The sequence below is a fragment of the Sceloporus occidentalis genome, unplaced genomic scaffold, assembly GCF_023333645.1.
Source record: "Sceloporus occidentalis isolate IW3139 unplaced genomic scaffold, rSceOcc1.0.p SCAF_77, whole genome shotgun sequence".
Taxonomy (NCBI): domain Eukaryota; kingdom Metazoa; phylum Chordata; class Lepidosauria; order Squamata; family Phrynosomatidae; genus Sceloporus; species Sceloporus occidentalis.
Window position 1 is genome coordinate 85,537 of NW_028317057.1, and position 72,089 is coordinate 157,625.

Below are 72,089 nucleotides of genomic sequence, written 5' to 3' on the forward strand. Positions count from 1 at the left end.
CTTTTATTTAACCCCTAAAGGCCCATAAATATAAGTAAAATAAATTTATAATTTATAAATTTTCGGGTAACAATAACATTGTAAAAAAAACAAAAACTTTTTTAACCCCTTAAGGACAATGGGCGGTCCCAAAACCCATTGAAAACAATGCATTTTGAGCCCGTACATGTACGGGCTTTGTCATTAAGGGGTTAAACATATATACATTTTAAACCACATTGGAACACTCAGGACTTATTGTGTCTCTGTCTCTCTGTCTAAGAGGATTGAATGAAAAAGTGAGAATGAGAATACAGACAAGGACAATGTGTGTGTTAACATGCATGTGACTTGTACTGTTTTGCCCATGTCTATGGGTAGCCAACTACATAGAGGTTGTTTGGAGTAATCAACAAGCACGGCTTTGAAATAGCTGAATGATGAGTATACCTGGTTTTTTATGAGTAGTGTTATAATTTAGAATCTATGGTTTAAGATGTATTATGGAACAAAGATATTATTTTTACCCGTATTGGTGTTTTCTCAGTCATTCATATAACACTAACAGTAACAGGCTAATTTAAATTGAAGATGGTCATTGCGGCAACAATTAAACGTGTCCTTTCTAGTCTCCTTCTTCCGTCAAAGTTCTCATTCATCCTGTCATACTCACTATTGATTTGCTTCCACTCGCTTTACAATCTATCTTCTGTCTCTCACACCCTTTCTCATGTTCTTGCTCTCTTCACCACCTCCCATTTTTCCTTCTTTCGTTCAGCATTTAATGCTCATTGTTGCTGCTAAATGACCTTGAAGGACAATCTCACGTGCGCCGTCTTAACTGCATTTAATTATTTGGCTCAATATGAGCCATCTCTAGCACCTGGAGATCTATCAATTCAATATGCCAATATATCGCTATTATAACAACTCTTACAAAATAATACAAAAACAAAACGAAATACGTAAACAAAGAGTATCCTTTTCTCACAATATTTATTTATTGATAAATAAATGGAAAAATCCACATTCACTTGGCTTGATATTTAATGAAATACGTGGATACAGGTCGAATACAGCTTAACACATCTATTTATTCATTGATATTACACAATGGTGACAAAATGTGTATCTTAATAACGTCAATCACTTTATCTCTTTTTAAGATGAACTCCGAGTGGAGCAAGACGTTGAAGATTTTACACCCGATAATACATAAGTCTGATCAGCTTGCCGAACCTTGATTTCTCTAAACTGAACATTAGATTTGCTTCGGATGTCTGTATTAGCTTGAAAGAGAAATCCACAAAACAGAGTTAACACTGCAAACTATAAAAGGAAAAAACAAATCATTTTGAAAAAAGTTCCCTGTATTATAATTCTAAAATTATTACAAACGACTATGATTGAACAATGCAAAGCCCAGAATTAAATGGTAAACCCCTCATAAAATGTTGCATATTTTAAAACCACTGAGTGCTGTAGCATATTAAGAAAATAAACTTAAGTATTTTGGTCTTTTTTATCAAAATAATAATTAAAAATGTTTTTCTTGCTGCTAATAAAGAGTTTGTAGTATTATTGCCGTCTACTACATACTACACACTACAATTAAGGATTTCCTAAAATATTAATGGGCCAAGATTTGAGATAATTACACATTTTCTCTGGAGCACATTTATTTCTAATGCTTAATTGTTAAAAGTGTTATGGTCGGCCAACTTGGTGGAATAACTTTAACCCTTTGCATGCTTGGAGTCAGGACATATTTGTGGGAGGCTTGGTCAATTTTTGTCATTTTGCTATAGTTGTCAGGTTTACAGTTAATACATTGTGTAAGCACAAGAATCCCCACAACAGTCTTGTGTTTAAGTGTAAAAGTAAGGCATACCAAAGCAGATGGACTGCCCCACCAGTAATCATTCATAGCTGTCACTATATACAAAACGGAATGTCTATCATGACCGTAGTTGTGCCTTAGAGCAAAAATAATCCTTGGTAAGGTAAAAACAGTGGACTACCAAATCTTGTGTTTCTTAAGCTCAGAAAGCAGAATGTTTCTTAACAACAAATAATACACAATATTAATCATATATGATGTTATGCTCCCAGCATCTCAGGAAAGGCTTGATAGGACTGCCTTAAAATCAAGGTAAATGCTGCTGACAATATTGTCACTTTATAACGGTTCACGTGCACTTAATTTTAGTTAATGGATGGTGATGTGTGCTTGATGTTTTATAAAACAAAAAGTTCCAAGCAAATTACCGAAGTATATAGTTATATTCAATTTAAGTATAGGAAATGTAATAATGATTTGAATTTGAATACATTTCTAGTACACAATGACACATCTCATATGCATATGTATAAGGATGTAAAACATTTGATATGAAATCTGAATACATGAAATAAGTTAGGATTTGTATTTTAAGTAAATATAACATAGTAAGGTTTTAAGTACTCACTTGAACTTGATTGTTTGGAAAGGGTGTCCTCTTCCTCACTTTGTTCAGAAGAAAGGGGAGGTGAAAGACGGATGGCCTGTGCACCCAAAGTTGGTTTCACATTAAATCGTTCTACAAAAGAAAACAGTAATCAAACAATTAGGCAATACTCTGGAGAGTGTATTTCTCAGTGTTCAAACCTAACATCACATCTAAAAGAGGCAACGCCATAATAATAATAGAGGGTTAATCGTTTACCAATATAAAATGCCAAGAAACCTATGAATATCCATGACATAATTTGAGTTCTTGAGTTGGTGGGATTAAATGGCTGCATGGTCAGTTAGGGTGAAACGTCATCTGAGTTTGTCCTCAGAATTGTTGGACTCATTAATAAGGAATCCCATACATACATCATTTTCGAAAGATATAATTCTAACAAAATCAGCGGTGTTTGTTATGGAAGATTTAAACGTATATCTAATACAACCCTCCGCATTAAATAAAGGTGTGGAGACCTCCTAATGTTCACAAATATCTCCCATCTAAGAGACCCTACATGCAGGAACTGGACCGGACCAACTACTGAAGCCAAATAACACCCAGAGTGCAGAGAAGATAGAGAGACACTGAGAGAGAGGGAATGTCCGGAAGACTTGGCACCTCTTTGTCCCAATGTGCCACCCCCTGAGTACGGCACTAATCACACTGAAGGCACACATGAATATCACAAGTAATGTTTCCAGAAATACTCACTTGGATCATCAATCCTTTCCTGGTACCGCTGCTGCAAATGTAAATCCAGCAAAGCCTGGACCTTCTGCTGATTTACGATGAGATCCGGCTCTGCAAGAACTTCACTGAGCGTAATGTTGCTTTTCACGGCTTTTGTTGCTGTCGATCTAGCCATCATAGGTAATCTCTCCTGATAATGCCAGTCAGTAAAGTCAACTTCGTTATCCTGGATTGTTTTTATTCTTTAGAAGAAGAAAAAGGTACCGTACATAGAAATGTCACATAATAAAAATAAACAAAAAATGCGTTGGCAGCTTTTCAATACTAGTAACCACATTTACAAGTAATTTACAGCTTAACGTAGTTAAATAAAACGATGCAGGAAAATTGCTTATACCGTTAAAGGAATATGAAAATAAATAAAAATAATAAAAGAGTTTGTTAAAGTGCATGAAGAGTGAGACATTTTTTACTACATATTGTATTAGCCAAATTCATTAAAAAACAAAGGAAAATGGTTTTTTCTCTCTCTTTCAGGAAACAAGGAACAGCTATCATTATAAACAAAACAAAGCCAACAATAACTGTTAGTGTGCTGCTTACCGTCTGTTGGTTAACATTACATAGACATCTTGTAATAATAACTCTGCTGCTCCAGGTTTGCTATGCAATGTTCCCTCTATTAATTCTTTGGAGATATTCAAATTCCTTTTTGAGAAAAACTGTAACAAAATAATACAAATACACAAATTATATGTGATTTCAAAATGATTGAATTATTAATACAAAAAAGGGAACTCAGAAGCACAATACATCCACTAAGGACTTTTTGGGAACTGTAATAATTCTCTTTTTTACGAGATGGATCAAGACTTCACTATATATTAGGAGTTTTTGCAAATCTACAAAGCTGTTATTCTCTTTTTTGTATTCATGTCATGCATGAAAAATATTCATTCTGACTATATACCGGTATACGGTATATATACAGTCTGTGGAAGGAAATGATGTTTTTAGATCTATTCAATTTGTACCAGTTCTAATAAATGTTATTTTTTTAGGTTTTAATAATCTACATTATTGATCTGTATGCAGATATAGTTGCCACATGATATGTATTTTACCGTGCCTTATTTAAAAGAAAAAAATCCCCCAAAATAATGATTTGCATGCTCTTGAACTATGTGTTTGTGGGAATACGTTCCTTTAAAATGTACAGTAATTATTTATTTGTTTGAGGATAAGTCTAAATGATCAGAATGACCGCAGAGGACTGGTAACTTTACTTCACCTTTTCCAGCTGGGACCAGTTGCCCAGTTTTGTAGCCAGTGATGTTCCATTGGAATATGAGGGCAACTGGATGTCTTCTGAGAAATACCAATAGAATATTTCTGCTATGACATATCCATTGGAAAGGTCTCTGAAGCAAATATACACAAAAGAAATCACACTTTAAAAAAAATAAAAAAAAAGCATTTTGAAAACTCGAACAAACAAGAACTTGATCTTCAGGGCAGGCATGAACAGGCTTCGTGGTGGACATTTCACCAGGCGCTCCATACGCATCTATCACCCGGGAACGTATGGGACCTTTACCTACCCATAGCCCCATTTTTCCAGTCTGTATGCAGAGTTTATGACACTGAAGACCATCTCGGCCCGGTAGGATTTCCCTTCCCGCAGAGAGCTTGGCGAGACTACTGATGGTGAGCATATCACACGGGAAACGGCTGGGACCAGCAACAAGCGCATATGGTGGGATTCTCCTGTGCATGTGCAATGGGAACACCGCAGAAATGCATTAAAGCGCATATAATTGGCGTGTCCCCAATCTGGGTTTTGGAGGAACTCGCTGGCTGCCGTGTCGGTGCTAATGGAACATACATACCTATAGCACTGCTTACCAGACATGTTTACATAGGTAGACTTCTTCCGGATGTATAATAGACTGAAAGCGCACGCAGCAGGTAATCCCGTCCTGCCAAGTAACTATTACACCCTGCAATATACATTCGCAGCAATACAAACCCACAATATACATCGCTGTCTACCTGGAGCACCAAGACACTTTAACCCATTCACTCCCACCGCAGGTCCTATGTTGTAATAAAACGGCCTGCTCAGCCGTGGCAGTATTACTTCATGTTAAGCAACACATATCAATAAATGGATCTTGTGCATGTACACGTATTTGTGTGTCAATTCGTCTACTACATTGAGTTAAATATATATATATTTATATTTACAAGTTAACCTATCGGATCTCCAGAGCCACTTCTTACTCCATCCTCTTCCCCTTTGATACCTGCGGAAGTTTTTCGGTGGGCTGCTCAGATCCAGGCTCTGCAGCCACCTGAGTACATCTCGTGGGACCCCAGTCCTGCGAGGGGCTTCGGGGTATGACGTCATTAGACCAGTTTCAAACAATCTGAGGAAAAAGCACTTGAGCTCTTATCAGCGGAACGCGCTGTCAGGGCGACCAGCGCTATGTGTTGCTATGGAGACCGCTACTACATTGACAACAAACGTCCCGCGATCACGTGTTTACCTTAAGGCCCCGCCTTTACCCTCAATGTCCCTTCTGCATGCGCGCCGCCCGTGTTGGGTCGGGAAGATAAAGCCGAAAGACATAATAGAGGAGCCATATACACCCGATCATTTACTAACCCCAGACCTGTCACCGCCAATTAAAACTACAACACCCATGATCCTTTGCCGGCTTTCTCCATTCCAAATAATGTTTGTGGCTCATGGGAGGTGTGGTTTCGCAACCAGTTACCGGCGCGTCCACCGGGTGTTTAAAATCAGAATGTTAATATGTTTAGCAAAAGCAAACACGGATGTTCTGTAGATTTTAGATACATTGTTTTTACACAACTCGAATAAATTCACTGCTAAAAAAACAAACACTATTGGAAACAGACATTCCTATAAAAACGAAAAAAAAGAATAAATGAGGTAGTTACTATGGTAACCAGATCTATTTTAAGGGGACAGTAGGGCAGGTATAGAAAAGTGTTTTGAAACGTACTAATGCTACCAAATTTAAATAAAACTCTAATAAATAGTACTTAATTAAAATAGGAGCTGTCCGGGGGTTATAATGGACAATATTTAATGAGGGCTGTAGTTTGCCTGTTCTGTAAGTGCAGGGGTGCTGCTGCCACATTGGTTTCGCAAGCAATCAGAGACCCCATTACCCTGAAGCTCCCATAAACCCGAGGAAGGGGCGACACAGATTCCTAATAGGGGTTTATGACTCACAGATTCTTGGCCATAAATACCGTATTCCCAATTCTTAATAATTTTTCTTTTAATTGTGTAGAAAATGGGGCTCCACTAGATCGTGAAAACAGACATAGAGCTGGCCGGGTATAAATGCTTTCACTGCTAATTAGCAGCACCGAAGAGTACGAAGTGTCTTGATCTGTACCTCTGTATATACCGGATTTATCCAGCCGAGTTATCCCGATATGACTATGACAACCCCCCCCCCCCCCCCTCAGGGATTGCAGGGATTGCAGGGATTGCTGCTGTGTCATGGACTCACCTGCAGTTCAGGTGGAGCGGCCAGCAGATGGCGAACTGCACAGCACCTGGCTGAGGTTATAAAGGGGGGCATAGGGAGTTTTGGGGGAGTACATCAGTACAGTGCTGGATGGGGAAGGTGAAGTAACCTGCTGCCAAAAGGATTAAGGTCTGTCTATCGAGGTGTGCAGTGTGGAGAGCTCTCCCTGTCACACAACAGGGCATCTTGAACGTTATTCCACAAATAGGAGACTAGTTTACATTAATTAAAGAGACTTCCACTAATGGTGGATGAATCGACATAACCAAAGTGTTCATGGGCGCCAACTATATGCACCAACTTAAAATACCAGACTGCCGCTAGAGTTAAGCCTTTCGAGCGGGTGAAGTTATTTGGGTTATATGTTTATTACCGTATTCTGAATTGTTTAACAGCGTTGCATCTATTTTCACCGCTATATATTGTTGCACAGCGTTGTGTTTTTGTGCAATACAAAATCCTATTTAAGTTTGCTCTGTGTCTGTGGTTATTGCACTTAAGGGTGTTCGCAAACTGGATCCAACATCCATACCATGGATGCCTAGTGGAGGCACTGACGCAGCCATGAACCCCAACTCCTGGGTACCAGTGAAGAGGTAACTGGGGAGAGAGATCTCACAGATATTGGCGGGCTTACCCAAAACTCTGATTTTATTTTTGCATTACAGTGTAAATAGGTTTTGGTGTAATGGGAAAAGGTCAGATGGATCCTGGATGAGGAGCATATGTATAAGTCAATCTGGGTTGGAGGTCATTTGACATTAACTCTGGCCAGGTTGTCAGCTTGAAATGAACTTACTGAACATTAATAATGACGCTAACCAATTTACTTTACTACTCTAATTTATCCATGTATAATGCGGCCTTGAATCATCTTTTACCCAATGCATGCACCAAATATTTCAACCACAACTTGAGGGGGAAAAAAACACTAAAAAAGAACCATGAAATATAGTTGTTTATTATATTTTGGATGTTTTTGTTGTGAATAAGTCAACCATGTTAAATAGAAAAAAAGAACTATATTTTACCCTGGGATATACATAGATATACATGATACATATATAATGTAGTGTTGCTATCACATTAGGTATTTCTTGTCCATAGGTTATTGAAACAAAACCTATTTCACAATAGTGTTATCTTTTATTTTGTAACCATATGCACTATACATCATATATAAAATGTATAATCTATGCAGTTGTAATCTTAAGAAAGCATATATCTATTGAATGCAAAAAAAGATTATTTAATCACATTGATTAAGAAGTAAATATTACCTCTAAACACATTACAAAATCTAGTTGAAGTCATTTCATATCAGTACAATATATTATAATAATATTTAACAGTCAAGTACTGGTGGTGTCAGAGGGATTACTTTGGGCCCCTAGAGGCATGCCCCAATATAATTTGCTTTGCCTTGTCCCTTCCTTAGCTACAGATCACCCCTTGATGCCTCTCCTGAAGTGACTTTCATACACACTCACATACATACACTGACACAAACATTTATAAGAACCCATATATATATATATATATATATATATATATACACACACAAGCACTGAGTAAAATTTGAAGAAATGTGCTGCCTCTTCCCTGCCGCATCATTTATACGTATGTAATTGAGGCTACCCATTACGAGGGGGTCCCCTGCCCAGCAGGGCTGGACTCCTTCAGACTTAGTTGGAGCACCGGGAGATGTCATTTGTGTAGGAACGTCAAGAGAGCATAAGACCTGCCCCTCCACAGCCAACTAAGGTAAGGTGTGTGTTAGTATGTTAGTGTGTGTTAGTATGTTAGTGTGCGTAAGTATGTTACTGTATGTGTGTAAGGATGTCTGAGTACTGGATGTTACTGTGTATAAGTACATATGTTAGTCTGTGTGCAAGTATGTTGCTGTGTTTGTGTATAGGAGTTGATTGGGGCTCCAACCTTAAATCTTACATGGGGACCCCAGCATATTGTGTTATGCCACTGCTCATATACAATCATTTAATGTGTTTGTGTGAACTGTAATGGCAGCCTGTTCAGTCACACTTATCAGATACATCCCCCAAATACCTTGGATTCTTACACACTCTGATATATTCACTAACACACTTAACACAAGAACATTTAGAAGTGCATACATTGCTACTTATAATGAACATTAGCATTCTGTAACACATTCATAATTATTTACATAGACATATGAATACACAGATGATCACATAAACAAACACATACGATCCATGCATACAGTTATAAAAATAGGGAAGGTCATCATTACATTGATGGTTAGCGGATGGTACAGGAGATCTGCTCCGCGTCCTAGTAAGGGTGAACACCAAGATGTAACACCATATAACAGGGATACCTGAGCTGGTAGTGGCAAAGAAAATGGTGTTTCTTCCACACTGGATTTTAAATCAGTGACCCTTAAGTGTCTGGACAAATGGAAATGTGCATTGTCAATGTAGCTATTCTGGTCATGGAGCTAAGATAATTTTATGGCTAGCAAGTTTAACTCAATAATAACAGGTTTACCTTTACAGTCGCTTATCCTCAAGTTAAATTAATTAAATCACTTTGCTTAATTTGCATAAATATGTATTAATTTGAAAGTTGGTGAGTAGGGTAAATACGTCAATCAATACATGCTGGCTGTAGAGTCACTAATGACAATTCATAATATGTCTACCAATCTGAAAAACAGCCAAAGAAATAAAAAAATCATATTAAAGAACACCGTCAGAGCAGGTTTTCAGCATTTGAGTTCATCTTTTCATAGAGCCCTCACTCCTTTATAAAGTAGTGACCATAAATAAGCAATTTGGATCATTAAAAGTTTTTTATAGTCTCTCTGTATTGTAAAAAATCTATGAGCATCGTCGGAAGCTGAAGTTGTGGTATAAGATGAAATCTGGATCTTCCTATGCAGTTTCGGATGCATAATCTGCAGAGCTGGCACAGTGAGCATGGAGTGGCTAAAAGAAATGTAAAAATGTTATTAGCAATTTAACTTTGGAGCCATCAAGCAGAACGGTTATCAACATATATTATGAAAGCACAGGGCCGGCCCGACAATGGAGCCGAGTGGGGCAACCGCTCCAGGCGGCACTTTTGAAGGGGCGGCACTTTGCCGCCCCAAGCCCTTTTTTATTTTTTTATTTTTTTAAAGCGAAAGAGAGAGAAAGGGGCGCCGAGTGGTTTTCGCTTACCAAGCTGTCAGTACCCGCTCGGCGCCCCTCTCTCTCTCCTCTGCGGCGAGTCTTCCTGTTCGGTCTCGGTGCCGGCTTGTAATGCTGAGTGCCGGAAGATTTCCGGTGCTCAGCATTACAAGCCGGCACCGAGACCGAACAGGGAGACTCCCCGCAGGACTGCTGAAAGGTAAGTACAAGGGGGGGGCGGCATTTTAAAATTCGCCCCAGGCGGCATTTTGCCTTGGGCCGGCCCTGTGAAAGCACAAGTGATTGAAGTTTTTCTTTCCGCAGAGAGGTGTTGGATTTTGCATCACTCATCTGCCTGGCACTTAGTTGTAGTTGTATGTACCTGCTGACCAATGCCACAAGACTGCATATTGGCTACACTTAAAATACACAAGCATTTTCCTTTATTAAAAGTATCTAAGTAACGGGAAGGAAAACCCCCATATTTGACATGCTCCATTCAATACTTCCCCCGTAGAACACTAGATATGCATTTCATATACTATTGGCATCTCATCTGGAGCATCTGCTAATCTTTTGGGGATGAGAGTGTATATTGTTTGAGAGGATAGGAATGGGTTTACGATGACATCAATAGCAGCTGGAGATCAAGCTACTAAATCTAGAGTCTTCATGGTTGGTATTTGAACCTCACATATGCATTTAATAATAATTGAGAATCCCTCATTCCTGTTGCTTAATGTCAAATGTCAAAATGATCTGAATACTAACCTTCATATAAAAGCAAGTGGCTTTCCACTGAACTTCTGGCAGCAGCCACATCCACTGGGCGTTTGAAGTCTATATTTTTGGCATTAACATCAGCACCAAATTCCAACAAAAGATTCACAATGTCTGTACTGGACTGCTGAGCGGCAGCGTGTAAAGGGGTATCTAAATGTCTGCCTCGCTGAACATTAGCACCTAAGAGAAAGTTAAAAGTATGAAATACAACATAAAATGTTTTCTAGAAAATAGTGTCTCGCTAATATAAATACGCAAAGTCAGTAGGAAATACTTTTAATGAAAACCTTCCACGGGCTCCCTAATAAATAATAATTCAATTTAAAACCTGCCAAAGAAGATTTGGAGTTTTTTACTTTGTAAATAACAAATAAGTGTGCTTAAGAGTCACACGTCATTCTACAAGCCCAAAGCAAAGGAGATTTAATAAAATTATTGAACGCTGTGTGCCCACCTGCGTGCAAGAGCTTTCTCACACATGTAATCTGCTGGCCTTTGCAGGCAACATAAAGAGCTGTTCCTAAATGGGGAATGTCTTGGTCAACATCAATACCCCTAGAAATCAGTACATCGAGGCATTCACAATGACCTGCAATTAACAAACACAAATAAGAAGGAAATTAGTAATTGGTGTCGGAACAATATTTCTATATTAAATGATACCAGGTAAAATGATCTCTCTGTGGATATTAATATTCATTTTTGCTGGAGTCTATTAGCTGAATAATCTAGTTTGCTGATACGGGTCATGGACATCAGTCGATGATTTATTTGCCTTGTGTTAATCCGTTTTCCTCAATGCATAGAAATTAGGCTACAAACTCTACAATGCCTCTTTATTGCAAAGGAATGCGATTCTAGCAACCGGTTGGTGGACATCAGCTGCAAAATACAAGTTTAGTTGAGGTGCAAATGGTATGGAGTGACATAGCCAGCGACCCAAACAGCCATGCAAACAGCGGAAGTATAGATACCATGCACACTCCTCTTTATAACTGTATAAAATGACAGTGAACGAGCATCTAGATAGTTTTAAGCATCGCATAATTAATGCTCAGTTTAATAATATGAAACTGTTTGACCGGGGAAGCTGAATCTGGTGCCAGCAATGAAGATTATTTCTACAATAAACTCCATATGTAGGATATGGATAAGTAAGATCATCTTTAAAATGCCTACAGTTTCATAATGCTCTAAGCCATGACACTATTGTTACATTAACATTTTTACTTGTTTTAGTAGCCAATATATACAATATGCAGCTTCTTTGTTAGTCACATCTTACTCTGGTGCCCTAAGACTCTGGGGAAGAGTTAAGGTGAAACTGGTCTCACGTTGTTCATAGTAAACAAGCATGGTCTATGGGACTATGAGAACATGGTGTGCGAGTCTGCCCAACCAATGACCACATTACCTTTACTGGAAGCCTCGTGAATTGGTGATGGAAGGCATGATTCCAATCGAGCTTTCGCACCGTATTCCAAAAGTAGTTCCGCACAACTAGCGCTGCCTCTTGAACAGGCATTAAATAAAGGAGTCACTCCATCAATTGTTGTAGCATTCACCTAAAACATATCACAAAATGTCTACGTGGAGACATGAAGCAATGTGTCTCAGGTGGGCTCTATGGGTTTCATGCAAATACACCGAAGTCATACGTATTTAATTAAAAAAAGGTTTTGTAATACTATGTCAGTCTGGAAATACCTAGTGCACTAAATAATCATAGGGCAAGTATCAATATATTTGCCTCTTTGCATCCATCCTGATGCTCCAAGTTACGTAAAGTCCATAATGATGGTGCTGAAGTGTCAAGAATTCAAGCGAATGCTTCTACCAGTGGGTTCCCAGTGCAGGGGATAGCAGGAGCAAGGTAACAATGGTTGCGAAGAATGAAATGTATCCCAAATCCTTGGATATGGATAACTTAAACATATCGATCTTATAGATTCTAATTAATATAGGGACAGCTGAAAGAACTTGGCAGGCTCTGTACAATGTGCAGTTTAATAAGTGAGATCTTCATGCTGGATAAACTTGGTCCTTCACAGCGAGCAGTGAAGGGAGAGTTAAAAATAAAAATTCTCATTCAAACTAACTTTCCAACTTTCCCTTAAGTGAATAAACACCAATGTGTTACGTAAATGCTAATTTACATTTTAAGCATTTTTAGCTAATGGTTGAAGTTGCCTTGTTATATCAGATGATTCTGATATTATTTTCCCCTCTTGTAGCTTCCCTGTAACATCACAAGCCCTCTGGTAGCCACCGTCACCCCCCAACCCATACATCCTCGTTTGCATCCTGAAACCCCATATCGCTAATTACTGCTTCAAGAGAGTTACTACTCTATTTCCACCCCTGCTTTTGTTTCAATTATCCATAATATTCTTTTAGATTGTAAGCTGCTCATGAGCGTGGCCCTTATAAACATGGTGTAAAGTACCATAAGGCTAGGTGGTAAGCTTATGGGCAGGGTTCTCAACTCCTGATGTGTTTGTATGTATTAATGTATATTTGTTATGTATGTGTTAAGCACCCCATTTAAATTGTACGGTGCCGCTAATTTAAGATTACCTTGATCCTTCTTCTTACATCTTTATACACCCTATTAATTGCGTCTATTTGTTTCTTTTATGTATGTACAAAAATGTACTGTATGAGAGAGCTGGCATCTTTCTGCTGCAGCTTTTTCCATCCTGTAATACCCAAAAATATTTACATTAATAGCTAAACACTTATAAATAATATCTGGAGTAACTGGACAGGTCAGCTGAAGATGTACTTTGGGTCCTGGGGCTCACATTTTCAGAAAGAGCAGCCTGTAAAAAAAAAGTTGCATTCTCCCCTCTGCGTAAAACTCTAGTCTACTTGCTGCTCAAGAGCTGAAACTCAGTTCTACCCCAAATCTATGGCACAGAACATAACTTATCATTACAATGGGAGTTTTGCACTGTAGCACCAAAGCATGCTTTATAAACCATCAACTGGTTGGCCTATAGCACTTATTGATATTATTGTTAGCCTGAACTAGTGTATCTTGGTAAGTATGCTGCAACGTCTTAGTTTCCAATGGCATCTTATAAGCACAGCTAAATATTCTTTTAATGACAAGTGGTACTGGTATTAAAAATAATAATGGTTAATTGTATAGTTATTCTTGTAGCTTACATTTGCCCCTGCTTCCAGTAGGGTCCGTGCACATCCCACATGATCTCCCAGGCAAGCCTCGTGCAGTGGAGTCACGTGGTCGATGGTGAGCGTGTTCACATTGTAACCCTAGGTGTAAGACGTAATTCATTTAGGTTACATATAAATCAGCTTATGGTAGGGAACATTTCTCTGGCTATGCTAATTGAAACATAAAATAATGTAATTCTTAAAAAAAATTCTAATGCACAGAAAATACTATTTATGTATAAAAACAAGTAAAATGTTTCTCAATTCTTACTTCTGCAAAAATGTATTGTTCTCATATTTAAGATCACTTTGTATAACATGATATACATTGAATGTTGACATCTCTTTACAAACTTTGCCAAGCTACATTCCAATTTTAACATGTCCCCCAAGGCATGGCTAGGCACATGTCCCCCAAGGCATGGCTAGGCACATGTCCCCCAAGGCATGGCTAGGCACATGTCCCCCAAGGCATGGCTAGCCACATGTCCCCCAAGGCATGGCTAGCCACATGTCAATATGTATAATATGAAACCAATGTTCTCCACTTTTGTTGTAGAGTTAAAGGGTTTCTCAATTGTTGGTACAGTATATTGTTGGAGGGAACGATCCAGGGAACAGCTCAAAGAGATGGCAGACAACAACAGGCTCCTCCTTGTAAGACACTATTTGTGTTGAAGTACCTACTTTCCATCTTACACACCTCTATTCGTATGGCAGACAAATATGTGCATATCGGTTACAAAAAAAAATTTAAAATTTGCATTTCATTGAAATAATTAACTTGGGCACACAAAATGTATCAGTATAGTATATATAAAAATATAGGGTGCAAAGCCAAACATAGCCCCTGAACTGTACTTTTTGTGTTCTTGTGGAAAAGAGAAACTGTATTTTTGTACCTGTGAAAGCAAAGTTTTCAGGGCAAGAAGACGCCCTTGACTAGCTGCTTCATGTAGTGGTGAGCGATCTGCCCAGGAACCTAAATGACAAAATAAATACAAATCATGAAAAACAACATATTATAACTGTAACATCAGAGAAACAATCATAAAGTAGCCTCCGTAAGTTCTATATGTACTTTCCTGGGTGATTCACAAGGATGATATGGATAACCTGTAAGTCTAATTGCAACAAATTAAGGATCAGCAACTGATAAGATCTATTATTTCTCAACTTTTTAGGCATTTTTTGCAATACTGGAATGCAGAAACCTGAATAATATGACATAGCATATACTACTGCACACAACTGGCTGAAAAATAATCTACTTTACAAACTGCATTTAATATCAGGTGACATTTGAAATTTGATTTGAAATCATTTGTTGTTTACATCAATCAGGAACAGTTTGTTCATATTACTTTACAAATAAGCACTATAATTGTTTTTAAAAATAACAATAATGTATACTTCGCTGCAAACAAACTTTGCTTTTGTGATAAAATAAATCTAATTATCAGTATAATTACCAATCTCCAATAGCGATCAGCAAGAGTAAAGCATCATGGGTGGACAAGCCAGCCCTTTGCAGGGGACAAGCCAAATGAGGGCTATACAGGGCAAACCTATTGAAGGCCACTTGGTCATATAACACACAATCTCATTAATACATTGTAGGGAATATAACAAAGGATGACCACTGAATTCTTTTCTGCCTGGAAGGTTGTGATTCCAACATTGTCAATGAGAAACTAAATGGTTCGGTATGAAGTGGAAGTAAAAATCTATGCCACGGAGACACGGATCGCCTGCTCTACACACTTGGGGAAAGGGATTGCAAGGCCCCTTTGGGATAACCGTTTTATTGTAATTCATATACCGCTCCGGCTTACAGTGGTTTTCTACACATGAATGTAACTGCTGAACAGATTCAGATTTGTGAAATCTGAAGAGCCAGGAAAGTCCTCTGCACACCATATAGTGGTTATTCATGTCCGTCCTATACAGGCCTGTAATATTGTGGCCCAAGACACGCTTAGGCTTGCTCATTGTGTCAGTTTGCCCAATGCATTCTATGACTTTGTAACACTTACTACAGGGTCTGTAGAAAAAAAACCCAGAGAAAATACTGGGTAAACATTTGTGTATATTTGTATTTGATATTCTAGGCCGATGATTAGGGAAATATTTGTTCTGGTGGTCACACTAGTAAAGTCCATGTACAAATATGTCCATGCAACTACATATTACTGTCGCACATTGGAAACTCGCTACCGGCAGCTAGGCTGCCGTTAGCCAGGGCAACGTCCATGTGCTGACCAGATCTGTGTACCATACCGGGCTCTCCTGACTACCCGCTCTGTGTACTGACCTTGGCTACATCTGACTACCTGCTTAGTGTACTGAACCCGGCATTGACTGACTACCTGTCCTGTATCATCCTGGGGCTACCTGTCTTAGGCATCTCCTATTTACAGGCATCCGGCCCTCTGACAAGTGCTTTGCTACCGATACTGAGTTCCTGCAGTATTTGCTTCTACTCGAGCCTCCACACTATGGGGCTCGTCAAAGTCCCTGGTCTCCTATATTAGGGCTTAACCCTATTTGTGTTGAATAACCTAGTTATAGGTATGTATTTCTTTTGGTGCCATGGGGTAACTAATACAATACAAAGTAAAGAACTTCTCATCTGACAAAATAGTTACATTTCACCTGTACTCGTACAGCAGACAAATTATGAATAGTTATTCACCATCTCCTGTGGTGTGTTCTCTCGCTACTGGCATTGTGACAATTCCAAAGTACACTCCATCCAGCCCATATAAACCCATTCTCCCTCAACTTGGTGGCTACCCTTGGTAGCGGCATCTAGCCCATGCATCCTTGGTTGCCACGCTTGGGCAGCCTTATGATGAACAACAAGTTACAAATGACTGGTAGGTCTGAATATTACCTTCTACAAGCTACTGTTTGGGCTTTTAAATGGAAAGTGTATGTGAATTGGGAGATCACGTTAAATAAATGGACCTAAAAACATTTTAGGAAAATGTACAAATTCAATGGATTCCAACATAGTCACAACAGATCAATGAACAAAAGCCTAGTGAGAGTATAATATATTAGTATATTCTCCTAGTTAAATTGACTGTATTTTGGTAGATTATCTGATAGTTAAATGTATTATTAAAAGGCTGTGGGAACCCCATAATCCATGCAGATATTTGAAGTTCTAAGTTCAAAACATTTACTGATGTGAAATATCAAAGTGAATCAACTTTGGCCTCCAAAGACACAATTTTAGGATCACTTAACATAACTTAAAAATACAAATATGGTATATATGGTAATATATAAACTCTGGTATTACAGTGCTTTTTGGCTATGAAGTTAAGCATAGCAAGGAAATGGCAACAACCGTCAATAATAAATATAGAGAATGTGATTAAGCAAATAAATTATCAATGTTTAATGGAACATGGGTATTTTCAAGCACATCAGAGACTGCATAAATTTAATACAATTTGGAGGCTCTGGACTGCCAAATTTCCAATTAACCATGGTAGTATAAATTAAAAATAAATATTAGATTTGAGCTCATTAACTTAGGTATTTGTGTGGTATGATTGTTGGTGTCTTCTTTCTTTTTCCTCTTTCTTTAATGTGGTAAGCCTGGGGATAAATTGCCGAATATCCTGGCTTACAAATTTAAAAAGAAAAAAAAATACAAATATGTGACAAACCTGAATCAATATCCAAGATAACACCTGCAGCATTCCAAATGCTCTCAAAGTCTTCATCAAGGAAACTGGATAATGACATCTCACACCTCATCTCGTTGACAAATATCCTTGACACTCAGCTACTTAAATGTATCGTGAAAAAAGTTGAAAAAATATCTATGCCAAAATTTTAAAAAAATATATATTTGCTTACCAAAAAAGTTCAAAATACCCACAGCGTAACCCAAAACACATTTAATTAATCATTATGGATAATAATAATTAGGTGCGTAAGCTGTGTTTAGAGTAGAAACAAGATCTGGAATCATTTGATATCATGTTTTCCAGTTCCAAGATGGCGGTTGTTGCTGAACTCTGGGCAGACTATATTTAGGAAATATTACACTCCAAGTCATCTGAGGTGTACAAACACGAGTCTGCCTGCTGCAATGTTCTGTAAACAGACTAGCATTCAATTAAATAAAGGTAACAAAGAAGGGGTGAAATAATTAGGTTCCACACCGTACCTAAGTCTCCGTCGCCCCACGGTACTTCCAACCATCCGTTATGCACTAAAAACAAACTCATATCTGTGCTACATGGAGCTCATATTAAACGCTGTTCCATGTTTGAGTGATTAAGAGGGCAGCTATGTTTGGGATGTCGTAATATAAACCACTTCACAAATAAGCGTGTGTGGTAATGTGAAGCCCAGATGCATTTATTATACATAGTATGGGGCTGGAAGCACACTTAACTCCTGTTAAATCCTTCCCAATCAAAAAGCTGATTGAGGTTCATGAGAGTTGTAGTAGCTATAGATTTTGTCTCTCCAGTAAAACAAAGTTGTTTGTCGTGTTAAACATGCCATTGCATATCAACACTCTATTCGCTGATATGAGTTGATTGGGTGATTAATGCAACAAATGGGACTTTACATTTTGTGAAACTATGAAAAGAAATGCAATAGATAATAAAAATGACTAAAGAGGAAACAAAATGACCTGATATTAACCTTCTTAAACCAAGTATGCAGCGGGGGTAATAAATCAACTGTGGTATGGCGCATCCACCATTATGCCATCTATGCCACTCAACCTGTTCCACTGACCATGTGATTAGGGGGGTAAAAGTACCATTTAGCCTTTTACACAGACCCCGCACTGTGGTGCTCTCCTTAACCCCATCTTGTTTTTGTCTAAATTGACATAAAATACGGTGTCAAGGTATAAATACAGTATCTCACAAAAGTATATATCTTTTCATGTGACAACACTGAAGAAATGACACTCTGCTACAATGTAAAGTATTGAGTGTACAGCCTGTATGCACATGTGGTTTTCCCATCAAAATAACTCAACACACAGCCATTAATGTGTAAACCTTGGCAACAAAAGCGAGTACAGCCCTAAGTGGAAATGTCCAAATTGGGCCCAATTAGCCATTTCCCCTCCCCGGTGTCATGTGACTCATTAGTGTTACAAGGTCTCAGTGTGAATAGAGAGCAGATGTGTAAAATTATTACTTTAAAAGCAAAATGTGAAATGTATTTATTACATGGCCATGTACAGAAATGCATATAACATATATGTACTTTAGTTAAGGTATATGAGCATATTATTTCGCATGATCACATAGCAGAAAAGCATCAATGTAAATTATGCACCCAACATTAATTAACATACAATCAGTTTTTTGTATATATGTAATTTCAGCGATACAAACCTATTACTTTTTAGTTTACTTCAGTGCTACTGAAAAGTGTTTTTGGGGTTTATTGGATGAGTTGCGGTTACATGAAAAAATCTATTTCCATTCTATGTATGCTAACCATGTTTTCTCCTGCATACTGAGAATGACATGTTTTTAGATCTCCACAATGCACCATTTAGTTAAGGAATTCTACTATGTCTTCCACTGTGGATAAAACCGATTCTAAGAAATAACTGTTGAGAAACGCAACAAATCAGTTTCAAAATGATAAACACTAGAAAACAAAATGTTTGCAAATGGTGGATGTCCAAAGCAAACAGTCAACATCACTCTATATAATGATATAGCACCATAGTCACGTTGTGCAAACTCTATAAAAAGAGTGAAAAAACAGAAAAGCAGATGTAGATAGTAAGACTGATGCAGATTGGCTTCCAATGTCTTAAATGACATAAAAGTGTAAAACTATTGGACCTCCTGGTGCATTGCTGAGTAAGATCTATTGTAAAGCGGGAACAAAAGCAAATGCATAGAGGGGGTCCTGATGGATCCCTGTATCTACTTGGATGCAGAAACACCAATATTTTAAGGCTACATAAATCTTAGCATTAAAGCATATATGATGAGTGGTGATTGAGTGGTGATGTAACATCTACAGCTTTCTAAGGAATGTATTCACCAATCTTGACTAATACAGGAGAGTCAAGATTTGTAACTCCCTAATGCCCCTATATATTAGGAAAGGCAGCAAATGGCCACATGTTGGCATTTCCGCACCACTCCTTCTCTGTGAATCCATCTGCATTATTCTGGGCTCCTGAAGTACTTCCGCAAAAGGGCAGAGCCATGGCATGCACCACGGAGAAAGCCTCTCTCCATTCCTCCAATCCTTCACAATTCTCTGTCCTTTTGCAGAAACAAAGCCGATAGTGGGGAGAAGAGGACAAAGAAAGAAGACAGCAGAACAAGAAGAGGCAAGAGGAAAAAGCAGAGCTGAGGAAAAAGACAGGGACACGGAATTGGTCGGCAGACAAGGTAGGGAGACATTTTAAGGGGGGGGGTGACAAGGCCCTAGGCTCAGTCGGCTGCGCGGCAGTTCCACAGATCTGAGGTCCTAATAAAAGATGACCTCAATTGTAAGACAAGGTCTTTTTTTTCTAAAAAACAAACAAAACAAAAAGAACCCTTCAAGCAAATACGGTACTTTACAATGCATTCTTCCACCTGTAATAAATAACTTGCTGCCTCTATGGTCCCCCTTTTATTCTTCTTTACGCTGCTTGAAGCACCCAAACAGTCGCAGAAAAGCACCACTTTTGAAGTCAGTTGGTTCTTGTTAGACCACCTGAAGGCGGCAGTGACTACGACATGCATGGGCTTTAGCGTATAGGAGTTTTATTCAGCCGAGGTAAATTCACATGTGACCCCCTTGAACAGATTTAAACTCGGGTACCATATATGCATTAAAGTGCATATGATGGCTGGAGTGTCCTTTAATGTTTGCCGCCGTGAGAACAAATACAGCAATAAGCAATACAACTAGAGGACGGTACTGCGTGTAAGAGCTTACAATCCAAATTAAAACCCGGTCTTCATAAACGTCCTTTTGCATAACACCTAAATATTTTGAATACCTGAGGTGGTGTCGCTGGATAGCGTTGTGTCAGTTTTATACTACATTTAATGTTAGTTTAACCCATGAATCTGCTTTTTCCTATCTTATATCAGAATGCAACTAGCGTTATGCAGCGAAGCCGGCAACAAATCTTTAGTCAAAAGGCACCGACTCTCCATGCTGCAATCTAATTTATCTTCATGAATCATGATTCATAGAAACAATTTACAGGCCTCCAGCCCTTTCCTACTGACCTTGGTTAGTGAGAATGCCCCAGCTCGCTCTGCGCTTTGCCGGATACTTTTCCCGAGCGTCTGAGCTTCTTTTCCTCTTGCGGCTGTCCTGCGCTTCTGTCTTCACAGACATTCTTCTGGGTTCACCTTTTGGTGATCTCTATCTCATTGGATCAGCGACACTCGGGAGGGGGAATCTGCATGTTCTTCCTCCTTACCATTCTGATGAGGGAAAGTCTGCACTGAATGCACCATTTCAAAAACACTGGAATCTTTTTAACACTTACTCGTCAGAGGTAGTGGGCACTCAGCGGGGGAAGGGGTGGACTACTCTAGCACTTTCTATTTTTAAAACGGCAAAAGAATCAGCTTAACTGCAAACCGCAGCATGATTTTTTTTTCTAATCTACTCTGTAGATCTGGGAAATAACCCTGCTTATCTTTCCCTTTCGCAGCGCTACCGAAACAGTTAAAACCGGAAATATTTTATTCTATCTTTTTGTGGATTTTTTTTATTTTGATGTATATTGATTAGGATTGTCAATTGATCAATTCATTTCATTATGATAATTATAGAATATACCTCCTGGGCTCAGTCCCATATTCAGTAGCAGATGCAAAGGGGGGAAAAAATATAATCCTCGTTGGAATAGAATACAGCTGGCATGGATGGCGGGGAAAGGAAATCTATTTTAAATATTTTTAGATTTTGGTAAACAGAGGTTGCATCAGACCTGCTCACTTAAAACGCAGAGGCTGTTCGGGAGTCTATTTTGGTCCTGGAAGAGAGCCAGGAGCGTCCCTGATCGGTGGGGACGTAACTTTGCTTTCCCATGTACAAAGTGTTTCATTAATGTGCTTGATTAACTTTTTGGCAGTGAAGCTTTTCTCCATGCAGTCCTTTTACCATTGTAAGTATCAAGATGTCCCTAGATCTGTATGCCTTATCCAGCCTAAAGCACGCGTAAGATCCCCCCCAAAAAAGTAAAAAAAAAAATCCAAGAAACATTTATTGATGTAGACAAAAGGAAAAGTGAACCCTATTTGTTAGTCATTAAAGAAATCATCCTAACGAATATATCATTCTTCCTAGAGTACTATATGGCATTTGGCTGAGAGTCTTCTCCAGACATCGACACCAGTGAATGGTTCACAGGCTTCCAAGTCACCGGCGCGTTGATAGTGGGCTCAGCGCTGGATTGAAGCTTCAGGGGAAAATACATTGGGAGTGTATTCGGAGAGCTCATACTTGCCATCTCTCCCGAGTCTCCCGTAATGGGGGAAGAGAAAAGGACATTCAAACCATAGACATGCCTCCTACAAATCCAGATTTTCTTAACTGGTCTCCAGATAAAAAATAGGTCAACTGGTTACGTGATAAATTAGTTTAAGCAAAGTCTGTTCACGGTTCTTTATTTATGAATAATAAGCTACTGGGGAAAAGGCCAATTCTGTAATTGCTGAAAGATAATCATACCGAGTTATTCTTGATTTTTCTCCAGACAGCTGAGCAATATATACATCTGGGAAAGTCTTACCTATACTCCGCTGTAAAGTGTTCTTGTATTTACTATGACCCGACAGACCAGGGATGTCAGTGGATAATAATAAATGAACATTCACATTACGTTATGATGGCTAGCTTGAGAATAAAATGCTACAATTTAAGCACACGCAATCTCAATGTATATGATTAGCATACAGTAAGTTGGGGTACATCAATAAATATTACCCCCATAGTAAGTCTAGGGGATGAGGGGAAACTACAACTTCTTCTGGTTTTTGGGGTCCTGGGCAGAAAATGTAATTGCACATTAATAACTAGCGGTCAACAATCTGGGGGGAGCCTTCCCTATTCAGCCCAGGAGGCAAGCCTACTAACTAAATACCCATTAATACCGTGTCCCAAAACATTTGGCCAACAATACTTAATACACACAATCAGATGCAGGCCAATGCACAGTTGCATAAAAAATGACCACGTAGAAAGTTCATAAAAGAGGAACAAAAAGGATGCAATTAGGGTGTAAAATGCCGCCTGAAGCCCTAGTTGCTCTTGATACCGAGTTGTCTGTCTGTACAAGTAAAACACACAGAAACAGCACCAGGCAGTTGCCCAAAATCTTCAGAGGAACCCCCCTGCCCCTGTTTCTGAATAGTAAATAAAAACAGCAGTAATGATCCAATGTTTTTATGTCATGAAATCAACTGTTACGACGGGTCTGTATGAGATCCACTTTCACTTACAAATCCATTAATACAGAGCGGCCACTAGATGGCAAACAATCATCTCTGTAAATGAAAACAAAACAATATAGAATGTTCCACAAATGTGTTCTACCAACCAGCACAAGTAAACATATAATATCAGCTACTTAAACATCTTAACGAAATTGCAGTATTTTGCTTTCTGCATGGCTGGAAAATAATGCATTAACACTGCTTCATTCTCTAATGGCTTCCTTTGGGTGACCGCTGTGTGGTCCCCATTAGATTTTTCATGGTGTTCCTTTTGCAGAATCCCCACATATGCATTTGCCCCCTTCTCCCCCCCCACATATGCATTTGCCCCCTTCTCCACCCCCCACATATGCATTTGCCCCCTTCTCCACCCCCCACATATGCATTTGCCCCCTTCTCCACCCCCCACATATGCATTTGCCCCCTCCTCCACCCCCCACATATGCATTTGCCCCCTTCTCCCCCCCACATATGCATTTGCCCCCTTCTCCACCCCCCACATATGCATTTGCCCCCTTCTCCACCCCCCACATATGCATTTGCCCCCTCCTCCACCCCCCACATATGCATTTGCCCCCTTCTCCACCCCCCCACATATGCATTTGCCCCCTTCTCCACCCCCCCCCACATATGCATTGGCCCCCTCCTCCACCCCTCCACATATGCAGTTGCCCCTTCATCCACCCCCCACATATGCATTTGTCCCTTCATCCACCCCCCACATATGCATTTGCCCCTTCCTCCACCCCCAGCTATTTTCCTTTCTGGTCTGTTTAAACACCTGTGCGCATGCGCAGCAAGCACCTCCATAGATTTCAAGCAGCCAAATGTTAGCAAGAAATGATGGGCCACAGAGAGGGAGGGCAGCTGCAGCAACAGGACTGCAGCTTCGAGGTCAGATAACCCCATATATTTGCATTGTCTTTACAGGTTAAAAAAAAACCAAACACTGGCACATATGACCAAGATTGGTAAAAATGTAACAGTATACACCACAACTACTACAATTACAAATGTGTAATAATGTTTTCATTATTCATCTTTTTGCAGCTATGACAGTTGTATAGTTCCTTTCACAGTGAATATTTGTAGCTTGTTTCCCAGACTTAACGCTTTCCCCACCAAGACTGCCCGTGAGGTTGCGCAAGATTCTCGAGGAGGGTGTGAAGGTGTGTGCATGCATGATCTCAGTAACAAAGTGCCAGTGGACAATGACTTCGAGATGGACTAAGAATCAAAACAAAAAAAATGACCTCCAGAACCAGGACGGCTTTCTTAAAGGTAGCAATGAGAAATATTATACTAAAAAGTAAAATGTATATATGAGAAACCCCATTTGTTTCCATGAGGGAAGGGTAACCAGAGGCAGAAATAACGTATGTATGGTTTTTTTTCTTTAAATGCACGTTATTTTTTAGGTTGCCTCTGAGCCAGTAAGTTGCCAACACTGGTTTTGACTTTCCTGTTGACACCAACTAGACAATTCTTTTGATGTATAATCTGTCCTTTTGTGCATTTACTTCATTTTTTAGATGTGATCTGCGCGGAATGAATGCCGAGAGCATGTCATACACTTTATTTCCCGCAACAACTGCTGCCGACTGACATTATCAATTGTTAAGAATGGAAACTCCAGCCATTCATATCAGCAAAAGAAGCCGTCAGTCTTTCCGCTGTTTTCCAGCACGGTGAGATTCTTTTGGCCTCCTCCCAAACGGCAGGACAGCAGCGGTATACGATGCTGAAAAATACAATCCCGTTCCCTAGACCAGGTCTGGCTGAGTATTGCGCACACCAAGGCTATCACATATACACCGCTGGGAAGCGACATTGTGTATGACACTAACATGCTAACATGTTTAATTTCCATGTAGCAAATCAGTCACTTGATATAAGGTGAGCAACACACAGCCTGTATTAAGTTTTGCAATGACAATATACAAAGGTCAGGGTCAGACTTTAAGTAAGGTTGGAATATATTTGTCCCAATCAGTATTTAGTTATGGACAATTTTACATAGAAGTATGGAACTTAACTGCAGATAAGAACCATTCGGCCCATCTAGTCTGCCCTTTTTTGATGATGTAAGGGGTTTAAACCCCTATCTGTTTTTGGTCAGGTTGAATAGTGAGGAAAGCTTTATGCCTACACCATGCCTATTTAAATTCCCTCACTGTATTAGCATCTACCATTTCTGCTGGGAGACTGTTCCATTTACTACTACCATGACCTCTTGTTCTCAGTGCTGCTTTTTTTCAAAAAAGCTTCCCTCCTGTACTTTGCTAAATCCCTTTGAGTATTAAAAGGGAGTCAAGGAGAAAATTCTTAATACTGCCCCCCATGGTTGCTTGGTACCCGCAAATAAAACAGTTTATACCCCAAATGTAAGAATTATCATTCTTTCCACTGTGCCCACAGTCTCGCTGGCTTTAGTGGGTTAATCACATCCTTGTTGTGATTTTGGATTCTTGTTCAATTTCACAGTATTTAGGATTTTTTTTTTGTTTTATCCATTTAATGTGAAATATACAGACAGTAAGACGGAATCAGACAGCGTCAGAAGCAACTCTATACTTTTTCTCTTACAGCTAAACCCCGTTAATGCCTTCTCTCCCTTTAGACTTTAATTTTGGTGGAATTCAGACAAATTTTGCCAAAGTGAAGACTCATAATAAATAACTGGAAGTGTTGGGTCTGCACTGTGCAGGTATGTCTACGCTGTCGTAGGTATTCACACAGGTGTATATATTTTCAAAAAAATTTCAATAGTTCATAGCACAATACCATGCAAATTTTGGAAAACATTCCGTTACAAAGTGGAGATTACTTGGAGTAATTCTGGTGCAAAATTAGAAAAGTCAGTTTATCCCGTTAGCAATAAATCGGTAGTATTATGCCACTGGTTTTGATACAGTGGGGGTTATTTAAAAACTTTTTTCAAACAGCGTGCTGGCATTTCTACTTTTCTCCATGCTCTCCTTACTATATGTAATCAAATGGGACAGGACGAGCCCCCTGAAGAAGCCAGAATGGTGAAACACGTGTCGGCCCCCCTAGCCTGAGCATCCCCATTCATACAGTACTGCTTATTGATGAAGAATCTGCAATTCGCTCAATTCTAATTTACATTACATTTTATCTTGACGGGGTCCACAATTGCTTTAATACCTCCTGCACTGTAGGCAATTCGATTCAACACGACTTCCCCTTAAAAGTTTTATCAATGAGCTCCTACTGTAATATGAGAAATAGAAAACAAATCTCTAGATCCACCAGTAGGGTTAGGATTGACAGTAATAGCAATTCATTTTTAATAAATAAAAGTTATATGTTATATTTATTATTTCTTGCCTAATGTATCTGTCCATATGTATCTAGGGTTTTACCCCCTCGGGAAAATGAAGTGTTATAGATCTGGGATTTCTTCCTTGTCAAAACTGGACGGGGCTCAACATATACCAGAGCACAAGTAGTGCTGCATAAATTCTGCGCTATTATAATCCCTTGAAGGCACTAGGAATTCGTAATGTAAATGTAGGATTTAGTAAAGTGATGTATAAACACTATATAACAGAGTAATGGAGTAAACAATAATGTGCCTTCATTCTTACGGTAACCATCTGCCTTTTGGCATACAATGCGTGCCAATGTACGGGTGTCTCTCGCCAACCTCTCTCTGTACAAGCGGTACTATATGTAGTATACTCCATACGCTCATTATTACACCACTCTTATCAGCAAACTACCTCGGGTATTTTAAATTAAAAAAAACAATTAGCAGAAACACAAAGAAAACAAGTTTTCATTAATGAGTAGAGCACATATAGCCATACATGTCTGAATAATTTAATTTACCAACAAGGGACACTCCCTTCATAGTTTTTTTAATATTATTACTATTACGAGAACACAGCTTTTCAACACATTTCTTTTTTCGAAACAATGATAGTTTTCACACAATTCAATGTTTTTGGCATCGTCATATCTGCTACGGTTATGTTTCCATAGCCCAATCTACTAAACAAACAATGGCACTTTAAGGTAAACCGATTTCCTCAGTCTTAATCACCCAGAGAGACCCTGTGACTAATGGAAGTCTACAGAGGAAAATACTTCATTAGCTAAGAAGAAATTCATATTATCACTACTATAAAGATATATGTGCTTGTGTAACGAGTGCCATCCCCAATATAGTATGACTGCGGCAGCCTCCATATCTACAGATATTTGAAAAATAGACCTATGACAGAAAAAAATGGTCGCGCATCGAATGTATGAGTTCAGAGTAATTAAATAGTAATACGTATAAGCTTTTACATATATTTTCCGTTCCACCACAAAAACCCAACAAATAAAGTACAGCCCGTTAGTATTGAAACGGTGACACTGCATATTGGATTGGAAAAGAACCAACGATAGAGAGGATAAAGTGCAGACTGTCAGCTGTTTACAGCCATAAACCATGAATTCTGTACAAACTACAGCCCTTTTTACACAGTTTATTCACGAAATGGCGAGTCGAAAGAGCAATTTGCGTGTTAGTTGTGGTTTCAACGTCTTCACTTTACTATAAATTATGGAGGACCATCCCCAGTGAGCTTCTGCAGCAGAATCGGCTTGTTTGGCCCTAGTTTGGAGGAATGTGGTTGAATCTGAGAAAATTGCAAATGTCAAGAGTCAGCCTGCTGCGGTCATCAGCAGTCACATCATCAATAACGACTAATGATCCAGTTCCAGTGGCAAGCTAGTTAGACACACACAGTTTGGGCATGTATGGCCAAACACATTCCACTTTCATCACTCTGGTGTTTATGTAGTTCTTAGCAAATTGTTACCTAGCTTTTCTGTTCTAGAATATTTCTAGGTTATTTTGGTGTATCCTTCTGCAATTCCTACCTGCTTGGCAGTCTGCACTTTATTCTCTTAGGCTAGGTTTCCACTTGGGTTTTTGTCCTGCGTTTTTTTTCTTGATGAAAAACGCCAAGAAAACTGCCACTGCATTTTTGCGTTTTTTTCTGGAGTTTTTTCTGGCGTTTTAGCCTTTCTGTGGAAATTGCTTTTTTTGACCTTAGGCAGTTTTTCCAGCCTTTACAAGTTAGAAGTTTCACCCAGCTAAAAGGGATTAGGATACATGGCAAGTATCTGCCCCCTGATGTCATTTACTTGGTAGAGTTCTTCCTCTAGGAAGATTGGCCCCAAATGATGGTGCAAATTGTTTGCTGTTGCTTTTGGCACGCAGGATCCAGTTGATGTGTCGCTTATGTTTGTTTGTAATGGCATGTTTGTTCCAAATGGTGTAGAATTCAATATGAACTTTGTTTTGTGTGAAACTGTTTGTTTCCAGCCTATTTCTCGTAGGACACACAGATACTGGGTCCATCCTCTGCATTGTAACTGTGGAAAAAACGCCATAAAAAACGCCAAGGCAATAAACCCACATGGCTTTTTCATGGCGTTTTTTCTCTCCCATAGACTTCTATTGGAGAAAAACGCCAAGATTTCCTTGCAAAAAACGCCAGAGTGTCAACATGCTGCGATTTTGAAAAACTGCCACAGAGCCCAAAAAAGCAGAAAAACGCCAAAGAGGACTGAAAAAACGCCAAACAAAAAAACGCCAAGTGGATATGGCATTGTGCGATTTCCTATTGAAGAACAGCTAACATCTGGCTGCTGCGTTTTTTCACTAAAAAAACGCCAGGTGGCGCTATTGGCGTTTTTATGGGCGTTTTTAGCTAAAAAAAAACCAAGTGGAAACCTAGCCTCAGGGTTACATTTAGTGGCCAATGTAACCAGTGTGTAATCATATCATCCTGTCCTCATGCTATGTGGGATTATTTATTTTTGAAGCTGGGTTTGTTGCTGTCAAAAACACTTATTCCGTTCACTACCTACACATAAGCACCTATGCAGAGAACAGTATTCAGACACCATGGACGGGGTAGATTACAAAACCAAGGGTGGGCGCCATATTAGTCTCTATGTGCTTCTGCATTACTATTCCCGTCACCCTCGGTGATCTGCAGAAGGGTTCATATTGTCCAAGTCTGGCATAAACAGTGGTAAACTCCTCTTGTTCCCATTTATGTTTCAGAAAATGTGTAAGTGAATAAAATCTATTAGAATAATAATTATAAGAGTGCTTTTTTTAATTATATATATTTTTTTTCTTAACTGTATTATAGCGATATTAGTGTGTGAGTTGATCTAACACGCCTCAGGCATGTTTTGTTACAGTGCAACTTATAAAGGCATAGTTCAGCTATACATCCTCCTCCAGCACTAGAGAATTCAAACCCTCATCACCTCCAGCCAGCCATAGTAAACCCCTTAATCACTTTCAGGGAGTCACAACACTAAACTAAATGACACTTAACCCCATCTCCAGCAGGCCTGCTATCACCAAAGAACACATATAGCACCACACTTTGCCCTGCCCTGAACCGGTGTCTATTTACCCTTTCAGTAAAGGGGTGGGGGCAATCATACGGTTACAGAATACGGCTTACATTACTGGCACCACACACAGTACCTTGTTGTCCTTGGGTTACAGTGTAGAACTCGGCGGCAATCCTTGCTGCCTCCTTCCGATTTCCCTTCACAATGTAGAAATGGCTAAGGATGGCAAGACTGATTTTAACAAACAATTTGAAGCAGAAAAGTGCAAGGATGGTGAAATAAACATTTGAGAGCTGCTGGGCGAAAGGTTTTTCCTCTAGCACCGTCATTGCTGTCCCAGAGACTTTGTCGGTGTTTGGAAGTTGTCTAAACTGTTTTGACACCGTGAGCTGCTCACAACAGCTGGTACTAAGGAAATCAGATAGCAGGTGCTCATGATGCCTGCTGCTGGAAATATGGGCATTATTTATGCTGCATATAACTTGTAAAATTAAATCCACATCGCTAGGGACATAGAATATTATTGGTGTAAATGGTTTAATGCTGTCGCATCATCACAGTGTCATTCTACGGGATTTATGCATTGACTTTTCTTATATTGAACATGATTTAAAAACCATCTCAAATCAACTTTTGTTTTATAATTGAAAACAAAAGTTTATGTGAAGTGGTTTCATAGACACTTTATCGAGATTTGCATTGCAAATTGCCACCTGCCTCTCCAGTATTAAAGTTATTTAATTTAAAATGTATTTCACCAAGCAAAGAAGAGGATGATACAATTTAGAGCTGCCACGGAGGTTGTGGGTAGCGAGCCAAATTAACTGGCCCAAAGACATGATTAACCAGTGCATGTATGGTACTGAATTTAAAAATCAAATTGCTGGTGGCCTTTTTGTTCATCTCTAAGCATCTTAGGAGACAAAATGGTCCACTGATTCCACTCATGCCTGGCACTGATCTCCAATAAATCAAATTAGTTTGTTGTAACAAGCAATTCACTAGGGTCTAATTGCCATCTAATGTTAATAAACAGCCCACAACACCCTGTGAAAGAGAATGGGTATGTGGTTTCTTTTAGCAGTTCATGAATTCAAGCTGAGTGCATTCTCAAGCCTTTGGGTATAAACAAGTAATAAAAATAAGGATACACGGCACTCATTTTCCTTTACAGAGCGCATAAGTATTTGTCCTGTATCTGTGGTGTATTTTAATTAAAGGTTACACTATTACAATCATAGTAGAAAATGTAGTTCACACACGGGAGACCCGCTACCAGCAGACAAGCTGCAGCTAGCCGGAGCAGTGTCTCTGTGCAGAGGGTGCTTACCCGACGGCCGTCTCACTGGTTGTACTGCCGGAGCGTCTGGAGCTCGGCAGGGGAGGGCCCTTCACGTGTTTAACAAGGTACAGAGCAGGCTCAGTGCCAGATTAGAAAACCCAGAACTACCCTCTTAGTGTACCGAACTTGGCTTTGGCTTACTACCCGTCCTGTGTACCTGACCTTGGCGTTGAGGCTACCTGTCCTGAGTATCTACCTGTGGCATCTCCTATATACAGATATCCATCCACTACTCAGTCCCCGGTCCCCTATCTTAGGGCTCAACCTGTGCTCCTGGGTTCAGGCATTGAGACATACGCATCATCTATGTAATTTGGCCTCACTGGAAGTCTGTAATACTTAATAAACAAAAAGTTTAAAATACCTTTTGATGGAAATATTGTTCTCTTGCTTGCTTCTCGGTTGGCAACAAATTTTGTACTTCTTTCTGCATAATCGTTGCTAACCACAACATTTTATCTTTATCATTGTGCCTACATAGAACATATTTTACTCTAAATATGGAGGCAAAAATTAAATTTAGATGTACATTACTTCTATGCCCGGGTCCTGCTTATCTTACTACAGTAATTGCCTGCACTGTAATTACCCCCAATAGCACAGCAAGGGAATTTTAACTTGCATGGCATAGGCATAAAGCTATCATGAATCTAATATGAGGCAAGAAGGTTTTAGTCTTTAAGGTAAGAACAAACAGGGCAGACTACATGGACGGAAGGGTTCTTATCAGCCTTCAAATTTGATGTTTCTCACTGTACCCAGTTAAAAGGCATTAGATTGCCTGAATTGTTTTATAAGTATATGTATGTACGCACAAACACACATAGTCACGCTTTTCTCAAATGACCTGCAAATAATTCTGAGCTTTCAGATTTTTAACCCTTCAAGGGTTAATTAGCCTAGTGCTATGAGAAAATATAAAAAAAACAAAACTGGCAGCAATGAATTGTTTCCAACACGATTCCACATCTTAGCATTCGTTAGTAACACACATATTTTTACACATAGCTGACTTGTTGGCTATTTCTAGAATCGTTCCCCTGACTCACTCAAAATTGAAACATATGAGTTGCTTATGATCTCATTTACTATTATCTAAGGTATTACATGACTATTTCGGTTTCCTTGGGGGCGTATAAAGATACATCACTTCACACTACTAAAGAAAGAATTAAACCCCAGCAGATTAGGACTTGGATTTGCTATAGGTCCCTGTGAAGAAATGTGAATTTCAGAGTCGTCATCTCACATGTTAAAAGGTCAAATACTCCAGTATCATCCAAGTTTAGAACACAAGAGGTTTGCATTATCAAAGTGGCAAATATTTCTGTACCATTCCAAACAATGTAAAACTACCTTTAAATACCCTTATATATTGTGTTTCTTTTCCCTCAAGGGGATTTGCCTTAAAACATCAGTTATAGTGATTAATCACGTGCAAACGCTCCAAGGCTGCTAATTTCACCTGTATGCAAGGCATTGATAGCGTAAAATCTATTCTACAGAACAAGGGACTTATGTGTAGAAAGAAACTACCCCACACCATTTTAGATATGGCATTATTATCCATACATATATTTGTGTGTCGGGATTATTTGGTGGATATAAGTAATGTCATATAAAGATAAATATATGTTGCTGTGAAATTTGCCAGTTAAATCACAGAAGAACATTAGGAATCAACCCTTTATATTGGTTATTATGATAAAAAGGATTGCTGGGACTGTCAAGTAATGTAACTGGTAAAAGTAAACTTTAAACCGAATATTTGAAAATGAAACCTTTCATAATTACGTTTTTCTTTAAAAAAAAAAAGTTTAAAAAAAAATCCAAAACCCAAGAGGTACTTTTCCAATCGGATATTTCTTGTTTTGGGTTTAGGTGTATAAGCCCAGAATCTGTCATTTTTATCATGAACCGGTCAAGTGCTAAACATTACCAGTTAAGTTAATAAAGCAAAAAGCTATACCGCACTCATCCTTATCTTTCTGGAGATCGGGACACACCACATATCCGCCAACTGTCCATCATTCTGAACAATAACGGGTCTCTTGATTTATAACGGCTATGAATTCACACAAAAGAAGCCAGGATAAATACGCTTGGACAATATTTTGAGGTACCTCTAAAACCAAGAGACATAACTTAAATTGTCTGTCTAAAATATTGATATGACTCTTCCAAACATAAATATTAAAGCATACATAATGTAAAAGGCAAGTGTTATACTGAGTGATCCATATTTTAAAGTGTAAACACATACTAAAATTGCTATCTATTAAAGATCTATATGTTATATTGGCCTTAATGCGGGAAATTGAGAAACAGACACGAGCCAAGTATGTGCCTCATTTGGTTCCAGAAATTATTCACATCTTCCTAAAGCCAAGAACATTTTGTCACTTAGCTGCATATAATAGATGAGCATGCCTGTTAAAATAATGTAAAGTGTTTTTTTTTTCTTTTCTTTGGTTAACACCTCTAGAATTGAAGTTAATTGGTACTGTGACATCAAACTAGTCCATCAGGGGATTTCAGAAATGTGAAAACCTGAGCAAATCACATGATGTATATTGAAGAAAAGCAACTGGCAAAAAACTATATATCCAACAGGTTGCTACCGTAAAAGTAAAAAAAGACTTCCCTCCCACTTCCCTAATGCCAATTTATGACAACATATCACGCCCGTTAGAATAGATTGGCACCAGTGCGTAAAAACTGTGACATCACAATTCGGAACAAGAGATTTTGCCAGCGGCGCCCTGTGTGGGTTGTTGCCCAAATATACTTTCCATTAGAGCAGTTGGTACAAAAACTGATTTGTAATCCTGAAACCAAAGCTATACATATCCAGTTAATGTATGTTTATTTGTAATAAATATAAGTTGTTCTATCTCTTTAAATCTTTGGCCTTTAAGGCCAGTGGTCACCAAATGACATGCAAGCTCTTACACTCGTCCAGTATGTGGTAGTGTGTATCCAACCCACAACAGCACATTAACGCACCAGATGAAATATGCAAGCGACAGCAAAGTAAGCAACCCATGCCACATGGCACCGGCCCACCGGGCATTGGCTTGATTAAGACTTTAGTAACCACTGTAACATCAATACAAACAAATGACAAAAATAGCTTGGAAGACATGCAGGGTTTTACTCCCTTAAGTGACAGGAGTTGTTTTTTTTTTTGTATATGTTTGTTCACGTGTGGTTCCCCTTTTCCATGTTTAGTGTACCCACACAAATGATATATATTTTTTCCAAGGACAGGTGAGGCTTTCTCTTTAAATTGTTTTATTTTTGTATAGTCTGTCATATACAAAAGTAGAAAAATAAATTTTTGCAATGTTACTTCTTTCACAAGTTAGGTTCAGCGGATAAAAAACCCCCATATGATTTATGTTCAACAGCATCCCTGAGTAGAACACCCCACATGGATAGGTTTATTTTATAAGGTAGAAAATTGGTGACATCACTGGATACAGTTATTTTTTTATTTAATTTTATTATTTTTTATATTTGTCTTTTTATTTTTTTTTTAAGTATTTTTTGAATTGGCAGAAATACTGTTTCTCCCTCTTTTCACTTTGACCCCCACTGCTGCTGATCAGCAAACAGGGGTCAATTGTAGGTGCTTGCCATACACTAACATACATTTACACACTCTAAAACCATACAGTAACAGACACACGCTAACATTTTATGCACAGAAACACGCTCACACGCTAACATGCTACGCTCGCGTCCACACATGCTAACAACATATACTAATACACACACTATATGCTGTCGACACATAAACACTGAATCTGGGACTACAATACAGTAAACATACTGGCACTACACATGTGCACACATACAGACAGACTATACTATACATATACACACTGACTCTGACACTACAGTATACATTTACACACATACACACTGACTCTGACACTAGAGTATACATACACGGACTCTAGCATTATACATATACACACACACTGACTCTGACACTATAGTATACACACACACTCACATACACTTCTCCCCCTCCCTCCCTCCCCGTCTCACCTCGTGGAGACCAGCCACGGAAATCCTATGTGAAGTTGCAAAAACAATTAATTCTATATTAGTATAGTTTTGGTTTTTAAAATATTAGCACTAATAATTATATTGTATTCATATGATTTTAAAAGGTGACCATATTTGTCCTGAACAAAATTACGTCTTTCTGCAGGTCCATCAAATATGGAAAAGGAGAATCATGGTTCAACAAACATGGTAAAAAAAAAAACAAGAAAACTTCCTGTGCTTATGGTATGAAAATCCTCCAGTCCCAAATGGGCTGACACAGGGCCGGCCTTTGGGGTGTGCGACCTGTGCGACCGCACAGGGCGCCACACTCCAGGGGGTGCCGCCTCCCGGTCCGCCGACGCCGCCCGACGACAACACGGGGTCCGACGCCGCCGCCGTTGGGTCCGCTGCCGCCCCCTCTGGACCTAGATTAAAACATCGGGGGGTTTTTTTGTTGTTTTTTTAACTTTATTTAAAATCCTCCATGTTAAATAAAGTTTTTTTTAACTTTATTTAACATGGAGGATGTTAAATAAAGTTAAAACAAAAAACCCCCAATGTTTTCATTTATGACCCGGGCAGGGGCGCCGAGCGGTTGCTCGTGAAGTTCTCAGCAACCGTTCGACGCCCCTTACTCTCCGTGACTCCGTCGCGGTGCCGGCATCTCATGTTGAGCGCCAGACTATTCCGGCGCTCAGCATGAGATGCCGGCAGGACTCCTCAAGGTAAGTTAGGATAAGGAGAAGTAGGGAGAGGGGGGGTAGTTTGAAGGGGGAGTAGTTTGAAGGGGGAGAGGGGGGTAGTTTGAAGGGGCAGAGGGGGGTAGTTTGAAGGGGCAGAGGGGGGGTAGTTTGAAGGGGCAGAGAGGGGCTAGTTTGAAGGGGCAGGGGGGGTAGTTTGAAGGGACAGAGGGGGGGTAGTTTGAAGGGACAGAGGGGGGGGTAGTTGGAAGGGGCAGAGGGGGGGTAGTTTGAAGGGGCAGGGGGGGTAGTTTGAAGGGACAGAGGGGGGGTAGTTTGAAGGGACAGAGGGGGGGTAGTTTGAAGGGGCAGAGGGGGGGTAGTTTGAAGGGGCAGAGGGGGGGTAGTTTGAAGGGGCAGAGGGGGGGTAGCTTGAAGGGGCGGGGGGTAGTGAGGGGGGGGCACTAGAGGAGTAGTTCGCACAGGGCGCCAGAACACCTAAGGCCGGCTCTGGGCTGACATGTTGAAAAAGATGCATATATCTACTGAGTTCAATTAATTGCATTGTGCCATGGACAGTTATAATAACAATAAAAAATCTGATCTTGTGTTGTGCAACAGAGAATGTTTTACTTACACGCAATTCATGTTTTTCACATTTCTCATATATTTCATATTTTTTAAAACTTTTTCTTAAGACTTTCTGTAACATTTTAGTTTACTAGATTATGACATATATGTATGCATGTGTGTATATATCTATGCATCTGTGGGGCTTCCTCAAACGGAAGGTGGGGGAGCACAAGGTCTCTAACATCCACCAGCTCTGGTGAACTCCATGCCCAAGAGGGTTAAGGCAGCGCTGGAAAATAATGGCGGCCACACAAAATATTGACACTTTGGGGACATTTCCACTGCCAAGGTTTTAGACATTAATGGCTGTGTGTTGAGTTATTTTGAGGGGACAGCTAATTTACACTGTTATACATGCGTATACTCACTACTTTACATTGTAGCAGAGTGTCATTTCTTCAGTGTTGTCACATGAAAAGATATAATATAATATTTACAAAACTGTAAGGGGTGTACTCACTTTTGGGAGATATATATATATATATATATATATATATATATATATATATATATACGTATACCAGTATATATATGCACATTAACCAAGTTAGGAAGGGCCATCCTTTGGGACCCAAGAAACATGAGGACATTTGTTTAGAAATCAAATTGAATAAATTGTAACTGTTGAGAGGCATGAGAGAAAGAAATACTCATTCCTTCTAATTCTCCTGAGAAACTTACGCGAACAGTGTAATTATCGTCAAAATATATTATAAAAGCTTATAATTCAGGTTTCCACTAATGGATTTACTGTGATATGTGTCAGGGTTTATATTTACAGGGCTTTCCTATTCCCTTCTGTTGTGATCTATCGGAATTCACAGTATAACGCCAATTAACAGCCAGTATCCTAATTCAGCCAAATTGAATCATCAGCAATTGCCCCACCCCACCCCACCCCACCGGATTTGGAACCCCCTCCAGCTGCAGGACCAAATGGCCCACTGCCATCTAAACGTAAGGCACACTGGGCAGTTGTCCAAGGGCCCCGAGTGCTGGGGGCCCCGTGGTGAATCACATTGCTGCCAGCAAAGTGTTTCACCATGAAGCCCCTAAAACAGTGTATCTATAAGGGAGGGGCGAGCGGAGGGGCCGCCTCCCCTGGGCCTGCTCAGCCCCACCTTGACTTCCGTGCTTCCTAATCACTACGCGCTGGCAATTGATGCCGAGCGACGGGATATGACGTCTTATTTATTTGTGGGCAGGTGTGTTTAAAGGCAGCGTGTAAGGGCAGTGTATGTGGGTTTATGGGCAGGTATTTGTAAGGGCAGTGTATGTGTATATGTGTGTTTATGGGCAGGTGTGTGTAATGGCAGTGTCAGTAAAATCTCTGTAACAAAAAACCTGAGGCACAATAATCCATTCTTGACTCGGGCATAAAAGGAGCCAACTAAAGCTCTGCTCACAACAACCAGGCAGCGTGAGAGCCTGCCGCTCTGTCTCTGCACTAATTCGGAAGCTAAAAAGAAAAGCTTTCGAGAGTTTTCATCTCTTTCTTAGGTCTGAGGCGATACCTGAGGGAGAGAGGAACACTTTTGAAAGCTTGTCTTTTTTTTGTATTATGTTAATCCAATAAAATGGTATCATTGCATAGTGCAATACTCTGGCATTTTGTCATCTTATTTATATATATTTAGTTTTTTCCCTTTTTCTACCAGTTTGTTGTTGTGTGTGATTTTGAATTACTTTACCGCCTCTTATTGTTAACAGGGCTTCGGAATGTGCTGGCTCTCTAAACAAATGTAATGTAATTAACAGAGCAAATCAGTATAAAACAGTTTTAACCCTTCTTACTTTTAAAGCCTGCTACCAGGTTGAATTTGCAACAAAGATTAATATAACGTATTTTAGGGGATCTGCTTACATGCATTCCTCTTAGTACATCCCATTTGGGGAGCTAAAACACAAACACACAAAATGTACACAAAAACAATAGAAACACCGTGTTGAAGAGAACTCATTGATATTCACGTGTCGTGTAAAGTTAGTCTGGCGATGGGTTTTCACGAAAGTGATGGGCAACGCTCTGATTACAGAAATAAATAATATCCTTGGAATCACTGGTTACGGTGTCGCGAGTCTTTACAGCTCAGGTTTACTAAAACAACGCGATGTTATACCTCTTCACCCACCAACTTCCGAAATACTGGTATTTGCCAGTAACAAATAAGGCATCAAAACGCTATACGGCTAACATCACGCACTTCCTGTCTTATAAACTTCCTGTTACGTTACCCGGAAGTTGCGCTATGCAACCCGCTGCCTTAGCTGACAGACAGCTCAGCGCTAGCAGCAACTTCCTGTCTGACACTTTCAGTCCTCACACAGCTATCCGTTCTTACAAATGTCCGTTTAGCGCCACCTTTCTGACCAAAGAGCCCTCGTTCACACGACTGTCTTTCTGTCAGCTCGCGCTGCCTTTCTCTGATTATATACCGTAGGCTCCCCATATCCGTCCTCGCCATGAACACAGCTTTGTCCCGGGCTAACTCCCTCTTTGCATTTTCTCTGAGTGTTATGGCCGCACTCACCTTCGGTTGTTTCATCACCACCGCATTCAAGGACAGAGTCGTGCCCGTCAACATCTACGTGTCCAGGGTGATGTTGTGAGTATCCGCAAGCCGCTTCCTGCAGAGCAATTGGTGCACCGGCAGTCAGTTTCCCTGTGCTTTATTGATCACCTTGTGCTTGGACTATCCGGTAGACTTTAGGTACAGAAGAGCATTGGAGCTCCTGCACAATATATTCGGGGACTGAGTGCCGGTAATAGCAGCATTTGGGTGTTTGAGAGAAGAAAATGCTAATGCATTGATTGGCAGATGCTGTGACATAGGCTGCTTCTTATAACCCCAGGGTTTTGCATGACGAATGCATCTCCTGCATGACATCCTGCTGGGGGTTTGGGGAAAGGGGCAAATGCAGACTCTTCTACCAACTCTGCTATTAGTGAACAAACTCAAAACACAGTGTGTGGGTGTGTATGTATATGTGTGTGTGTGTATGTATGTATATATATATATATATATATATATATATATACTCCATACACACGCACGCAACATGTATGAGTCTATCTGTCGCTGCGTGAAAAGCTGCAATTTTAAGCAGAGAGGACGCAGATTTGGCTTCTATAAGCAGGAAGATTTTATGGCAGCTGCCCGGTAAGCTGCTGCGGCACGAATGTATTGTGGCTGCTGGCACACGATGCGATGTGTGTGATAGAGTAAGGAAGTTGCACCGGGCACTCGGCTCTTGTCTCTTTCTTGTATTGTCTCTTTCTAATTTGCGTTTTTGCATGAAGATGAAACCACGTGCTATACATTTTTTAGCAAACCAAATGGTAGACCATAAAATGTACCATAATAGAATCATTTAACACGCTATACGTCCGCAAAAGTAATTAATAAAAACAGGTCCACAAGGTCCTTCTGCTTAAAGAGCAAAATATATCAATGTTTAATGTACAAATGTAGATGTTTTAACCAGCTGGAAAAACTGTCATTTATGAACAATCCCAAAAGATGGAATTCTAAATAACGATTCATCAGGAGTCCCACAAATTCTAAGAACATACTATACATAAGTGTTCCCAAAGTATGAAAGAAGGAAATCTAATATTAAAATGTGTTACCTACAGCTGTAATCCCTTTAATGATGGCGGCATTCGGTTTCCCAGTGGCCAGCGCGAAGGTAACACAACAGATTTGCACGAATATTACGGTTACTCCACCAGCAGCGTTTGCTCTGCGAGCTCAAGGCCAACAGCTCGTATCGTGTCAGATCTTAACACGATACGATGGCGACGTATTTAAACAGCTGTAATGAGCTCAGATCTATTCTCTCCCTACTGCATGCAGGACAATTTTATGAAACACAACTTTTTTTCCGTAAGACCATGAATTTTTCGCAATGGCATTCTTTTTAGAATAAAGTAGAAACCGACCCATCTGTCCATGCAGATAGTCGTAATCATTAAGGGAATTTAAACACGGATGGGATAGGGATACGACCGTCCTGTTTCTAAGATGAGACAATTTTATGTTTCTATATAAGCTCTAGCTGTCAGTAGAAATGTTATTTTGTGTTTAATTGTATAGTTCTGTGGAATCTGTTATACATAATGGTATATTTTAGCTGATTTTAGCTAGAATATGTAAAACAGTTTCATTTGACCACTAAAAGTAACTGTTCAGAAAGTTCCCAGCACAGTAATGTCTTTGTCAAATGCATATATTACACCTTTTGTCTTATTATATATACAAGGAAAAACCCTACATAGATTATGTGTATATAATAAACATTGCTGGTAATTCTGCTGCTCTATGTGGTACTTAGTATATTAGAAGTAATGTTTGTGTAAAAGGCTACATGTTGTTGGGGATACATTCACTTTGCTCCTTAATAGAAAATATTAATCTGTGTTCTAATGTTCTGTAAACGTATCTTTCAGAGAGAACGTGGAAGATTTCACTGGACCCAGAGAAAGGAGTGATCTTGGATTCCTCACGTTCGATATAAATGCTGATATCCTTTTTGTGAATGAAACTGATCTCTGTTGTATGCGTTTTTCCACATTTAAGTGCTGATAAATCTAATCCCGCTGCTAGTGCGTTCTGTAAACATGAAATCCCAAGGTTGTTTGCTACAAAATGTCAATGCCAAAAAAAATAATGTTAGTAAAACAAATTATATAATGCAGGTTTACTTTACACCAAGCGCCTGAGTAGCTGCCAATTTCCTATCCTTGAGACTTTGTACGGTCTCTTTAGAACGCACTATGCAGGAGGGATAAACCTCTCCACTTGATGATATTGACACCGTAGCCTGTCTGAGCGGTGATAGCTCCTTTCTATTCATTGTTCATCCCAGATCATGCTCTTGACGGACGAAATTAATTCACTGAACATTTTCATGCAAAAACCGTGCATTAAAAATGTATTTGTAACCAGAAACCAGCACAACCCTGATAGAAGGCTCTATTGTTTGTTGGCAGGAGGCATACAAATGTCATTTTTTGTTTATGAAGCACTTTATAGTTTACGGTATGATAAATAGTATATATACTAAATACGATTATATAACAAGTACCATAGATATTGTTAACGGAGTATAATAGGAAAGGAGGTCATTACCCTGTAAGAGCTTATAGATTTGTGATTTAATGACATTACTTACATTGTCAATAGACTCAATTAAAAAATATGAAGGTCTTGGAAGGTTTGAGGACCTCTACAGACGAGGAGTCAGATTTCAGAATCTACTGACATATATACAGCAATGGGGTGAATTCCTTCTAGCAATTAATTGATTTGTTTTTAACCAATGCCTTTGTTATGCTTGCTCAATTTAAGATGTTCCACTTAGGGGCGCTCATGTAAGATAAAAGGGGAAAAAATACAACAATAATAGTGTAGATCAGGGGTGTCCAAGTTTTTTCTGCAGTGGGCCACTTCATCAGAATTGTATACATGCGCGGGTCGCACTCATTTTTCAGAGAGAAAATATGGCCTTTAATAAAATATGCAGATTAAAATAAAGTAAATGACACAAAACCTTTACTTTTCCTCTCACTGATTTCTAGGATTTCTGGGCCTACAAATTCAGGATTCTGGATAAGTAGAAATAAAATAGTTCTATTTATTTTAGCGATGCACTAAAATGAAAATTCTGGACCAAAACCGAAAATTCAGGGTTCACTTAGCCGAAACTGAAAGTGACCCCCCCCACACACACTTTTAATAAAAGTAAGTTGCACACCAAAATTGTACAAAAAATTATATATTATGATTGTTAACAGCAATCTCAGGCATACCCAGATTCCAGCATGTACTGGTTGGCTGGGCATTGTATTTTTTGTCCAATTTCAGTGTGTAACCACGCTTTTATTAAAAGTAATACACTACAATTGGACAAAAAAAATCATTTTTATACCCAGGCAACCAGTGAATGCTGGAACCTAGGCATGATGGGACTGTGATTGCTGTTAGAAGATTGCTGTTAGCTGTTAGCAATCACACTCCTATCATCCCAAGTCAGCCAGTATATGCTGGTACAGGGTGGCTGTAAGTGCAGACCCCTTACTGCTGGCAGCATCAATACACAAGGGAGGCAGCTAGCCAGGTTTCAGCATGTACTGGCTGACTTGGCATGATATGAGTGTGATTGCTAACAGCAAACACACTCTTTTTATACCCAGGCAACCAGTGAATGCTGGAACCTAGGCATGATGGGACTGTGATTGCTGTTAGCAATCACACTCCTATCATCCCAAGTCAGCCAATACATGCTGGTACAGGGTGGCTGTGAGTGCAGACCCCATACTGCTGGCAGCATCAATACACAAGGGGGGCAGCTAGCAAGGTTTCAGCATGTACTGGTTGACTTGGCATGATAGGAGTGTGATTGCTAACAGCAATTACAGTCCCATCATGCCTAGGTTCCAGCACTTACACATCCATGCTATCACACACACAAATTCATTCATTCACAGATTCATTCCCTGAGACATACTCATTCACACAACCTCCCCCACCCCCTTACCTGCTCTACAGCTCTCGATGCCGCTCACAGACTTCAGCAGGGGGCGTGGCCTCCCTCGTTCTCCCCACAGAGGAGGCAGGACTGGAGCAGAGAATGGACCCTCCCACAAGTAAGCAGCAGGGCTCTTGTGATCCTGGCTGCCGATCTCACGCGGGCCGCGCCTCGAGGTTCCGCAGGCCGCATTTGGCTCGCGGGCCTAATGTTGGACGCCCCTGGTGTAGATCGTCACAACCAATAGATAATTGTATGGTGTTTGTTGCACTCACAATAGTGCTGAAGTGTTCGGGCGTTTCATAGTTTCTTTTCGTGTCTGGATGGAAAGGCAAATAGAGACAGAAACCAATGGTGTAGTACTTCCTTCCCAATGTGTATAAAATAAAACTGGTTGCACTCACATAATCCAATGCACATTAGACGCACTATTTATGTACTATTTTATTTTTATACTTTATTTCAATGTAAGATGTGCCTGTGTGTGTAAGTATCTGGAAGATGTTCCATATGTATTCTGCTTATTTTGCGGGAGTAAACTTGGCAACAACCCATCTGTGCTATTTCACTGAAAGGTGCGGGGCCAACTATTCTTGCAGACTGTTCCTTTAAAGGTGCCATCCTACCAACTGAGCTGGACACCTTTAAAAGTAATATAGAACTGGGACAGTCTCTCCTTGTACTATCGAGCAACCAGAAACATGTGACATTTTGGTTGTACAAGTTTGGCCACATACGTACATTGCTTTAACTGTAAAGATTTTTTTCTTTCCTTAACTGGTATACATCTGCAGCCCATATTTGATTGGAACGTTAAGCAGCTTTTCATTTACTTATCCGCTGAATATTCAACTAAAAGCAATGTAAGTATATTCAACTAGTGTTTTAGCTTGGGATTACAATTGTGAATGTGTACTGTATGGTGTGTTAAGGCTCCGTACCATTAACCGCCGACATTGTGCCACACACTATAGCAACAGTCATGAATGATTAAATATTGTCATATTTAATTTTTCGCTATAATGGGTTTATTCCAAAAAGTTGTTATCCTTTCTTAATTCTAATATTTCATTAAATTATAAAATATAACATAAGTATATCAAATCCACTGAAACAGACCCCCAATGAAAGGTGCTGTAGCTGGTATCAAGTGACCTTAAACACTTGAACTATAGACTGAATCATTTATTGTTATACGCTTTGGATAGTTTCATTTCTTGAAGTTAATGTTTCTTAGACTGTTGAACTTCTGTGGGGACATGGCTGTATAGTATCTAAGAGCTAGAAATCCAATTAAAGAGAACTAACACATTCTGATTTCATTTCAGGTGTTAAACCAGGTTGTTCTCTGGGACAAGATCATCCTCCGAGGAGATAATCCAAAATTGTCCTTAAAAGACATGAAATCGAAGTATTTTTTCTTTGACGATGGAAATGGTCTTAAGTAAGCATCTGGAAAATATATACAGTTTTTTTTATAAGAATGGGGTCTTTTTGAATAAGTGCAAGAGATAAAATGTATAAGTTGAAACCTGACAAAAAACAACAACCCTAAAACGATGTCTGTTTAGCTTTTGGCACCAGCTTGTAATATGATTGATTTGTGGTGATAGAGAGGAGGGTTCTGCAAGAGATCCAAATGTAAAAAATGCCTTCAAAGCCAAACTTGAATTATCAGTGTTTCGTATCACTCATCTCCTGAATGTATTACTACTTAAATTCCAAAATGTTTGCCTTTTTGTCCACCTTAAGGGTATATTTGTCAATGGGTTCTAGTGATGTTTTAATAGGAGGAAATGTTTTTTTGCCCACATGTTAAAACAGGTGGGGAATATAACCCTTGCATTACCAGATTTAGTATTAGTAGTATTAGTTTTAAGACAGCAGTTTGTGACCCTTACATTTTCAGTATGCTGAGTAATCTGTCAGTTAAAAGCCATCACCCCAATTTGGGTTGGACATGGTTTAGCGAATCCCAAATTTAAACTATTGGCATGCCTATAATATTTAATACAGTTTCGACATCAAAATATCAATGATGCTGCTGCATTTGTCTCTTCTAGAGACTAAGTTCAGTCATGTGCTGAAATTTTGCAAGTGTTTCATAATCCATCTTAATGTGTACACGGTTGGATATTGTTGGATATTGTATAGGTGGTACACATGCTGTACACATGCTGTAGGTTCCTTTTTCTTACTTGCTAGGTAAGACAAATGTGTCTGCCTCTACTATGGCATGATAGATACCGTTTCAGCTACAGTGTTCTTTGTTTTTTAGTTGGACTAAGAACCTAACCTGGTTCTGTTAGATTTAAAACCCAATCATTTATAACCTTTAACTTTTATTATATGCTAACTATAACCAAGTGAAACTGCTAAGGTTGTTATTCTGTAATGAGCTGGTTTCTAAATACTCCTAAATGTCTAGCTGACTAGGTAAGAGAAACTAATAGCTGGTTGTAATGTCTAGCTTACCCAAAATATCAGCTGTGAAATGGACCCACGTGTAGACTACATGGTCCATACCCAGTGATACTATTACCTAACTGTATACTGCTATTGGAAGGCTACACCACAGTCTATAGGGAACTAATAACAGAACAAACAAAGAAATGCTATTCTCCTACAACATGATCCAAATTGAACTATTAACCTTGCCTTTCACATTTAATGCCACGTTTAATAGTTGATAATCAAGTAAATGCATATATCATATCAAGAAGATAAATGCATTAAATATTTATTTAGTGTGTATAGTTCAACTCAAGATATTCTAATACATAAAGACACGTTAATTTCCTTATGTTAAAATGATTGTCGGTTATTTTCTTACTACTTGGGAAATCACAGCTTCATTTACATACTGTGGCATATATTTTTCCCTGTAGCCATTAGAGTTAAGAGAAGGGGTGTCTTGACTTTCAAATATAAAGACCAACATTTTCATTTAGCATTTGTAAAAAAGAGAATGCGCTCTGAATACTTTTGAAAGTCACTGTGTCTGTGGGTGCTGATGTTTGTACCGACTGCTTTAATGAAATGTGGGGACACAATATCATGATTCAAAGCATAAAATTGTAGAGTCAGTCTTTTTTTCATTGATGCCACACATTCCTTGTGGTTTAATATAATACAAAATTACCTTCTCGGTTACTGGGAGCATTTTTTGAAATGGAAGACTGAAATAAAACGTTAAAGTTGAGGACAGTTTTTTTGGGTAAATACTAACTCTTACCTTTTTTGTTTATTTTACAGGGGTAATCGGAATATCACATTGACTCTATCTTGGAATGTAGTGCCGAATGCCGGTATACTACCTCTTGTTACGGGTTCAGGACATATCTCTATACCATTTCCAGAGAATTATAAAACCACAATGAGCTATTAATTTATTGCAAGGAGTTTTTTTTTGGTTTTTTTTTTTACATTTTTTTTTAATATCCTGCCTAAATTTCCTACAATAATAAAATACATATTCAGTGCTCCATTTAAATATACTTTATTCCAAAAAGTGGGATAGCCATGTGGCAAAGAGCCTCCCTGTAAATAAAGCTGAAAATTCCACCATTTCTATTTTTATTATTTTCAGTTGTATGTGTGTTTGTCTTCCTCGGAAGAAATAAAAAAAGCTATTGTATTAATTTGCTCACATCAATGCAATAAGTTCTCATTGGACATTGCTGAGCCTTGTTACTCTGACAGAACACAAATAATTACATTTTTAGAACACCTCCTTGTACTGGAACATCCATTCCCAGAACCCATTAAAAAGAACATGTCTTAATGTGTAGATGAATGTCAACTGTCTGAGCGTTGTTTTTCCAATAAAACTATCCAATGTTGTGACCAGTATTTCTTTTCATTTCCTTCTCTTTGCTCTGGTTTTGGACAGTATGAGTGTCTATCATGAAAAATGACATTAATGGAAACTATCACAGCTTTTTAGCATACGCACATTCATATCTTGGAAGTACCAATAGCTTGTGCTGCTCTTATGAGTGTAATCGTAGCTACTTTGTTTAAAAGTTAACCCAATGGATATTGTTCAACGTGACCATCACACCTATATGAGCTTGTTGGACACCACACTTCAAAACACATTTGTGGCTATAACAGCATCTGCTATTCTAGAAACCCATGAGATTTTGGCGTGTTACCATTCAGCCAAAGAGCATTTGAGGTCAGGCACAGATGTTGGGCCAGAATCGACATTCCAATTCAACCCAAAGTTGTTTAATGGGGTTAAGGTCAGGGCTCCGTGCACTCTGCCTGACTTCCTCCACCCCAAACTTATAAAACCATATCTTAATTGACCTTGCTTTGTGCACAATCTTGCTGCAACAGGAATGGACTTTCCCCAAACTGCTACAACAAGTTTGAAGTATGTTGTAGCATTAAAATCACTGGAACTAAGGGGTTAACCCATCCCTGAAAAACAGACCATTATTCCTCCTCCACCAGACTTTACAGTAGGCACTGTGCATTCCAATAGGAGGCCTTCTGGCATCCGCCAAACCCAGATTCATCCATCATACTTCAAGATTCATCATTCCAGCGAACATGTTTCCATGTGGTAAAGTGGTGCTTTACGCCACTCCAGCTGACGCTTGGCATTGTGCATAGTGATCTTTGATTTGTTGAAGCTCCTGACGCATAATGCTTGATGTTGTTGTCATAGGCACTAAGGAACTCTGTAGTGAGTGATGCTATAGAGAACAGTCGATTTGTAAGTTTGTTTCAGCACTCAGAAGCTCTGCTCTCTTTGAGTGTGGTCTACCCCATTGTGGCTGAACTGTTGTGGCTCCTAAATGCTTCCTCCTCACAATTATATTACAGTGGGCAGAAATTTCACAAACTTACTCAAAGGAGGCAAAGTTTGCATCCTATGACAGTGCCACAAGTTACTGAGCTCTTCGGTATAACTGCAAATGTTTGTCTATGGAGATGGCATTCCTCTGTTCTTGGGTTTTATACACCTGATAGCAATGGATGTGGCTAAAACACCATAACTCAATGAATAATAGGGGTACTCACATCTGTTTGGTCATATAATGTATTTGTAAAAAAAAAACAACCAGGTGATATACAGTATATACTATAACTTGCTAAGTCAGTACAAGATAAATGTACACATCTGCTTAAACTATGATGTGACCAGCTATATTTACACCAATTTGTTTGGCAACTTTCAATGTTCCATATACCGTATTGGCTCGAATATAGGCCGCACTTTTTCCCCCCACTTTAAGTGGCGCCGGGCAGGGTTAGGATACAGATCCCCCGCAGCGGTGCAGGGGACCTGCATCCTACTCCCCGATACGCTTAGACAGCCTCCCCTGCCAGCACTTTCCACGGGGGGGCAAGGGAGGTTGTCTAAGCGCATCGTGCGGTTGGTCACCGGCTGCGGAGGTTGTTTACCCGCATCGCCGCAGCCGGTGACCGTCCGCACGATGCGTTTTACCTCTGCCCCCAAGACTTACCAGAGGAGACTCCCGGGTGTCTTGCGGGGCCGGCGGGGGACATCTACGCAATGCGCGTATACAACTTCCGGTGCTGGCACATCAGCTGAGTGCCGGCACCGGAAGTTGTATACGCGTATTGCATAGATGTCCCTGGCCGGCCCCACAAGACACCCGGGAGTCTCCTCTGGTAAATCGGGAGGGGTAGAGTGGCAGCATATCTCGGGGGGGTGGGGAGGAGGATAGTGGCAGCATATCTCGAGGGGGGAGGAGGACAGTGGCAGCATATCTTGGGGGGGGGCAGTGGCAGCATATCTCGGGGGGGGGGGGAGAGACAGAGTGGCAGCATGTTTTTTTGGTGCTTTTTTAAAGAAAAAAACTTTTTCTTTAAAAAAGCACCAAACTTTTAGGGTGCGGCCTATACGGGGGCGGCCTATATCCGAGCCAATACGGTAAATATCTCAGCTGGCAGCCTAAGGCCTGGGTGGCAAGTCAAGTGAAGTGGCCCGTTGTGCCACGAATCAGCCCACCATACATGCCCATCTTTTCCTGAACGCATATTCATTTTTCAAAATACAAATATGATTCAAATGTGGTTCAACATAAGTAAATTTAATAGCAACAAAGGATGGTAAAAAAAAAAAGCAAAGCCTAATGTCCCCCTCATGCTCAGCCAGTTAAATGCCCCCCCATGATACTGGCTGAGGATTATGGGAAGTATAGTACACAGCAGCAGGAAAATTGTAAAGGTTAATATGAGTACCCTACCAAGATCATACCTTAAAGCGGGCTGATTGGGGACAGAGCTGACACTGAAGAGCTGAGTGGGGACAGCAATGACATGGGGGCTGAAGGGGGACAGAGGTGACACTGGGGAGCTGAATGGGGACAGCAATGACATGGGGGACTGATTGGGGACAGAAGTGACACTGGGGACACACTCACACATACCTATTTTTTTATTTTTAACGAATACAAAAAAAATATTCTATAGCTTGTACAAAAATAAATTGGTTTACTAACCTTCTACTTCCACTTTTGGGGGGTTTCGTCTAGACCTCCATGTATACAGGATGTCAGTGACACGACAGCCGGTGCTCCAGCAGACTGAGTGCGAGGGGGCGGAGCTTTCACCCCTCACGCTGCTCCCATCACTATGCGGCCATCAGACTGCTGGAAAACTGATCTAAACGGCCACTGGGTGCTGATGCTGCCAGCCGGAGCTACTCTAATATTTTTTTAAAAAAAATTTAATATGGCAAGCCTGAGGCTATTAAATGTAAAAAAAAAAAAGTATTAAAGTAGCTCCGGCCGGAGGCATCAGCACGCATCGGCCGTTTAGATCAGTTTTCCAGCTCCGCCCCCTCGCACTCACCTTTCACCCCTCATGCTGCTCCCATCACTATGCGGCCATCAGACTGCTGGAAAACTGATCTAAACGGCCGCTGGGTGCTGATGCCACCGGCCGGAGATAATTTTATCCATTTTTTATTTATTTAATATGCCGGATCTGCTTGCCATATTAAAAATAAATAAATAAAGTATTAAAGTAGCGCCGACCGGCAGCATCAGCACCCAGCGGCCGTTTAGATTCGATCTCCAACAATCTGATGGCCGCATAGTGATGGGAGCAGCGTGAGGGGTGAAAGGTGAGTGCGAGCTTTCACCCCTCACGCTGCTCCCATCACTTGGCGGCCATCGCATACGGCTGCTGGGTGCTGATGCCGCCGGCCGGCGCTGCTTTAATACTATTGTTTTTTTTTCATTTAATAGCCTTTCCGGCTTGCCATATTAATTTTTTTTTAAAAGTATTAAAGTAGCGCTGGCCGGTGGCATCAGCACCCAGCGGCCGTTTAGATTAGATTTCGGGCGGCCTGGGGGGCAATTGGCCCCCTGCCCCCCGGCCAAGCCCGCCCCTGCAGCTGGTCCAACTCCAGACCAATTGTCAAAGCTGCCCATATATACATATACACTTTTATGACACATAAGTGCCCTGCATGGGGCTGTTTTTTTAATCCCGCTCCCGTGGAATTTCTTTTAATCGCCCGCTCCCGCAACGTGTGTTGCACTCTCGCCCGCTCCCTTACCTGAACTGCAGATTTCCCACACACTCCCACAAGACTGCCTTCATGTTGCTTGCACCCAGTAATGTCTTTTCTCTTGTCCCTCCCAGGAACCCAGCAGAGTAATGTGACATAAATTCACGTGACTCTACTGGGTTCCTGGGCGGAACAAGAGAAGAGACGCTGTGTGCGAGCAACGCGAAGGCAGCCTTGCGGGAGTGCGTGGGATTACTGGAACCCGCAGGTACATTGTCTGAACATCTGCTCCCGCCTGCAACACCCGAAAAACCGCCTGTAAGTTTTTTTACGAGCCCTATGGGATCCGTGGGACCCGCATCCCGATGTAGTCCTCCAATACACATATAGTGTGTGTATATACAGTGCTCTAAAAAAGTATTTCCCCCTTCCCAATTTCTTCTATTTACGAATATGTGTCAGACTTCATCAAACTAATTTTAATATTAGATAAAGATAACCCAAGTAAACACAAACTGCAGTTTGTAATGATAATTTAATCTATAAAAGGGGAAAAAAAGCTATCCAATCCTACCTGGCCCTATGTGAAAAAATAATTGTTTTAACTCTTTTAGTTACTAAATCAACCAATTAACCAAATGTAATTGATAATTGGGTTCAGTTTTACTAGACACACCCAGGAATGATAACTTCCAGCCCTGTTGAATCTAAACACCAACTAAATAGAATGTGTCTTGCACAGTGAAGTACGCTGAAAGGTCTCAAAAGCAGCGCATGAAACTCCAATTCAAGAACAGATGAGAAACAAAGTCATTGACATCTATCAGTCCAAAAAGGGTTACAAAGCTAGTTTCTAACACACTCATATATTAAAAGAAACATACTGTAATTTAACCTGTAACCGTGGCTATATAAAAAATGCTATTTCTTCATATATTTCTTATATTGCACATTTCAAAACTTTAAAAAAATATATCAGTAAGTTTAAAATACATCCATGCTATTTGGTGGAATATCACTACCCCACAAGGACATTTAATTTTCTTGAAATTTTCTTGAAATGTCCCACAAGGACATTTAATTTTCTTGAAAATTTAATTTTCTTTAATCAATCAACATTATGTTGTCAGAAGTCTCTGTATAAAGAAGGTGATCATACTGATTTCTACTTGTGATACAGGGATGTGTCCACTAGATGGCAACACGCTCTCAAGGGTCAATCTAGTTAGATGGTGTATAATTATTATGGCAGTAGGAATGCTTTCAGAATTATGTGAAAACAGTGCCATTCTACCCACTACTGTTTTATGAGAGTGAAATTGTAAAGCTTTCAGTGTGAGTTCTAGATTCTGGAACACCTTTTTAACTTAAATGATGCAGGAAAATGGTGTAAGGCAAACGGTTTAAATGTTTGGCCTTTCAAATAAGCTGTTTATGAGAATAAATAAATATGTATTATGTAGTCCTTTTCTGCACTAAATTACAGTAGTGAAAAAAAACCCTCTGTCTGACATACTTTATTTTAATTTATAATTTTTAATTTATAATCACATTTATGATTGTTTGAAAGTTTGCTCACCTTTTGGACATACAAATGCACCAAAGTGATGGCACTTGATGACCACATAAAGTCATCAAGGACACCATGATGTTGTATGGCTCAGTTGCTATTTCAACTGGCCAGATTTTCTAAAACCCTTATAGGCTTCTGTACTACATTTTATCAATGCTCCTGGAATTTTGAAGAAAAACAGTTTGTTCTTTAGAAGTTACAAACTAACTTTCCCTGAGACACCGGTACTGTACGCAAGCAGTCTGGCCATTGAAAGTCACTGGTTACAGAAGAGGAGCCAAACTTATTTGAATATGTTGAAGGTGAATTCACATTTTCATTGCCAATAGGGTAGCTACTGATGTGTGTTTAGTATGTAGTTATTAACGGAAGCACAAAAGCAGGAAAACGTAGCTAAAGTTGCATAGGTTTCCTCAGTCACGGGTTCTTTCTATGTGAACACCTACAGTATATCCAGTCTTCACTGCAAACCACATCCAGCAGAAAATAAAGTCACATTTTGCAGTTGTTTTACTTGGCTTGCATATATGGCACTGGACACCATATGCAACATCTATATTTACGCAATTATGTCACGTTATATATGATGTAATTGTTGCAGTATTCCAATTTCCAGGAGGCTTCCAAGTCACAAGTAGTAGCTTAGCAAGAACCAGAAGATCATGAGTAGGTGAGTAATAGTGTGAAGAGTTAAGGTAAGTGATACATTTATATATATATATATTTTTTTCTTAAAGTAAAAGTATTGTTTCCAAAAAGCTTTTAAAAATTGGGGGCAAAATAGTTGAAGTTCCATTTTAGATGAGTGAATGATTATTTATGAGCTCCATCTACCTTACTTACTTGCCCATAACTTCTCAGCACAAGACACCATCCTGAACAGTTTCACACCCTGGCATGTGGTTGGATTAGCACATTAGCTACCTAAGCATGTCCCCCTCAGAATGTACTATATAGAAGGAACTTGCAAATCCAAAAGAACATGATAGCTACACAATTCTAAAACTTTAACACCACCGCATCATAAAAACATAAATTAGTTAATGATGTCATCACATTCCATGTTTGACTGCAACATACAGTATGTTATTTAAAACATAAGTTCCTGGTTCATTTTGTTCTAAACTTGGCTTTAACCCACTGACCTCACAATTGTAATGTACCATAGGTTAAATTTTACTTGACATTTTCACATTTTGGCAAATACCTGTTTTTTTAAAAATTTATTTTACATTTTATCATATCAAAGCCAACTTGAATTAGTTAATTCCAATTTATTTACAATGTTAATCTAGCTTTGTTAAAGAACAAAAAAAGTAGACTAGACCTTTATTTTGAGGATTACTCAGAAAAAAATTGTTTAAGAAAACAAATCCAGATATAATAATAAGGAATAGTTTCTTTTAGGGGTTATTTGAAAACAGTTTTTTTCTTCCAGTTTGTACTTTTTCCAGAGGAGGGGATACCACACACCCTAAAAACAAAATGCAATGCCAAAAAAGACAAACTTGATTCCAAATGTCTCAAATAGTCCTGTCTTAATTGATTGCTTTGATAAATCTCACAAAAAGCCCCTAAAGTCTTGTTCTTAATTATAGCTGTTCTGGGAAAATTCAGTTCTTGGTTTGTTTGAAGGAAGACATTGAAGCAGAACAAACGATGGAGCTTGTCCACATGATAACTGGTGGGCATCCCCATAGATGGATGATGCCGTCTAAAAACACACAGATGGGAGTTTTTTGCAGAATACAGTAACAAGACCACCCACAAGTTTATCCAGTAAATCTGCAGTATTAGGAAGAATGATGGATTCCAAAAGCTCCAGAAATTTTAAGTTCTGCTCAGAAAATTGACTTTTTTATGCACTTGCCTTATTCTACCTTCACCCTTTAGTTCTCATTTCCAAAGATGAACTGATGAAAAGCTTAAGTCTGGCCCAAGATTATTTTAGTGTATACCCGGCCTGATCATTCTTGGCCTTCCCTGAATGTTACAATTATGGCAACTTTAGGGCAATTTTAGGCCCTCTTCGCCTTGTGTACTAATGTGTTTTAACATACTGGTACACAACATTACCAGTATATTGATCTTAACTCGTCTTTAATGTTTTAACTATTCACTAGTTTTCGCTATAGTGTCTCCCATTGTAACGCCACTATGCAATAAGCTGGCGCTATATAAATAAATATAATAATATTATTATAGCAGATGAATGTCATGTCACACAACTTGAATAATGTATCTTTATAGGAAATAGTCCCCAAAGGAATACTATATGTGTATCACAAATGTGCCTAAACCATATGGCACTTGTTCACCATTATATACCAACTTTTTTAGGATATAGGAATGACAAAACATAGCTACACTACAAAAATAAGTCAAATTCTAAAATAGTTTATTTTGCCACTCAGACATAAAGAGCTGCACCAAAAGTAACACTTTTAACAATCATTCTACAAAATTCTCCATTTCTCATGCGAGGCATATAAAAAAGGCTATTTATGTCCACGTGGTTAATAATCTCTTCTACGTTAATCATCAACTTTACTCCTGCTTTTAATTTTTCATTTATTCTGTAAGGTAAACAGAACACGTTAGACATTTCTGGTTCACAAACCTTGTTTCCAATTAGCCATAAGTTTAACATTAATCACTATGACGTGCATCACGCATAAGAAAATACATTTTTAACAAAAGTCCCCTAATGAAAGATTCCACTTGTTTCTGTCTTGTCAATATTGGAAATATTTGTATTGTACCCTGGCTCTGTAAGATTTAGTTTATAGATGCTTCTTTCTATTAATGTTGTACCACCCTTTGTAGATTTTTGTATGGTTGATAATCCTATCCAAAAAAGAGATTTTGTTTTCATTGTACTTAGGTTGTTGCCTTTTCCCATTTAGCAACTGACACATCTATATATAGAGCTAAAAATGCAAGGACATGTATGATAAAATGCTTTCTATAATGTAATATTTCTTCTGATATCACATATGATTTAGTTTGCAGCATGAAACTATTAACTGTCATGTATCACAACTATTGAACGTGGAATTGGTTCTTGGTTGCCTCTTGGTTGCTAATTATTTTTTGAAATACCTGATAAGCTATTTAATAGCTGATGTAAGAATATAATTTCGCAATGGTATAATATAATTTATGTGAAGATCATCCAAGAGAACTGAAAAGGCTTTTGTGTCAAATACAGTATTTGTGAAAATAAGCCAGATAAATAAAATTTTATTAAAACCAATGCCCATTTATCTGGAAACATCTAAATCATATACATTTTTCAAGGAAGATGTTTTAGGAAATTTGTAATAGTTGTTACATCAATATTTATTTATCTGAGAAAATTTTAAAACTGCAAAAAAAATCTTAAAAAACACATTTTCAGAGAAACTGCAGGAAAGATAAATAATATAAATAAAGAATAATAAAGCAAAATTGGTAACTTTAAAAACAATACCTATGATCCTCTCTAACTAGATGTGATTTCAGTTTTGTATGTATATACGAAAGCTGCTGCTTAATTTTTTTTCCCGATTTTTCCTTTTAAACACTAAAACTGTTATTTTTTATTAATTATTATTAATGGCAATGTGTTCCTGTTGTTACCTTATCATAGCTTTGCATGATAATTTTTTTTTACATTTTTGTATTAAATTCCAAAAAAGCACTGTAATGAGATAAACATTCTTATGTCAAGACTTTGTTTTGAAAAAAATATATTTTTGATATTTTCTTGCTTGAAATGAGACAGGATTTGACGATCTGTTACAACTTAAGATATAGCAACAAGAGATATTTTAAAAATACACATATTCCCATCATTCATGAGAAAAAGGGAAATGGAGTTTTATAAGTGGGTGAGAAAAGACGGAGGAAACAAGAGTATTAAGTCACAACAACTGATGTCGGCAATAAGGTTCCCTTGTGACCAGACTGCTTTACCTTTTACAGGAAAGAAAGGAAACACACACAAAAAAATCAAAGGCAGTTTGAAATGTCATGGGAAAAAATAGGGAGGGGGGCACCAGATTGCAATTCCTGTCATCCTTTAAGGAGTACAGCTTTATTTCGTCAGTACAAAAATTGTACAACGTACAACGCTATAGCTTAATTATCAGTTAATTCACACTACAGCTACATAATTAAAGGGAGAATAGGAACATGTTTTATGGTTCTTTGGCTAAAGTGTGTAGGAATGACTGTCGGAAAGAATGTCACTAGATAAATGTTTCAGATTAAATAAGCATGTTTTTAAGCATTAAAGCCCACAGAGTTTTCTGATTCAGCATAAGTAGTTAAACACAGGATTTGGGCAATATAATTGTATTTAAATTCAGTTATGATCAAACACTCTTTAGTAACAGGTTTTACATAAATGTACTATATTATCGATGTCCTATTAAAAAATTAATTCATTCATTCATATTTAAAAATCAAATCTATGAATGAAATGATCAGGTAAAGAACACAAAAGCACCAGACGTTGTGATCAGTATGGAAATGGTTGCTTGTATATTAAATACCTTATGTATCACGCTAGAACATATCATGGATAGCGCAAGGTACAAATTTGTGTTCATACATTTACTGCCAAGAATAGCATGAATGTATTAATTTCAAATGAGTGGAAAAGTGTTTTGTACTTAGTACAAAGTGTTGTTTGGACAGGTTTTCCCAACTACATTCATTCACTTAAGATGAAACATTGTTCAGAACATTGTTAACTTGTCACCTTGTTTCACTTCTATTATTTGCTTTCCTAAACCTACTGTAAATTGCTGTGAAAAAAATATTTCTCATGATTTGATACCAGCTTCATAGTTTGTGCCAGGGGTCTTTTCCGTCAATAGATCTGTTCTGGACCAGACATTTGGATGATGCGGGCATGAGCAGTGATTTTTTTTAAGGTCTTGACTCAAAATCAAAACAAGTCTTCTTTCTGTGAAATATAGCACATGGCCAGTATGGCAATCATTTATTTTAATCAGTGTTCTTAGTCATCTGATGTTAACATTATTAATCATGTCGAAATGTAGAATTTATTTTCAGTATTGCTAAAATTAATAAAGGAATAGAGATCTAACATGTGTTTTGTATGTCAAAAGTGCACATTGCTTTTACAGATGGTTTTAAATATCTATAGGTTGGTCTGTACACTGCCTAAATCACTCTCATCACACAAAAAACTGATTCTATCCAGTTTTGTTTAAGCCATTTGATCACTGTGACATGTTGTCTATCAACACAGAAAGAGTTCTTTAAAGCATTTTAAAATTTGCAACGCTAGGCCTACTAGTCATATAAGTTGAAACCCTAGCAAAAGTGTATATTTTTCAAAAGTAGATAACATTGCTATTTCTCTAGGGCTATCCAGTGAATTTCCATGCAGTCATTTAATGTATAATTATGATGCAGATCACCAGTTTGTTTCACATTTTCTAAATACTGTACTTATTTTAGTTTCTTTCTTTTTTTTTTTTTTTCTTCTTTTAGAGTTTTTGTCCTCAACCTGAACTCGATGTGTCAGCCCATAAATGCAAAGAACAGTGATAACCTCGAAACATACAAATTCCCATTTTGTATCCAGTTTAACTTTGTTCTGTCTCACAATTGATATGCTGTTTGTTTTTTAATCCATATAAATGTCTTTATTTTTACAACAATAAAATAAATATTTAGTCATACCCCCTACTCTGGCCTATCCTCTTTCATTGTCCATTCTAAAGCATCTAGAACTTAGCCTCTATACTAGAAGTAATTTAATAAGGAAGAATAATTAATCAACACCTAACTATATTTAATCTTCATAAAATAAATGCTCAGCAACAAATAATAAGAAAGGGACAACCTTAAAAGCATAAAAGGCATACACATTCCAATCCCCAGGTTGCTGCTTGAATAATAATGACCAATAAATACGTAAACAAAGCAACAATTTAGTGCATACCCAGCAAATACCATTTAAAAAACATTATATGGCCATATATTGCCTAGCCCACCATCATGTCAAAGTACCCCAAGTTTGGCAAGTCTTATCTTATTCTTTATGGCTATATTGCTTACCAAGGAGCAGAATAAATGGGAGTACATTGTATTTTATTCCTAAAATAGTTTTTTTTTTTAACAGTATTCGCTGGGTCTGCCCTGAATTATTGCTTTGTTTAATGACGTAAATGATCCTTTATGTTCTTTTAAGTAAAAAAGTTAAAAAAAAGACCCAATTTTCATAATTCTAGTGACAGGTCAATTTTTTACAGTACATTTTTTTTTCAATTTAAACTATTCTATTAAATTGGTTGTCCATTCAATACAAAATTAATTGTGAAACCACATAAATTTTGCACATCAAAGGTCAGTTTTTAACGTAATTTCCTAATTTGAATACAACTGGGATGTGACTGGTTCTCCACCCTTCCCTTTTCCTCTCCACCCCCCAGTTGTACATATATTAAGTAATAAGTACATATGCTGCTGGCATAGATACTTTTGGCCTTGTTTCCTTTCAGATCCCCTGAGAAGCTCTAACCTCAGCTTAATCTGATAAAATGTTCTCACGGTTTAAGGAAAGTCATCCTGATACTTGGCAGTTTTATTTTGCTCTTAAGTTTACAAGTGTTATTTTTACTATGCCAATATAATACATTTCCTTATTCAAATGTGGATGCTCATATTACCAGAAGCATCATTTAAAAACATTACCTAAGAAACATTTGAAATGAACTAAACTTAAACTAGCTTAAAAAACATCATGGATATGATTTATGTTGTTCAGGAACAGAAATTAATTATTCCATGAAGGCTTTTCTTGTTGGGATGACAATGACGGATGTGTGACACTTTGGCCACTCAAATGGCAGTATAATTAGGAACTTTGAGAACAAGCAGCACAACACAGTCTTTCTTTCAGTGTGAATCTTTATAAAAACAGTTGTGATTTTAATAAAACTTTGAAGTATCCATTTCCCTTACATTTCCTTAGATCGGCGCATTGGGCCTATTGTGACAAGTCACACACCTGTTTGTTTTATCTTTTGGTTTATAATGGATATAAAACTCCCAGCACATACAGGTAAAGCTGTCCAGCTGCCTGGACTCCCAAAGATAGATGGAGGACTAGGAAAAGAATCTAAATATATAGATAAGATACAATCCAATTAGCAGCAGGCAAAATTCTATCACAAATGATAAAATGGTCTAGGTTAACGGCAGGCACAGTATTTTCATAAATGTTATTCAGTCCAAGGTCAAAATCACAAGAAATCAGAATTGGTACACTCAGAATGAAGAGCAAAATGGCACAACAAGATGACATTTTCAAAATGGCAGAAAAGGCTATACCTACACTGTCATGGTAACCCCCTGAGGCTGAGGACATGTGGGGCTAGATTTGAGTTTGGGAAGAAGGCACTGATGGATTCCTGGGGAAATGTCTTTGCCTGCCTGCCCCATCCCCTCTTATGTCTAAGTCACCCTGTGCTCATTGGGGTAAAACCCTGTCTGGTCTGCTTTATCAGACTCCCATGGACATGCAGTTATTGGGGCTCTATATGGTCAGAAACACTCCATGCACCTGTCCGAACGCTGTCCTGGATATTTACAGTCCTACAAAAGTTTTAGGAATGTTTTCTTCCAAATTTACTGTTAATTTCCATTCTAAATTTTGGGGCTACCGCATTTAAAGTGTGAACTGATAGCCAGGCATTCAAGGGACTGTGAATAAAATAATTGGACAATACATAAGTTCCACAAGAGGTGAGTATGCGGGTGGAGAGTTATGAGAGAATGAAAGCCGGATGTGAGTGAACATATGCATGTATGTGTATGTATGTGTAAATGTATGGTGACAGAGTAAGTGTGTGAGTATGTGTATGTTGTTAGTTTGTGTGTGCAAGTGTGTGTGATGTAAGCATATGTGTGTGTTGCTATACGGTGTTACTGTTTGCACATTACTGTTTGGTATTAGTGTGAGCATATGTCAGCATATGGTGTGTGTATTGAGTTATTATAAGTGTATTTGCTAATATTTGATGTAATCATGTGTCTGTATATGTAGATATTAGTGTATAATGTTAGCGTATGCTGTGAGAGCAGCAAGCTGAGCCTAGGGTTCATGGCACATAGGAGAGGGGATGACAATGTGAGTGTGTAAATGTAAGTATGTGTTGGTGTATGGTGTTAAAATGACTGGGTGTTAGACTGAATCCATATCGTAGAGAAACTAAAGACACTAATGTGTAAGGGGGTTATTTAATTGCCCCTTTCCAGCCTCACATGAAACATTATAGGCAGACACCCAGGTACCCCCGTATGTTGCCTATGACTCAAGTGGCACAGCTTTGAAATGAAAAGGGAAGTCACAAGTACACAATTAAGTGTGTAAAGGTATATAGGGCTTAGGGAATTTTTTTCTGCTATTATTTTAGCTATCTTAATTTTACATGCAAAATATCAATATAATATTTATTAAATACAATGTACTATTACATGCATAAATACACAAATTAATTGTAGAAAAAGTAGGTATAAAGCATGGTATATGTCACTATTGGGCTTTAGCAATGTGTTGTCTGGGGGGTGTTTGCATTTTAAGGAGATGCTTCCTATAGGATATTTTACTAAGGGCCCTTGTTAAAGTGTGAAGTAAAGGCATATCCGACAGTACACCCAATAATTTTTTCCCCACATAGATTTTTGCAACGTCAAAAATATGCCCTTTGAGAACAGTGCATTTTGATACTCCTGAGGCTAGGTGCCTTCTAGAATGACTGATGTCTGGCTAAACATCTTTACTGTAGGACCCAAGGCGCACAAATAACCAGCTAGCGCTCGAAAGGTTAATTCGCTCCACACCCTGTAACAGACCCGGTGTATTGTTCACACCAGTTCACTTCTTCCCATTGCTAAAATATAAAAGTTCCATGATCCAGAACCAATATTATTCTGAGATTCAAATAATCTCACACGTAACTTGTCAAATCCACTGCTATTAAATAATCCATTCACATAATCCATTAAAAAATGAGAAACCCAATTGAAACCATACTCTTCTCATTTTTTTCCTATAGATTTGGCAACTCTACAGAGTCTAGCATATGAATGATAAGTATGTACAATATACTAAAGTTTGTAATATAGCTGCATAAAAAACATATGGCCATTCTTATCACATTTTAATATTTCAGCAGAGGTATCCAAGTGACTTAATATTGATTGCAGTTACAGCTGTGAGTCGGTTTACATTAGGAGTATACCATTCACAGCACTCACCGACGCACATACACACCGAATAATCCATAAATATCCTGCATTGTTCCATGAGAAAGTCATACATTCCTTTTTATTGGGTCCATTAGTTTATATATCATAACCACTGGTAGAGTTTGTCCTCCAGCTGTTTTTGGATATTGTCTTTATATCGCCAGTGTTTTATTCAAATGTTACCAGGTTAACTACTCGATAGATGTTTAATAATTAATTTATAGAAGTATTAAACTCCAGTACTTTTCTAACTGGGGTTAGTGGGTGTTGTAGTGTAAAACAATCTGACAGATTGTAGATTAAAAACCCTGTGGTATAGATTTTTTTTTGGTAATTACATTACCATTAATATCAACTTTCTCATATGTTTTCACAGTACAATTAGTTTTGGAATATACTGGCAGTTTTTATTGCCACAACTGTACTTTTCTCCTAAGAGACCTATTCATCAATATCGCTTTCTGCGTAACCCATTATGATAAAGCGATAAAGTATTCTTAACGAGAAAAATAATTACCAAGAGAGGTACACTAAAGCCTACACATTTCTGTGTGATCCTACTTCCTTCCTTAGGTCATTATTTTTTAGATTGTTTTGGAAGTGCTACCATACATTGATCAGATTCATGTATAATAAATGCTGGTGGTCCAAGAAACCATCCACAGAGAGGACCACGACACTAAAAATGAAGATATTCGTGATTTTACCATAACTGGTAAGTATTCATGCAATGCAGAATTCAAAGATAGCAATTAACGCCCTTTACACAAAGTCCCTGGCTTACGTAAGTGGATCGTTACACAACTCTATGTGTAAGCCGAGTTTTACATGATTCATGATTATATACCGTACCGTACATTACCAGTTTGTTCCATAAGTTCTGTACATTATTTGCACATGTCCAGATCTATGTATGTAGGAGCCACGTAAGTCAATGTCCATCTGCATTACTTGTTTTTTCTTTCCTGTATGAGAGCCAATTCTATCACAGCCTTTATGTTTGAATTGAATGGTCAAAATACTGTTGCGGACATCACCCCATAACATTTTTCTCCCTGGTGAACGTGGTCAAAGCATTGGCAAGTATGCATTCATAGGCCTTGTGTAAATGCTCTTCCAATTCAGACAATTCGTACAGTGACAGTCTTAATTTTTGCAGGTATCATTTGTAAGATAATTTTTAAATGTAATGAATTGATTATACAAGACATGACATGCTGTGTGTGTGATGCCCTAGAACTTGCATGTATGACATCTAAATCAGATAGCAAAATGTTACAGAGAAAACAGGAAAGCAGATTGAATGTTCGATAACTACATTTTTCCATGGAGCTCAACTGTATTGCTTGGGCCCTATATTCTTAAAATATAAAGAATAAATAATGGGTGTCGGGGCAACCCTATTATATAGGTGACCTAGGTGTTTTCCTGGGTTGCTGAGATGATAATGCAGGTACAACTGCCAGGTTCTCTCCCATCAAGTGTATGGGATGGGGGATGGGTGTAGTTAACGTTACAAGGGTACAAGAAAACAAAGTGACTGGGGAATGCATCTTCTTCCCACTTCCCGCTTGTGCCAATGAATCCTGCATACCAGTTACACCCATGATACTGATAAAAGTTGTACCGAATGTTTTTCTAGGTTTTGGCATACCATGCTACTATCTTCTTTGTTTCTGTACTGGTACGTGCAGCCCCCTTATAGCTGGCATTAATGACATGAATATTTACATAAATGACATTAGGAACCTCATATTTATTTCCTCTATTAACAAACGTTATATATGTGACTATTGATTTCACAAGTGATGTGACATGTCCCAAAACACATCCATTTAGATCCAGAATATGATGCAGACATTGAGAGGGAGCACCTTAATATAGCTTGCATGTGTACACCCAACTTTTGTGGTGTGTCACTGTTGCAAATCCTTCGGATCTTTCCTGAGCTTACCCCCTTTCTCCATGAGTGTACGTACGCTCACATTCTAACCTCACTAACCTCACTCTCACCTGGGTTGAGCTCTGCACGCATGGGTCCAAGCTGCTGAGCTATTACTACAGGGTAACATAACATTGCGTTACATGAACCAACGTAGCTCTGGCCTCCCACATCACTGTTCTTAAAATTTGAACTGCCCTCCAGGTTTTACTCAAGACTTTCTTTAATGCATACTTCATATAGCTATAAAAGATCTTGCAATTTGTTATGTTTTCCACTGTCTACGGTTCCAGTTTTTCACTGTCTACTGTCTAAAGAGCTTTCTAGGAAATGTCAAGTGTTAACTCACAACAACAAAAAACAACAATACTCATAACAATCACAAATAAATAACAAATATGTACCGTATTTGCTCGATTATAAGACAAGGTTTTTTTCCAGAGCAAATACTCTAAAAAAAAAATACCCCTCGTCTTCTAATCGGGGTCATCTTATAATCAGACCTCAAATAGAGGTCTGACTATGAGACTAAGATCCAGATCCCCCGCACCGCTGCAGGGGACCTGGATTCTTCTGTCTCCCCCCCACACACACTTACCGGTGCTTCCAATTTCCTGCTGTATACCGGGGCAGCGGGTTGACGTCCACGCGATCCGCGTAGACAACTTCCGCTGCAGCCGGATGGAGGTGTGGCTAGCAGCGGGGGTTGTCTGCGTCCATCGCGCAGACCTTCCCCGACTGTCAGAGATCAGAGTTCCCCGCTGCTAGCCACACCTCCTTCCGGCTGCAGCGTAAGGAAGACTGCTGCCCCGGTATACAGCAGGAAATTGGAAGCACCAGTAAGTGTGTGTGGGGTGGGGGAGTGTTAAATGGGGGCATAGGGCATTTCTGGAGACAGAGTGCTCTATGAAATGCCTTTTAACCCCCTGAACGCCACTCTGCCTCCTGAAATGCCTTATACCTCCCTATATGCCACTCTGCCCCATAATATGCCTTTTAACCCCCTAAATGCCAGAGTGGCATATAGGGGTATAAGGCATTTCTGGAGGCAGAGTGGCACATAGGGGGTTAAAAGGCATATCATGGGGCACAGTGGCATATAGAGGGTTAAAAGGCATATCATGGGCCACAGTGCCATATTGGAGTGGCAAGCCTGGGGGCAGATGTTCGTAACTGGGGGGCAGGTTTGAAAATACAAGGAAATAAAAACAAAAAATATTTTTCTCAATCATAGCTTTTATTAAAAAATATAATAGTTTACATGAATTAACATTTACTGGTAAAACTTTTTTCCTATAGGGTCGTCTTATATTCAGGCTTTCTTTTTTTTCCTAAATTAATATTCAGATTTTGGGGGGTCGTCTTATAATCGAGCAAATACGGTATTTTTTAGTATGTGAATAAATGAATAGATGTTCTGCAGTACCACTGGTTGTCAGTAGATGATGCAACAGAGCTGTTCTATGAGCAGGATAGACGCTTGACTATAGTATGTATTTTTGGTGCACGTTACTCATACAAACACTATACTGTAGGTGCATACTAGCTGCAGTCGAGCAGTCCATGCATATAATTTACAAAATGCTTTCAATATACCTTAAAGTATATATATATATAAATTAGACGGTACAGATCTTGGAAACCATGGAGGAACCCCTAGAAAAACAAACGAAAAATAAGCAAAGAGCTCCAAATTTCCATTTGTATTTAATTGGTTCTTGCATTCTTACTCTTGCTCTCTCACACACTCATTCACATTCTCTCTGAATGCCTCCCTACCTCTTCCGTGTCCCTATGTCCATGCCACACAGCTCCTCTTCTTCTCTTGCATCTTTTCTTCTGTCTTCTTTCATTGTGAAAAAGAGCGAGATTGTGAGACAGTGAGCAAGGGCGTAACTAGAAACCACAGGGCACCGGTGCACAAATTGCTCTGGGTCCCCTGAACTTAACATAGCAACATGTCCTACAGTGCCACCTTTGTCCCAAACACCTTGTGAGTGCCACCTTTGCCCCAAACATCTTATCAGTGCCCCAAAACAGCCTGCCTGTGCTACCTTTGCCCCAGCTTGCTAGCGCTCCCAAACAGCTTATCTATGCCATTGTTGCCCCCAAACAGCTTGTCTATGCCATCATTGCCCCTTGCCCCCCTCCAACCTACACTATGGCACACATACACTCACTGGCCACTTTATTAGGTACACCTGTTCAATTGCTTGTTAACACAAATAGCTAATCAGCCAATCACATGACAGCAACTCAATGAATTTCAGCAGATGGGCTACAGCAGCAGAAGACCACACCGGGTCACTAAAATTGGACAATGGAAGACTGAAGAACATTGCTTGGTCTGATGAGTCGATTCCAGCTGCAACATTCTGATGGCAGGGTCAGACTTTGGCGTAAACAACATAAAAGCATGGATCCATCCTGCCGTGTATCAACGGTTCAGGCTGGTGGTGTAATGGTGTGGGGAACATTTTCTTGGCACACTTTGGGCCCCTTAGTACCAATTGAGCATTGTTTAAACGCGAAGGCCTACCTGAGTATTGTTGCTGACCATGTCCATCCCTTTATGACCACAGCATACCCATCTTCTGATGGCTACTTCCAGCAGGTTAATGCATCATGTCACAAAGCTCACATCATCTCAAACTGGTTTCTTGAACATGACAATGAGTTCACTGTACTCCAATGGCCTCCACAGTCACCAGATCTCAATCCAATAGAGCACCTTTGGGATGTGGTGGAATGGGAGACTCACATCATGGCTGTACAGCTGACAAATCTGCAATCAGCAATTGCATGATGCCATCATGTCCATATGGACCAAAATCTCTGAGGAACGTTTCCAGCACCTTGTAGAAAGTATGCCACGAAGAATGAAGGCAGTTATGAAGGCAAAAGGGGGACCGACCCAATACTAGCAAGGTGTACATAATAAAGTGGCCAATGAGTGTATGTAAACAGACATACACAAATGAACACTACCTGCTAGAATAGATAAGGCCTACTGTAAAGTTTAGCAGAGGAAGGATAATGGTCGGAAGCTACTTTCAGGGTTTACCCTAGTCCCCTTAGTTCCAATGAAGGGTTATATTTAGACAATCATATGCTTTCAACTTTGTGGCACCAGTTTGCTGTTTTCTGTTCCAGCATGAGTTTTCCCCTGTGAAAAAAAAAAAGCAACTCGAAGGAAGAAATGGTATCATGAGTTTGATGTGAAGGAACTCTATTGGCTTGCACAGAGCCCTGGCCTTAATTTCACTAAAGAGTGGAGGCTGCTATAGCTGCAAAATGGTGGTCAACTCCATATTAATGCTAATGTTTTTGGATTGAGATGTCCTACAAGCTCATATAGGTGTGAGCATTAGGTGTGCACATACACATATAGTGTTTATTTTATATGCAATCAAGTAAAGGCTTAGTAATGGTTAATTCCTGGCACATGTTGTATTACATAAAATAGTTACATATGTCATGCATGCCTCACTAGGCATAGAATTTATAATGATAAAGCTAAATATCAATTTTAAATCTGTTTTAGTTTTCTAACTATATAGATACGTTGAGAGGGGAAAAATAACTTTGATGTGTATAAACATATAGCTTTGTTATGTGCTTTGATAAAAGGAAATCATCACAGTATCTTAATTACAAAGTACCTAATGACTCCAATGGTCATTTCCGTTAAAACAAAAAGGAAAAAAGTAATTTTCCCCTAAAGGAAACTTGTGTTTATAATTGCAAAATTGCTAAGTAAGCATTGCAAATCTCCCATTTTCACACTGCCTGTTGTCTTTTAAGCCAAATTTAAAATCCAGTAATAAGAAGAAAGAATTTCTATTTTTTGTGTATGCATACATGTATATATGCACTCATAATTTTGAAATATTCATTGTATGAGTATATATGTATATACATATATACATATATGAATATATGTATGGGGATCTATTATATATATACATACATATATATATATATATATATATATGTATGTATATATATATATAATAGATCCCTATATTCGGGCCAATACGGTGTATATATATATATATATATATATATATATATATATATACATACACCGTATTGGCCCGAATATAGGCCGCACCCCCCCCCACTTTAAGTCTTTAAAGTGGGGGTGTGGCCTATATTCGGGGTCTAGCGCCTGATTTCCGGGACATGCAGTTCTGGGCGCCGGGCAGGTAGCAGGGTTAGGATACAGATCCCCCCCCAGCTGTGCAGGGGACCTGTATCCGACTCTCTGAAACGCTCAGACAGCCTCCTCTGCCAGCACTTTCCACGGGGGGAGTGCCAGCACGGGAGATTGTCTAAGCGCATCGCGCAGACGTTCACCGGCAGCGGCGATGAGCGTGAATGACCTCTGAAAAATACCCCTCGTCTTATAATCGAGGTCGTCTTCTAATCAGACCTCAAAAAAATGTCCTTTGAGGTCTTTGGTCGCAAGCAGCATCTCTTCTATTAGCAGCAGGAGAACAGGAAGCTAGCAGAGTGTCACATAATTCTGGCTCCCCCTCCTTCCTCTGGGGGCGGGGCCAGAGAAGTTGCTCGCACAGCCGGGCCCCTGCAGAATTCTTCGAGTGAGAGATCTGCAGTTCAGGTAAGGGGGTGGGGGAGGGTTTTTGAGCAAGAATGTGTGATTAATGGAATGAATGAGTATTTAAATGTTTGTGAATGAGTGTGTGTGTGTGTGATAGCATGGATGTTTAAGGGGGGTGGTGGTAGCATGGCATAGGGAGGCTGTACTCACACTACTATCATCCCAAGGTTCCAGCCTTGGCTTGATAGGAGTGTGATTGCTGTTAGCAGTTATATATATATACCTCCAGAAATGCATTATAACCCCCTATATGCCACTCTGCCCCATGATATGCCTTTTAACCCCCTATATACTCTGGCATATAGGGGGTTAAAAGGCACATCATGGGGCAGAGTGGCATATAGGAGGGTATAAGACATTTCTGGAGGCAGAGTGGCATATAGAGGGTTAAAAGGCACATCATGGGGCAGAGTGGCAAATAGGGGTATAAGGCATTTCTGGGGGCAGAGTGGCACCCCTGGGGGAAGATGTGCATAACTGGGGGGGCAAGTTGGCAAATAAAAAAATATATATTTTTCTCAATCATAGCTTTTATTAAATATGAAAAAATTGTTTACATGAATTAATATTTACTAGCAAAACTTTTTTTCCTATAGGGTAGTCTTATATTCAGGCTTTTTGTTTTTTTCCTAAATTAATATTTAGATTTTGGGGGGTCGTCTTATAATCGAGCAAATACGGTATATATACATACATCTATTTATACATACATCATCTCTTGATATACGGTATAAAGGTTAACACAAAATGTGGATATTTAAGCTAATATCTGAATACTAATAAACTTTAATTAGCTGCTTACTTATGACATTTATTAGATTCAAACTGTCCCTTAGTTTAGCCAAAATAAGGAGTAGCATAGTCTTAGTTCACCTCTAATGCAGACAATATAGAACCTCTACACTCAGCTGATCTCTAACATCAAGTCATTCCAAGCAGAGAATGTAATAACGAGCACTGATTTGATTTATGCCACAAACACCAAATAATTCGTCCAGACAATCACATATAGGTGAACAATAGTCCCTTTGTATTAAATTACCAAAAGTACCTCTGGGAGCAAATATTTAACTCTAGTCTCTTCATAGAGTTTAATATGATTATCCCTTCACTGTAACTACAAAAGACATGTCATCACTGTATACAAACACTGCAGAACTCGTTTTATGTGTTAAGTGTGACCTTAATGCATCCGACAAACTAATAGCATCTGAAAGCTTTGCAGGAGGTCACATAGGCAAAAATAACTGGCTTGCTTCCCAAACACATTGTTAAATGACCAAAAGAATAAGAGCTGCTTATGGTGCATATCAGGATCGTCTTTAATATTGATTGGACCCTGGGCAAGCATTTCTCCTCACTTCCAGCATGCAATGACAGCCTCCACTCCACCAAAAACTAGGAAGCGACTGTCAGTCAATGTGGTCTTCTCTATTTCTGATTCTAGCGTGGCTCAGCGTGAGGCATCCTCACACAACAACCGAAAAGGACATATAAACCCTGTATTTGCCGGTATAGATTAAGTACATAATGTCACGAAACCGGGTCCATACGGATAACTGAAAGGACCCAGCGTGCCCAAAGATTGTGTGCAGGAGTCACAGTGCAGTAGTGGAGTTGGACAGAGCCTGGTTGCAGGGCGACCACCCTCACCCAGGTGTTGAGCACCTAGGGTTGTGCAGCCACATACCAGCACCCTGACATAGCAGCAGATGTAGTCCAAACGGAAATGAAGTGATATCCTGCAGGCACCCTGGAGCAGGCATGAAACATATCACTGGAATCACATGCAGGATGCTGCAGGCTGGGAGTATGGAAGCTAAGCCAAGGATATAGCAGAAACTTAACAAGCAAGGGACAGGGAGACCAGGCACGAAACATAACCAGGCAAGACATACATGTTACAGGGCACTACAGTGAACCAGACAAGGAATAAACATTACTAGACAAGACATACATGATACAGGGCAGAAGAAAGGACAGGGAACAAGGCAAGGAACACAGGGGAAGGAGTGAGGAGCCAGGATCCTCGGACGCTTCTCCTTTAAGCAAGGATAGGACTACTTAACTGGGACATGGGGAGAGGAGAGATGAACCGAAATCCTCAGATGATTCAAGGAAGAAGGGCAAAGGTACATAAGAGGCAAACAAACATGAATACAGGAGCTAGCCTAGAACTATGTGATAACAATTGGAGATTCCGTCACATCATATGGCCATAGTATGCTTAGCCCACCACTACGCCAAAGTACTCCAATGACAGTGGGTCCTAACGCTAATCCCTGCTGACAGTGGTACGAAACAAACCAAACATGTAATCCAAACACATAGCACTGAAACAAACCTTTAGAATGCAGACTGAGACAAACAGAACACACGGGTGGGGCACACCTTATAAAGGAAACAGAGCTGAAGCAAAGAGCTGAAGCAGAAGCAAGGAATGGAAGATCAGAACAAAGCAAAATGAATACCAGGAATGGATCGAAGCAAAACAGGGAAACTGAAGCAAGAGCGAGATATGCAGCTCCGCAGCCTGGGTAGGACGTGACACATAACACATGGCACTGTAGGTATACAGCAACTGAATAACGCACAAACTCAGTAAAGTAGGTATAGATCAACTGAAAATCACATGCAAACCCAGCATTGAAGGTATAAATCAAATAAATAATGCATAGAAACTCTAAATTGCAGACATAGATCACAGGTCGCACACCCTAAATGACCACCCAGCAGCCAGATCACATCCACGGGACTTGCCCTTTCTCTTTATCGCTCCACCATCTCTTTTGATCCCCCTCTCATTATCTCTCTGCCTCTTTTTATTTATCTCTCCTTTCTATCTCTCCCCTTTCTATTTATCTCTTTGTTCTCTTTATCTCTCCCTTTCTCTTTATCTCTTTGTTCTCTTTATCTCCCAAATTTTGTCTTTATCTCTGCTCCTGTTCCTCTCTCCCCTTTCTCTTCATCTCCCTTTCTCTTTCTCTATACCTCACCCTTTTTTCTCTATCTATTATTTGATCCCCTTTTCTAACATTTTCTTTATCTCTCCTCCTATTTCACTTTATCTCTCTCTTTTCTCACTGTCCCCTTTCTCATTATCTCCTTCTCTTTTCTCATTATCTCTCCCACTTCAATAGCTGGCTTACTTTGTGAGGGAGCAGAGGTCTGTATGAAGAGACCTTGTGCTCCCTTTATTCTGGGCCGGTTAGAGGGAGATCCATGAGCAACAGGCAGTTGGAGAAAGCTGACATGGTGGTGGACACAACAAATTATGATGACGGGAATCTTGCCTATCCCTAGGCTCAAGGGGAAGCTGCTTTAGGGAATTACTGCCCCATTTGCCCCACAACCAGATCACTTATTTGGTTACTGATTATTGATTGGTCTTGCTGATAAATGTCAGTGGCATAAACCTGTCACTTGCAAGTGATGCTAATACTAACATCTAACAGTACTTTAGACTATCGCTATCCACTAACAGGATCCTGGCACTACGCCTTAGGCTATCCCCTAACATCTGACTTAAACTCTATGTATATTCACCAATCTGTTAGATAAGTTATTTGCATGATAATGGGTTCTAAAGCACTAAAAGCACATTTGAAAAATTAGCCCTGAACCCAGAAAAAGAGACACCAAAAAACCATTTAAAAAAATCTCCCCAAAGTCAGGGAAGGAGAGATACTAAAAAAATGTAAAAATTGCCCCAAAAGCCAGGGAAGGAACTTCAGCAAAAGCCATGTGTACACGAAAAAGAAATCCTTATAGTCATGCTGATATGCGCAAGAAACATGAAAAGGTAGAAGAAAAAGCCTCCATCTTCTGTGCTCCCATTGGATTTATGGTTGTGGAGGTCCACTTAGAAAGGTTCTCTGGCTTTCTGTGGATATATGGTTATAGGAGTTATACTGATGGAGGGGTAGCTCCCAAAAGCATGATGTGTGCCTTCCTGGTTCAACCGTAAAAAAAAATATTTTGTGTTTTTGTGAAGGATTCATCCCAAAACATGACTGAAAGTTGAAAAGGTAGAACAAAAACCTAAAAATTCTGTATTCCTGTTAGATTTCTGGCTGCAGTAGGCCACCTAGAAAGGTAAGTGGGGTGTCTTTGAAATCTTGAAGGAGGAGTGCTTTTATGGAATATATCATGTTATGGGGTTAACTTGAAATATGAACCTCTACTGTATTTCAAATGAGTCAGGGCCTAGTAAAGTAATCTGTCAA

The 72,089-nt window shown here is 39.2% G+C and overlaps 3 protein-coding genes across 3 annotated transcripts; 1 reads left to right on the forward strand and 2 right to left on the reverse strand.

The window, feature by feature from the left end:
- Positions 1-1,140: 1,140 nt before the first annotated feature.
- On the reverse strand, positions 1,141-5,571 carry LOC149285545 (spermatogenesis-associated protein 4-like). The gene is made up of 6 exons (XM_089495139.1): positions 5,468-5,571; positions 4,453-4,582; positions 3,765-3,883; positions 3,183-3,403; positions 2,448-2,558; positions 1,141-1,268 (listed from the first exon to the last, which is right to left on the reverse strand). The coding sequence occupies exons 1-6, from the start codon at positions 5,569-5,571 to the stop codon at positions 1,141-1,143; spliced, it is 813 nt and encodes a 270-aa protein (XP_089351265.1).
- A 3,985-nt stretch (positions 5,572-9,556) lies between these two features.
- LOC149285546 (ankyrin repeat and SOCS box protein 5-like) lies at positions 9,557-30,037 on the reverse strand. The gene is made up of 7 exons (XM_089495160.1): positions 29,842-30,037; positions 14,751-14,830; positions 13,840-13,947; positions 12,083-12,233; positions 11,123-11,257; positions 10,657-10,848; positions 9,557-9,702 (listed from the first exon to the last, which is right to left on the reverse strand). Exons 1-7 carry the CDS (start codon positions 30,035-30,037, stop codon positions 9,557-9,559), a joined length of 1,008 nt encoding a protein of 335 aa, XP_089351286.1.
- An 8,848-nt stretch (positions 30,038-38,885) lies between these two features.
- Positions 38,886-46,341, forward strand: LOC149285547 (signal peptidase complex subunit 3-like). Its single transcript, XM_089495213.1, has 5 exons — positions 38,886-39,028; positions 40,873-40,946; positions 43,740-43,816; positions 44,282-44,397; positions 46,209-46,341. Exons 1-5 carry the CDS (start codon positions 38,886-38,888, stop codon positions 46,339-46,341), a joined length of 543 nt encoding a protein of 180 aa, XP_089351339.1.
- The last annotated feature ends 25,748 nt before the right edge of the window (positions 46,342-72,089 follow it).

What these genes read in the sequence shown, in the direction of transcription:
- LOC149285547 (XM_089495213.1), top strand. Translation starts at nt 38,886, where the DNA reads ATGAACACAGCTTTGTCCCGGGCTAACTCCCTCTTTGCATTTTCTCTG. An exon ending in TACGTGTCCAGGGTGATGTT is followed by an intron (nt 39,029 to 40,872) that starts GTGAGTATCCGC and finishes CGTATCTTTCAG; the next exon opens with AGAGAACGTGGAAGATTTCA. An exon ending in GACGATGGAAATGGTCTTAA is followed by an intron (nt 44,398 to 46,208) that starts GTAAGCATCTGG and finishes TTTATTTTACAG; the next exon opens with GGGTAATCGGAATATCACAT.
- LOC149285545 (XM_089495139.1), bottom strand. Translation starts at nt 5,571, where the DNA reads ATGACGTCATACCCCGAAGCCCCTCGCAGGACTGGGGTCCCACGAGAT. An exon ending in ACTGGTCCCAGCTGGAAAAG is followed by an intron (nt 3,884 to 4,452) that starts GTGAAGTAAAGT and finishes ATTTTGTTACAG; the next exon opens with TTTTTCTCAAAAAGGAATTT. An exon ending in GGAAAGGATTGATGATCCAA is followed by an intron (nt 2,559 to 3,182) that starts GTGAGTATTTCT and finishes TTTCTTTTGTAG; the next exon opens with AACGATTTAATGTGAAACCA.
- LOC149285546 (XM_089495160.1), bottom strand. Translation starts at nt 30,037, where the DNA reads ATGACGGTGCTAGAGGAAAAACCTTTCGCCCAGCAGCTCTCAAATGTT. An exon ending in TGTAACCCAAGGACAACAAG is followed by an intron (nt 14,831 to 29,841) that starts GTACTGTGTGTG and finishes TTTGTCATTTAG; the next exon opens with GTTCCTGGGCAGATCGCTCA. An exon ending in TGAAAACTTTGCTTTCACAG is followed by an intron (nt 13,948 to 14,750) that starts GTACAAAAATAC and finishes TCTTACACCTAG; the next exon opens with GGTTACAATGTGAACACGCT.